Raw genomic sequence first — 72089 nt, forward strand, 5'->3', positions numbered from 1 at the left:
AAACAATATAAGGATCAGGTCCTTGGCATAATTCAGGTAAAAATAGTATTAAATATATTTTTTAAAAAATTGTCTTTAATATAGTACATATATTATTAATATGTTTAATTTTTAATTTAGTACTATTATCAAATAGCGGGCCGCGAGGATTTCTTAAAGTGTTTAGATGGTATCGATCGAGAGATGAAAGACCAATACCGTAATAGGAAAACACTAAGACACGAACACTTTGAGAAACACTACAATGGAGCAGAGGATTGGGATAAGGTTCTAAACAACCCAACCAATGATGTTAACAAGGAGGAGTGGAAGCAGATCTGTCAGTTATTTACAAGTCCACAATTTATTGCGCGCTCCATAAAGAATAAGGAAAATCGGAAGAAACAAAAGTATTCTACAACGCAGGGTACAAAATCGCTGGCAGCCGTCCGTTTTGAAAAAGTAAGTAAAAGATAAATATTATCAAAATTATGTTCTTTTAAATTATATGTTCTCTAACATTTGGGTTATATTTTTTAGACAAACCCGGACCTCATTGAGTCATTGAAGGATTATCATTGGAAGAAAGCAACAAATGATTTCATGAACGATGATGCTCGCCAAGATTATGTAAGTTTGAATTATATTTTTTTAATATTAATAGAGTTATATTTAATGTTAGTGTCTAACATTTTTTGAAAACAGGAAAAAATGAAGGCAGATTTTGAGTTACAAACTCAGCAAACATCCACTAATGCTTCTAATAATGATAGTCCGTCATCAGTTGATCAGGTGGAGGTGCTACAAAAAGTATTAGGCCAAAGGCGTGGACATGTGCGAGGAGTGGGCCGCAAATTGAAGGGGTCGGGGTCGGGGTCATCATCTACCCAACACTCTCACTTCAGCGAGTCTCAAGTTCCTCCTCATCATTCAAGAGAATATATAGAAAATTTGGAGAATAATCTACAGAAATTGACTGATCAAGTTAATTTCTTAACTCAATTTTTTGTACCTTCATTTCGTCCACCAAACGTTCAGATGCCGCCTGTGCCTGATAGTGACAATATTTCTAAGGCTTCGTCTTCTCAACCTCCAGCTCCAACTCATCCTTCTATGTACAGGGCAGCGCCGTCTCAACATATGGTACCTCCATATATGTACGGAGCAACACCTTATCCGTGGCCGATTCCACCGTCCTCCCTGCCGTCGTATCCCTACATGTATGGAGCTGGATCGTCCACATTACCTCCCCAATATCCTTGGCCGATGCCGCCACTGCAGCAATCACAACCACAGCCACCGCAACAACCACAACAAGAAGACAATAGGGAGGAGGACGAGGCAGCTGATTTAGGAGACTAGGTTTATTTTATTATTAATTATTGTTAAATTTTATGAACAATATGAATATTTGCTATGTTAATGTATTATGAATATGTACAATTGTTATTTTAATAAACTAATTTGAATATTTAATATAATATTTTTATTTTTAATATATTTGTTTTCAATTATTTAAATTTTAAATAATAATTTCGATAAATAATTAATTAAAATTGTATTTAATTAATTATTTTTTTTATAAATAAAATAGTATTAGGGGCGACACTGTCGCCCCTGATAATATGCCACGTGCAACCATTTGGGGCGACATCGTGTAGTATTAGGGGCGACTAATGGAGTATCAGGGGCGACATATCGACAAAAATAATTCACAATTTTCAAATTTTTGAGGCAACATTTCAAGTTTTAGGGGCGACTCTGTCGCCTTTGATATTTGAATATCAGGGGCGACCCTTCGAGTCGCCCCTCATGTACCCTTTAGGAACATTTTTCCACGAGCGACTAATCAGGGGCGACTTTTCGGGTTATTAGGGGTGACATGTGGTAAAGGGCGGCGAGTTATGGAACATCCTTTTGTGAAAAAAGACATTGCAAGAACAAGAACAACAAACAAAATAAACCAAGATCACACTCAGAAATGAGTGACCCGCTCTAATATCAATTGAAATTTCATTTTTAGTAATTACCAAATTAATTAAACCAAGTAAATTAATTAAGGTGCGGAATGGTAATTAAATGTTAAAACATATTTCAGATCTGTCGGGACAGAATATGAACTTCTCATGATATAAACTGAATACAATAAAAAGACAGTGCAAAAACAATAAAGAACACAACGAATTTTTACAAGGTTCAGAAACTCTTTTAAATAACCTACTCCTTGGGGCCACACCCAAAGAATAAAACCAATTAATAAAGAATCACAACTACAAATATTGACTTAAACAAAACAAGACTCCCTCTTGAGATTTATCATAACTTTATTGTACTTATCTTCACTAATCTGATTCTGATTGAAACACTCAACCACTTGAACTCATTTCAATGACCAGCGAGTGCTTGCATCCTCCCGACGCAAGACTTGTAAAAATCTTCTCCCGAAGACTATAAGAATTGTGTTCAAATTACAACATGTATTCACTCATGAATGTGGTTCAGACTCACCACAAAAATAAACGCTCATTTTACTACAAGATCACGTGAATACAATGATCTTTTATACAAACTATGAACCCTCACATATATTACAACTCACTCACAAAATTATGCAGAGTTCACTTTTTCTCAAGACCCTAAAAGCCTATTCATAGAGACCATTTCGTGCTAAGAAAGACTGAAAAAGAATCTCCAATAAAAGCAAGAATATTTGAAGATATTCTTGATTAATGAAGATTTGTCATTTTTAGTTGATTCTGATCTGACAGACACAGATTTTGCGGGGACAGCTAATACCTACGTCAAATCAAATTTCTCAAAATAGAAATAACAATTAATTCATTCAAAGATTGTATTTCCTGAAGTTAATTATCTTGAGTAGCACGAAAATCAATAGAAAAATATTTCAGAAATGAATTCGAATAAACACATAATATTTTCTTTACAAAACCAAGATACAAATTCATTTTATAAACATATTGTGAGAATATCAAACTAAATAAGGAATTATTTACAAACTTTATAAATTAATCCAAGATATTAATTCTGAAAATCATAATAAAAAGGAATTTAAAATCATCTTTTAAATAAAAATATATCTCTATAAAATTTGCCAATTTTATAATTTAAAGATTCTTCGTTGGAAATAAATTATTCATTTTACATTTTAAGGAAAGATTGTTGATTATAAGTATTTGGAAGTGTGAGTTTCTTTGTATCATTGTGTTAAACTTTCAAAGCTTTAATACTACCTAAGACGACTTCTAGGAGTGGTTGCTTGCAAATTTTCAAGAGTGAATTTTAATAATAATTTGTCTCATTTTAGTAGTGACATCCTTGTCACTTTGCTTTATGCTGGTCTCTTTTGGTTATTTATGGTTGTTTCCTCACACAAACTGATGGCAGTGTTCCAAACACTAGTTATAGCAAACTGTGAAGTTGTCAAACCTAGGGTTGCTGCTGCAGAACACATATCTCAGGTGATGTCATGATGAAAAAATAGTGTGCCTCTTTTTTTTATTATTATTTTCTTTTATTGCCATCTTGTATCAGTGTTGTTCTATCTTATTTACTAGATTGCTTTGATATGGTTTTGTTACAGTTCAACGAAGAAGCACGATCTCCCTTTGTGAAAAAGTATAAAACTATTATTCATCTAGGCGAGGTAAGGTTTCTTTTAATATATTTCCATCTTTGGTCTTTACTTCATAGCAAGTTATCATGGAGTGTTTAGGGATTTGGGATTTTTAACGAAGAACAGAAGAGAAGATCGAAAAGGAGAAGAACAGAGAGATGAGAGAAGGAGGAAAAGAACACAAGAGAAGAAAATGAGAAGATCGGAAAAGAAGGGGAAAGAGAAGAGAGAGGAGAGAGAAAATAAAAATAAAATAAAATATATGTTATTTTTTATTTTAAAATTTATTTTTCATTATTAATAAATTTATCAATTCAAAAATCTAAATGTATTTTAGTTATATTGAGAAACTGTTTGAACAAAATCGAGTTCAAGTTATCATTTGATTCAATTTTGTAAAATATAGAATCTATTTTTTCATTTAACAAAACAGTCAATCAAATATTCAGACATAACACATCAATATATTTTTCCTAAAATCTATAGCCAAATTTGGGAGAGGGATCGAGTATGTGTGGGAGGGGAGGGGTTCTAATCCCCTTTATATATAAAAAATAAATAAATACTTCTTTGACAAAAATAGCAAAAAAATGAAGATATTTTAGACCAGTTATAATTTAACTATAGTTGACACAAAAATGTTGTTAAAAATTAAAAACTAAACGAAGAAGTAAATGCTTTGGCAGAAGTTTATCAAACTCAACTTATTCAACGCTACAAAAATTTCTCCAATATATAACAACACAAATAATTTATTGGATCTATTTTACCCTTGTTCTTTCTCTCTAAAAAGACACATCTCAAAATAACATGAGTTATTTATTTTTCATCAAGTACAATTATAAAAAATCTTGAACCACCTTTATTATTGATTAGATTTCTAGGCAAATTTCTACAAAAGTTGTTGTTCAGTTCAACCTTAAAATTCTCTAGAGAAAGATCAGATTATTATATACAAGGAAGTAAGTTCAGTCGTGTGAAATATAAGTCCATTTCCTGAAACAACTAACAAGCAATAACAGCTTTTAAGAAAGAGCGTTTGAAATTGTAAAATGCAAATTTATTGTCATATCACTTCATATCTCATCAGTTGAAGACTAAAGTCGTCATTTGCACAGTATGAAGCCCTTCGTGTTTATTATAGGCTCCTTCACAATGATGACGGAGCACTGAGCATGGTGAGCACAATAGTCACTGACGCTGCCCAAATCCACCCTGCAGTAGTATTCAAAATCTCGTGGTCAATATGAGAAAACCATATCAATTTCCAGCCCAATTAAAAATGAAGCAGCGGCAAACGGTTGGATAGTAACAACAAAAATACTACTATCAAAATGCTTTCCAAAATTGAAAAAATATTTATTTTTGCCAATATGGTTCTCACTACTCAACATAATAACATAGAACATATTATTAGTTCGATCGAGAGCCACTCAATTGATCATTTATTCATTGGTAAATTACCTATTTATTGGTCCATAGCCATGAGCGCCCACAACCAAGATAGATGCATGATATTTCTCTACAGTTTCACAACATCCCAGGCATCTCATTCAATAACATTTCTGAAATCCTGAATTTACTGTTTTTCTTGTTTTCAAAAGTAACATTTGGTTAATAAGCTACTAATTAGTTATTTTTTTTATTAAAAACTTTATTTTTAGATCATATTATTTCAGTATCTTTTGGTTAACTTCAAAACTTATTTGCAGATATCTTAATATACTAATTGGTTATTCTTAGGTTATATTATGATATCTTATTATTTAAGATACATTTTGGTGACCTTCAAGCTTATTTTAGAAACTAATGAGTTATCATATAGTCTAATAAGTTACCATATATTTTATTAATAAAATTTAATTTAATATACTACACAGTAACTTTTAATAGATTTTTTTAGTCACTCATATAATTTACATGTCTTATTATTTAAGATACTTTTACGTTACATTTGAGTCTATTTTAGAAACTAATTAGTCATCATATAGTATAAAAAGTTACTTCTATAATTCTAAGTTACCATAAATAGCTTACTAGAAAATAATACAAATTTGTTATTTTTTTCATAACATAAACTTGGAGTTACTCCTAAAAAAGTTACTTTTCATACATAACATAAACCAATTAACCAAAATTTGAAAATAAGCTTCGAGTTAATTAACTAAAATAAAGTTTTTGTAAAAAGGTAACTAATCAGTATCTAATTGGTATGCATAAACAACCAAATGATTACTTTTGATTCCAGTGACGGCGGAAAACATATGTTTCCAACATATTAAAATTATCACATTGAATAATAAGTCGCGATAGTACTACTCTTAAACCCAAAATGATCAACGATGTGACTATAATTTTGTTTTGAAGTTATGGAAAAGAGAGAGATAAAGAGATTATTAAATGATTATTTTAGTGTTGTCAATTCTTATATAGTGTATGTATTATTTTTATATGTGGTATAAAAAATATTATTTTTGTAATTAAAAAATTGGACGTTAAATTTGTAAATAAAATCATTTATAGATTGTGAGATATAATTTTCTCTAAAATTTAGTATATATTAGTTTCCTAAAAGTTATCTCCCACTTTCCATTTTGAATCCAAAATCCCTCAAATTTTGTTTACTTCCTAAATATCAAGGTTACAATCAAGGAGTTAAAGAATTCTATAGGATTGTGCAAATAATTTTGAAATCTTATATGAATTAATAAGATTACAGAAAGTCAAAACTAATTTTAGGCAGCATGACTTAAAGTCGGTTTAACATCAATTATTTTAGCCATGATTATTTGTATCAAAGAAAGAAACTGATCTAATCATTATGATACAATATAAAGGAAAAATTATCTCACACAACCAAAAACTCATTTTATTTACAAAAAATACTGGTACAATTTTATTTACACATATACGATACTTTTCTATACCCATTTAAAAATAATTAAATTTATCTCTCCCTCTCTCTCTCTCTCTCTCTCCAGTGTCAACCACCCTCTCACTCTTGTGGTGTAATTTTAGCTCCATATTTTTTTTTCCATTCAAACCACAATACTAAAAAGTATATTTTTTATTATTTCATTATTGTAATAGAATATTCTTTTTTTTTTTTTTTTTTGATCAAGAAGAAAGTAACTTCATTAGTCAACTAGCAAGCCAAACAAAAATCAATACAATCAATACTTACAACCAAAACCACAAGGGAAAACCCTCCAACCCAAGCTAAACCAAACAGCCAAAAGAACTCAAACTAGATTACATGATTAATCTACTTAAAAATCTCTGCTCTTGTACTGAAAGTTTCCTACTATTTACAATGAAAAATCTGTACTTTATCCTAAACATTATATCAGTAGTAATGCTGTTAGCTGACCAAGAACAACTATCAAACACACAACGATTTCGATTCCTCCAAATTCCATACACTACAGCTGCTAGCACCGAATTAATAATGTCAGATATTAAACCAAGCCTCCTGCTAGAGAGCCAAACCAGCCAGCTAGGAAAGTCAGTAGGCCACGCTTGAAAATCCAACCAGCCAAAAATGATTATGAGGATTTGCCTAGATAGACAGCACTCAAAAAACAGATGGCCATGGGTCTCATTAACTACTCCACAGACTGGGCAAAGCAGGGATTCAAGCATCACATTAAACTTGATCAAATGTTTAGGTAATGAAAGCCGGCACCAAACAGCTCTGTGATAGTCTATTTGTTACTGACAAAGTGAGCTGTTATACAGCTTAGAAGGGTGAAACTTTCCAGCACTACCAGCAGCCTTTAGCTCTTCATAGCTGTAGATATCCCTGAGGTTACATAGTTTTCTCCAATACCAGCTTGTGTCAGGGGGAAGCCGATAAGACCAGAACTCAGACCCTTTTAAGTACACTGAATTTATCCACTTTACCCACAGCAGGTCCTGCTTCTCAGTAATAGCTCATATGTACTTAGCTAAAATTGCTTTGTTCCAAGCTAAGCCATTCTTGAATCCAAGACCACCATAAACTTTTGGGAGACAGACCTTGTTCTAAGAAGCTAAATGAATTTTACTTCTGTTACCATTAACTCCCCAAAGAAAGCCTCAACATAATTTCTCAATCTCCTTAATAATACTTTGAGGAAGTATAAAGATACCCATCCAGTAGTTTCTTAGACCAAATAGGACAGAATGAATGAGCTGGATTCTACCAGCAAATGAAAGGTGCCTACTAGCCCAGTTATGAATTTGCATTCTAAATTTTTGAATAATGATGTCACAATCTTCATGCTTCCATTTTGTTGGCCTCATAGGGATCCCAAGATATTTAAGGGGAAAACTACCTTCAGCCAGCTGCAACTCAGCAGCTAGCCTCTTCCTGTCATCAGCTGAAACCCCTCCAAAGTACACATGAGACTTGCTGGTATTTATTTCCAGCCCAGAAACAGAGCTAAAATCCTCAAGAGCATTCTTTAGCACTTGAACTGAAGCCATAAAACCTTTACAAAATAAGAGTAAATCATTCGCAAAACAAAGGCTTATCAAATTCAAACTTTTACACATCGGATGGTATCTAAAAGATGAGTCAAGAGCAGCCATTTGAAGCCTCCGAGTGAGATATTCCATGATTAAAACAAATAAAAGGGGAGACAAAGGATCCCCTTGCCTAAGCCCCTTTTCACCCTTAAATTTTCCTTGAACCCTGCCATTCATGAGCAGTAAGTAAGAGGTGTTTTTCAGGCAGGTCATTATCCATTTGATAAATCTATCAGGGAAACACAACGGTGTTAAAAGATCTTCAATAAACCACCAATCAACTGTGTCATAGGCTTTGCTAATATCAATTTTAATAGTACATCTTGGGGAGGTAGCTGATCTCCCATAGTTCTTATTAAGATCTTGAAAAATCATTATGTTGTGAGCTATTGATCTGCCTTTTACAAATGCACCCTGATTAGGTTAAACCAAGATGGGAAGTACCTTAGCTAAGCGATAACAGATCAACTTAGAGATACATTTATAAAGGGTAGAGCAACAAGCTATCGACCTATAATCCACAGCCCTAGAAGGGTTCTCACATTTGGGAACCAGTGATAAAGTGGTATCAAGAAGCTCCTCAGGTATTCTGCCTGTTTCAAAAAACTGACTAATAGCTCTACATACTTCAGTTCCAATCTCCTGCCACATGACTTTAAAAAAACCGGAGCCAAATCCATCGGGGCCCGGGGATTTTGTACTAGGAATACTGAATAAAGCTGCTCTAATTTCCTGAAGAGAAAACGACTTCAACAAGGATAGCTGCTGGTCTAAATTGAGTTTGGGACCCAACTCTACACAGTGGACATTAATCTTCTTCTTGGCCGAACTAGGCCTACCCATAATACTCTTGAAGTGGTTCAAAAAATGAGCAACCACTTCAGAGAAATTATCCACCAAATTGCCTTGCTTAGTAATAAATGAAGCTATTCTATTCTCTGCTTTTCGTTTCTTCAGGCATGCATGGAAATAGGCTGTATTCGAGTCTCCCTTCCTAAGCCAATCTATCTTACTTCTCTGAGTCAGAAAGCTGTGATACATTTGTTCCTGCCTACTATAAGATTCAGCAGCATTCTTGACATTAACTTGGAGAGTTAAATCTTTTGGGAATTGCTGAGCAAGGAGACGGGCATCTTGAAACTCAACTTTAGCCTTCTGAAATTGACTTCCAATATCTCCTATATGATCCGTATTAAACTTTTTCAGCTGATGTTTCAGCTGCAAGGTCTTAAGGTAAATGGCCTTTAAACCAAACCCCTGAGAAGGCTTACTCCAGCTATCAATAACCATATCTTTGAAATTGTTATGGTCTGCCCAGAAATTATAAAACCGAAATAATTTGACACTCAAGAACTCTATGGTCTGAATAAAGATAGTGCAGGAGCAGTGATCCGAGACTGTTTCCCATTTGAACATTGCTGTTGAATTAGGAAATATATCCATCCATTTCTCATTAGCAAACACATGATCAATCTTAGAATAAATTCGAGCATGGCCATCTTGATTATTCGTCCAGGTAAAAAAAGAACCTGTATGATTAAGTACATTAAGATGAGAACTAGCTAACCATTGAGAAGAGTCGAATAACTCAGCTTTAGACACAGGCTTTCCTCTGTCCCTATCTTTGGCTTTAAACACTGCATTAAAGTCTCCCAACATTACCCAAGCATCAACTGAACTCTTAGGTAAGTTTTGCCATAAGATCTTCCTTTCCTCTAGCGTGTTACGCCCATAGACAAAAGTAACACTAAAAGGAAAATTCATACCAGCCATTCTAACTTGACAATGAACAAACTGACTTGTTTCTTCAACCACAGTGACCTTAACAAAGACCCTTCTCCAAATTATTAAAATTCTTCCTTCAGTAATTGAACTAGAGTAGTAATCCCAATTCAAAAACTTATCAGACATCATCTCAGTAACTTTTGACCCCCTCATTTTTGTTTCCAAAAGAGCACCCACTCGAACTTTATTCTTACTACAAAGATTCAAAACTTCAACCTGCTTCTTCAGACCATTCAAACCCCTTAAGTTCCAGCTCAAAACATTACAGTTATCCATGAGATGAGCTACGATCACTTAAACCTCCTTTTCCTCTCTCTATCTGATCTTGAAGAACCACAAAATAATTGGACTAAGGCTGACCCGATTCAACTAAACCTGAATTATCCCTCTGCTTTCTACTCTCTGCTCTCCCCTGCTTATACACCACTTTCTTAGGAGATTGCCAATCTGTTTTAGACATAATCTGGCCAGTTTCAGCTGGCGGGTCCTCAGTAATAAGATCAGGCTTACTAGCAACCATTCTGTAACACCCCAAGTTGCTAATAAGGTTTAGGACCTTGATTAGCATGCCCGGAGGGCAATAAGTGAATTAACATGATAATATATGAATTTGAATGAATATGTGATTAGAATGCATGTTTAGGTGGAATAAATGTGCATGTGGACCCCGTTTGTATGTTAGGGGTAAATTGGTAGTTTTGGCCCACTGAGGGCATAAATATGATAATTGTATTATGTGATTTGTACCACGTGGGTGTGGTGATATTAATGTGATGCACGTGCCGAGACAGTCCTAGGGAGCTAGTTAACTTAAAAGTCACAACAGGATTTTATACCCGGCTCGGGAGGAGCCTAGGGGTACTTTGGGAATTTTGTAAGTTGAGTTGAGAATTAGTGGTTAATGGTTATTGGAGATTGAGTAACCTGAGTAACCATTAGTAACTGCTGAGAGTAACAAGTTTAGATGAAAGAAGTGGTAGAATTGTAAGAAAGTAGGAATGACAGAAAGGGCCTTGAGGTTTAGTTAGAAGGGGAAATAGATGGAAGGGCAAAGTGGTCTTTTGGCAGGGATTTAGATTACTTCAGCTAAGGGAAAGATCATTCACGTTATTTCACTTGGGAAATTCAGTTTGTGCTGAAAGAAAAAGAGAATTAAGGGAAAAAAGGAAGAAAGGAAGGGAGTTGGGAATTCTGAGATTTAGGAGAGGAATCAAGTTGATTTGAAGCAATTGAAGCCAAACAAGAATCAAGATTGGTTAGAGGTAAGTTTCATCTCTGGAATCTCTGTGTTTTTAGTAAGTTTCTATAGAATTTAGGTTGGAATTGAAAGATGGTTTATGGCTGGCTTGTTTGGGAATTCAGCTTGTGAAATCAGAGGGCATAGCTTGGAGCTGGAATCAAGGGAGCTTAAGGTTGAATTCTCTACTTGAGGTAAGGATTCTGTGCAATTATGAAGTTTGTTTCTGTTGTGGCTTAAGGAATTTGAAGTATGGTTTAGGTTTTTGTAGGCTTTGGTCTGAATTTCTAAACTTACTGGTTTAAACTATTGAAATTTGGAATCAAGTGTGATTTATGGAAGTGATTATGTATCTATACTTGTGGATGATGTTTAAAGGTTGTTAGATGGTTTATCTGGGGTTTTAAATTGGTTTTGGGGTTTAGATATGTGTTTGGGTTGAGTTGGAGGTGTTTTGGCTCGGGAAAAATGCAGGGAAAACCCAGATTTCTGGGTTCGTGAAGGGGCACCGCGGCCCTGTTCTTTGGCGCCGCGACGCGAGGCTGCTTCTGGGTTGGGGGATGCTCTCTGACTTGTTGGGCGCCGCGGCCCTCAAGGGCAGCGCTAGGCTATTTTCAGAACATGGAATTTTGCAATTTTGGGCTTTTGCTCCGGGGGTTCGGGGGATGTTTCCGATGTATTGTTTTAGGAATTTGGGGATTCCGAGAGTGTGGGATTTGTCCCGGGAAGTGATTTTTGATTGGTTAGTATTAAAGGATGTTTTATATGTGTTGTGACTAGGTCTTCGGAGAGGCTCGGGATAGAGGACCGTGCTCGAGGCTTTGGTGCACTGTGAAGCTCAGGATACAGGTAAGAAAACTGTAACACCCGTGGATCAGAGCACGGGCCCATAGTGTTGTTGCAGGGCACGACCCTAGATTACATTGTTGTTAGGATGTAGTTTTGTATGGATTATTATATGCTTGAATGCTGTTTAAGTATGCTATATGTATGGATATAGTATCATGAACGGCAAAGGAGCCAAGAACAGCGAGGGGCCGAGAACGACGAAGGCTGAGAACGGCAGTGGGGCTGGGAATATCCCTTAGCACGTGGAGTGCTTATGGTTAGGGTGAGACCCCAATGGGTACATGGGATATCCTTACGGTGTGGACCGAGAACCCAGGCTTCGGTAACGCTTCTGGGACGGCATGACCGTATATGTGTTTAAATCTTATGGGTTGTCTGATTAACTGTGAGTTATCTGCTATAGTGATTGTATGATATGCATATGTTGTGTGCTGTATGAGTTTTCTTGCGGGGCTTTGGCTCACGGGTGCTCTGTGTTGCAGGTAAGGGCAAAGAGAAAGTCAACCAGCCATGAGTACGGAGAGCGTGGGGGCGGCGCGTACATGTTTGGCCTGCCCGACTGCTTTGGTTGGGGGCATTTTGAGAAAGGGCTGTATTAAACTATGTTTTTAATAATTAGTCATCTGTAAACCTATTTTGAATTGTAAATATTTTGCAAACCTCATTTTGGGATCCCGAATGTTAAACTTTAAAACTTTTAACGAGTTAGAGTACTTTTAAAGATTACAACCTATATTCCTATCACACTTTTATTATTAAAACCTCGTCTAGCGATCTAATTGCACATTTTAAACTCACTTAGTAATGGCTCTAAGGTAGTAGGACATTACACATTCTCTCATTGAAAATACTCTGTTTTGAAGAGGGATTTCCACCAGAAAGAATAGCACCTTCCTCACCCTTGTCTTTCCCTATCACAGTGGACTTCTTTGAAGGAGTGTCCCTCTTAATCCCCTGATCTTTCTGCTTCTTACGACAGTCAGCCATAGAGTGGCCAAATCCCACACATGTTTTGCACTTCACGGGTAACCATTCATATTCTACCCCTTGTTCTATTAACTGACCATGCTCATTCAAATATTGTATTGTCCTAGGCGGATTATCAGTGATTTCCATCTCCACCATGATCCTAGCAAACTGAACTCTAGAACGTTCACGAGTAAACTTGTCCACCATGATTGGCTTGCCTAGAGTACTAACAAGAGCACTAAGGCATTTGCTTCCCCAATATTGAAAACCAAGATCTTGTAATCGGATCCAAAGTGGAATTGAATGAATCATTCGAATAGCACTCAAATCTGAAGACCATGGCCGAATTATCACTGGTTTCCTACCAAAGTGAAGGATTCCAGTTTCCAACACATGATCTCTTGTAGTATCATCATTGAACTTAACCATAGTCAGTCCCATGGTCATCCTAGCTATTTGTGCAATCCCTAAATGACCCCATACCCTTTTGATAAACCCTTCAAACACAGCCATGGGCGGGTTAGCTCCAAGAACCATGCAAATGACAGCAGAACTCCAATTGGCCGACTGGCACTTGACTTCCTCAACATCAACTTGAGCAATTTTCTTACCATCCTTAAACAACGGCTCAGTATATGCAAGATTTTGGTTAGAAAAAGAGAGATTACCTGAATTGAAATGTTGTCAATGGCTTTGGGCTGAAGCTTGAAAATCTCCTGCCTCCATTGAATCTGCCCAGCTTGACGAAGAAGCCTTTCTAGCAGTCGCAACCTCAACGTTCTTGTTTAGATCATCTTCCGTCAAACCCCTCTCTTCAGCAGAATGGGGCAAATCAGACTTCTGTTCGTGACCATCCATCAATATTTCCTCATCAACAGATCGTTCCAGCGTAGACTCTTCTTGGATTGAAGGCAAGCTCTGCGAAACCGAGCGAGTAACAGGCTTCCTTGCCAATTTCTTCCTCTTCGCCATGGGAGAGAGGGAAGCGAGCATATCGAGCCTAAGAATTATTTTATAGGATATTCTCTTCATTATTATATTATTTTACTAAATCAAAATAATTATTATATCCAATTAATTATTTTAATAAAAATATTATTATTTATCACTTTGCAATAATTAATACTTTAGATTATAAAACTCACCAGATTAAAATAACATATTAAATTTTCATTATCGAGCATCTCAATATCAGGGATCTCAGTATCGAGCATCTCAGTATCACGATCCTCAATATGAAGAAACTCAAAGAGCAGAAGGTGAAGATGAAATCCAAGGATCTCAAGATCCTTCAGAAGATTTTAGTTGATATTATAATTATCTTGGCGGAACTTTGAATTACTTTACACATTATTAAATTATTGTTTTAGTTTATATTACTTCCTTTAGATATATGTAATTGTTTTCATTTTTATATCTGGTGTGTTTGATTTTAACTTTGTAATATATGTTTATGTTTGGGGTTTTTTGTTTGTATTTTGTTAGATGTTTCTTTAATCAATTTGCACGTTAACTTTCATTTTCTTATAAATATATATTATAAATCTTTATTAAAATTAAAAAAAAATTATACAAATATTTAATTATGATATGTTTAAATTTTTATTAAAAACATATTAATTTCATATTTGGTTCACAATTAAATAACAGTATAAACTAAATCAAGACTACAAATAATATATATATAAATTTATCCTACAAATAATATATATAAATTTATAAAATATTAATATAAAAATTAGAAAAAAAAGCATTTGCTGTGGCTATAGCGATGGTGGGACACTATAGCATCCCACCAAAATGATGTAGCCTTTGCAGTCCCATTGGAATAAAAATGATGTGAAATTCACATCAAAATCTAGTAATGTCATGCAGATGGGCTTGCCCTTAGCCACCCCTTTTCTTTTCTTTTCTTTTCTTTTTCTTATAAAAAACCTCTTATTTTTCTCTCTTCTCCTTTACTTTAAAATTCTTTTCCGGCCATGCCGCTGGTCGGTTGGGCTCAAGAATGGTACCACTGCGATCTACTTTTCAAGGTGGTCATTTTGATATGTGGGAAACATATGTTTTTTCGCTATTGTCAGAGAAGCTGACCATAATTAAAAGCTACATTTTAGTTTCTTTTATAATTTGATAACAAACAAATAACCAAATTTAAACTTAAACAAAATTCAATATACCAACCAACTTCATAGGTTACTATAAAGTATTTTGTTATTTTATATTTAAAAGTTACCCGATAGTGTCTAATATAAACTTATTTTATAAAACAATTTGGATAGGTTTCTAAAAATACTTATAAGTAAACCAAATGGTATCTTAAACATCATAAAATCAATTACATTACTAACAAAATTAACTATACTAACTTTACTAATAAGTTATATGGTAGCCTCTTATATTTTATTGTAACTCATTAGTTTCTTAAATAAGTTTGAAGGTAACGTAAAAGTTGTTATACCAAAAAAAGTAACATAAATGTATCTTAAATAACAAGACAACACAATATAACCTAAAATTGAAATCATTATTTTAAAGGTGAGTAATCAAAATAGGTAAACAAAATGTATATGAGATAATGTTATCTTAAAGTGAAGTTTTTAAGCTCATTAAAATTTTTTTTTTTTTTATGAAAATGTAACCAGTTGGTATCTTATTAGCATCATAAGCTACTAAAAGGTAGCTTTTCTAAAGCCCAGAAAAATGAAAAATTTTGGGAAGCGAGATTTCGCTATTTTTTCCAATTCTGGCAGTGATTATTTTGGATTTCGGTATATAGTGGTGATGTGACATCGGTATATGTGTAAATAATTTGGTTGAATGAATTTTTGTAAATACTTTGAATTATAGGTATATAAATGTAAAACACCCTAATATAAATTCATCAAACAACAATTATAGATGCAATTATTTCAAAATCTATATTAGTAAAGATGTAAAGTGGATCACAGTCTGGTCTAATAACAATTATGAGCTATTATCAATCAACTTCTAATCACAACATTTACCTTTTTACAGGCGCAAACTTCTTTAGCTTTCGAACAATTTACTCAGCAATCCTCCTCAACTATAAATAAGGGTTATTAGAGTTGTAAAGCCTTGATCACATTTTTCAACTCTCTCTCTTACCTCTCTCTCTTTCTAGCTCTCAAAGAACATTCATTTTCTCTAAGAAATTCATCAAGCTGTTGCTTGACTTGCATGAGTTTCAAGGCTTGTTAAATCTCAAATCTCATTCAATATTGGAGAAGCTTCAATCAATTAAAGGAAGACTTGGAATAGTGATTTTGGATAGCGATATTAATTCGTCTATAAGCCTTTAGATGTTCCCCAAATTTGAAGATTCAAGTGCTCAAATCAAAGGTTGTTTCTCGCAAACACTTAACTTTGTAATTGTGTTATTCTATTGTGATTTACTTCTTTAATTGCGTTCATTGTTGTTAGTTTTGATGATTAAATGATTCTAAATTTATGTTATATTCATTTAATTAATTATCAACATTTGCATTCATACTTTGAATATGATTATTTAATTATCAAGATTTTCATTCATACTTTGAATAAGGTTCTTGATTAGCTTCTAGGGCTTATAATATATAATTATTCCTATTATTCATTGTTGATTTAGAAAGTGAAAAGCCTTAAATCCCCAACAATTAAAATATCTAATTCCAATTACTTTATTTTGTGTTTTGCATAATCAACAATGAGGGAAATCGGTTCATTTTCTACATCCTTCAAATCCTAGTTTCAAGTTTTGATTTGTGTTGAACACATAACCATGAGAGATCAAAAAAAATTCTATTTGGATATGTGCTACATGAATGTGGATATGGATATAAAGTCTTCATCAACAAAGGATTAGACAACTCAATTGGATTACATACTCAAAGAGAATGATATCATCAAATTTCTTATTTCAAAATGTGTAGATTTCAAGAGTTTGAATGAAGTGTGTTTGCTGCCATATTTTTGTGAGTTTGAGTTTATTGTTTAATTTAAGAGTACATCGATGAATGTTAATGAACAATTCAAGGGTTATTCTTGTATTTGTTTTGTTTGTAAAGTTATTGATCATTATGCGAGATATGGTAATTGTAAAATTAACCGTAATAAGAATAGGGTTAAGACAATTGATTTTGACATCATTGCACTTCTAAATGAATTTAATTGGGTCACTTTAATTGATGATGAGATCTTTATGACCTTAATTAAATTTAATGCATTCAATGAGGAATGCATTGTAACCCTAATTGAGAATAATGCATTCAATGAGGAATGTATGATAACTCTAAAAGAAATTGACATAGTTTATGCATGTAGTGGTGAGACTAATGTAACCTTAAGAGAAGACAAACATGTCAATGCAATTGATGTTGAGATCATTGCAACATTGAGTGAATTTAATGCAACCCAAGGGAACATGCAAGGATAGTGGTATGATACTTGTGCCACCATCTATGCAACCTATGATAAAACTCTTTTCAAAATCTTTGAAAGTGCAAAGGAGGGACTTGAAGTCCAAATGGGAAATGAAAAGAGATCCAAGGTACTTGGAATGGGATGCATTGATGTGTTCTTCACTAATAAAGTGACCCACCTAATATTTTCTATGTTGCTGATATAAATATAAATATTACAATTTAGTCAAGATGAGACATTTAATGCATTTAAAATCTATAAAGCTGAAGTATAAAATCAATTATAAATTAAAATTAAGACTCTTAGAAGTGATATAAATAGTGAATACTTTTCAAATGATTTTAATGTGTTTTGTTAACAACATGATATTATACATGAATGCATTGCATCATACACTCACACAAAAAAATGGAATAACTGAAAGAAGGAATATGAGTTGTCTTGAGATGATTAACTCTATGCTTTTACATGCTAAATTGTGTTATAGTTTTTGGGGTGAAACCTTGCTTACTGCGTATCATATATTGAATCGAATTCCTATGAAAAAGAACAATGCGTCTCCATATGAGTTATGAATATGAAAGAATCCTGCCTTACTATCTTAAAATGTGGGGAGGGGGCGGGGGGTGTCTTGCTTATTGCAGGAACGCGGAGTCTAAAAGGACCAAGTTGGGTTCAAGAGTCGTTAAGTGTGCATTTGTAGGCTATGCCTCAAATAACAAGGCCTATAGGATATTAGACTTGGAGTCTAATGTGATAATTGAATCAATATAAGTGGATTTCTTTGAGCACATGTTATATTGTGATAGAAACTCTCAAGAACCCACAAGTGTTGGAGAATCTCGTGAAGAGAAAGATCCAAAGGTTGATGAGCAACCTATATTGCCTTGGAGAAGCCAAAGGCTTAAAGAGTTGGGATCAAATGAGAAATGTTCTCAAGTGGAGATACTCTATCTAGTAGAGGGTAACCTTGAAGAAGTCACATGAAATTTTCCTATGATTCTTCAAGTTGAGGATGATCCCAAAACCTACCAAGAAGCAATGTCTTCGAGAGGCTCCACTTTTTGGAAGGAGGCAATAAATGATGACATTGATTCAATTATGTCAAACCGCACATGGGAATTGGTATACCTTCCACAAGGTTCAAAACCAATTGGATGCAAATAGGTATTTCAGAGGAAATATCACACCGATGACACCTTACAAACCTTCAATGTTAGGTTAGTAGCCAAGGGGTTCACACAAAATGAAGAAATATATTTTTTTTGACACGTATGCACCGATTGCTAGGACAACCACAATAAGAGTTTTATTTGTGATAGGATAGATTTTTATTACTTTTTAGTCTTAGTTTTTTTAGTTTTTTTTATTATTATTTTATATTTTTAGTTCTTTTTATGTGTGGTTCTTGTATTTTTCAGGTTGTCATTTGTTATATGGATATTTGAGAAATATTTCAAAATTTATTTGAAATATTATCTTCAATCAAGAGAAAAATAATAGAAGATATTTATTTGAATTGATTGGAGAAGATAAATGAGAATTCACACTTAAATTGTTTGAGAAATCTAAAATAGTTTCGGTATTTTGACTATATCTTCTTACTCACATATCCTATTTATGTATTCTTAGTGGCGTTGGAAAGCTTATTCAAAGACCTAAGAAAGCTTGTTTCACAAAAAAGTCCAATTCGGACGTTTACTTAGTGGTATTTGAGCCACAATATTACACAAGCTAGAGTTACGAGATTTGAAATTCAAATAAAGATATTTTGGAGCATTATCAAGTAACAAGTGGAAACATCTAGAAAATTATTTTACATGAACTAATTTTCTTTTTAGACACAATAAGAGATTTATTTGTGACATGATAGATTTTTAATACTTTTTAGTCTTAGTTTTTTTTTTGTAGTTTTATTATTATTATTTTATATTTTTAGTTTTTTTATGTGTGGTGCTTGTATTTTTCTGGTTGATATTTGTTACATGGATATTTGATAAATATTTTAAAATTTATTGGAAATATTATCTTCAATCAAGAGAAAAACAATAGAAGATATTCATTTGATTGATTGGAGAAGATAAGAGAGAATTCAAACTTAAATTGTTGGAAAAATCTCAGACGATTTCGGTCTTTTGACCATATCTCCTTGTTAAGAAAATATATGTTATTTCAATGGAAATGGAAAGAAATATTACAACTCTAGACAAAATATTACAAATAAACAATATTGATTAAATAATGTTACAACTCTATGACTGAAAATACAAATAAATAAGAAAAAAATTAGAAGAAGAGAATGGTGAAATGCAACTCTAAGCAAAAGATACAAATAGAGTAAAATGTTTGTAACAAAAGAAATGAGAGATTACAACTCTCAAACAAGAAATACAAGTAAATTAGACAAGAGGAATATGAAGATGAAAAACAATAGAATAAAAGAACAAGAACAAGAACAAGAACAAGAAATAAGAAACAAACAACTCTCACTCACTACAACAAAACCCCATTTCCATAACACAAAAATTTAACACTTTTAAAAAAGTGTTATAGTAGATAAATAAGTGTATAGGTGTATGTGGGCCTTATAATTTTGGCGCCTATTTTTCCCCGCCCCCCAAAATTTCATCCCAAAATTTCACACGGTACCAATATAATCAAAATTTATTTATAAAATAATTAAATAAAAAAATATAATCTCTTTCTTCTCCAAACAGATCCCCAAATCTCTTTCTCTCTCCCTCCATATCCGATCCCCCTCTTTCGTTTGCTCTCTGCCAACCCACCGATTGTCGCCGCCGTTCAAGCACCGTTCCCATTTCTCTGTAGCTTGGCACCAACCTTCTACCTTGCCCTTTCCCTGTTGCTTGGTGCCAAGAAAAGTGTCGCTCGCCTGCTTCAAGGCCCCATTTTTTGGAGTGCTTCGCGTATAGCTTCAGGGGTCGCAACTCTCAACTGGTAAATAGCTTATTTGTGGGTTTCTACTTGCGGTGAGAGAATGGGTCTCTATTTATGGAGCTGCCCGACTTGTGATTTTTATTTGGTTAGCTGCTTATTTTCTGGATTTCCCTTAATGATGCAAAGAATATTTTGCATCATCTCCACAACCAAACTTGATTTTTAGATTCTGATATTGTATTTTGTTTTCTTATATGAGAAAGATTATATACTACATTTGCATCATCTGTAGCTTAGGTCTTTGTGAGATTTTTAGTTCTTATATGTGCTTCGGGTATTTTGAATGACTTTTCAGGGTTATGCTTGTTCGATGAATTTCAGGGTGTGTTTATTTTCTTAGCCTCCGTCGTCGTTCTTCCCTGCGAGCAGAAGCCTCCAAGTTTGCCCAGATGTAGTGGTAAGCCATCACTTTCTTTTTCACACTCTACTGATATTTATATGCAAGAAAATAAACATGGTTCCAAAAGAGATATCTATTACATGCACCCAGCTGTATTTTCTTTCCTTTTGGATTTTGGATTATGGATTTTGTGTTTATTTTTATATTTTTCTTTCCTTTTTTGGCACCTAGCCATTATGAAGGAAAGTATATAGAATAATTTATTGAAAATCTAAGGCTCATATATAAATTTATATATAATATGTATATTTATAAAGTTCTCTTGTTCTAGTTTTTTATCCAAATATTTTAATGAAAATTTCAAATTTAACTATCAGCACCACCTGAAGTTCTACTGCAATGGGAGTCAAATGTCTCATCTCTGAATTTATGAATATTGGTACCCCCATTCTCCCATTAGGTTAAATATATTCATAATATCATATTTGATTACTTCCTTGCCTCAATGTAAAGTAAATTATAGCTATTTCACTTTTGATGTATACTTGTTATGTTTGATGAAATGCCTCAGTAATGTGTACAAACTAGGAAAATATTGTATCCATTAAATTTGGAAAATGCCTCAGTAGTGTATACAAACTTGGAAAATATTGTATCCATTAAATTTGGAAAAAATGAGGCAAGGCAAGGGAAAAATAAAAGCTAGGCTTATATAATATTTACTTGAAATAGTTTTTTTTAAATGTATTTATATTAATTTTAATTTATATATATTAGAGATAGTTATTTAATAAACTTGCATCATATTCTAAGTATTTCAGTTTTTAGTTCATTTGGTTATCCCTTGCTATTATTATGAAACACAACCATTCACATATTTGTATGCTATTTCTTAATCATTTTTTCTCACTTTTAAACTCCTTACATTTATTTGTATTAATAAATTCTTAAGTTGAGGAAAATGGAGTGCAACTTTTTTTTCTCTGTAACTATTCCTTCTAAGTTTGGGAATTTGGTGAACTTGGAATACTTGTGCATATCCCTAATATTTTCAAAGTAACCATTTGATTATAATGTTAATTTTATACAAAGTTAGATGCAGATGAATGTTAATTTTATACAAAATATAACTTTTTTGTGTGTATTTTTAGGTGAGAGCAAGAATGACATAATCCTAGGCTTAGGTATGATTTTTGGTACAAGACCATGATAAGTTCAACCCAAACTCAAGGTTTATTTTTCAAAAAAAAAAAAAAAATCCATGCTTGAGTTCTACCACTCATGGTTTCTCTTTTTTATAACACAAAGGCTCCTCCCTTTAAGCTTATGATGATTCTCTATATGTAGGCTTTTGAAAACCTTGACAAAGTGTTATAGTGCTAACGGAAAGAGTCTTTTATGTCCTTCATTATTGGTCTTATTTGACGTACTATTTTTTTTAACAATGTAGTTTGCAGTAAATATCTTTCATTTACTCAGATGACACTAACTATATATATGAATTTAAAAGAAAAGATTTTACTAGTGGAATGTATGGAAATGATTAATATAGTACAAAAAAGTTACAAAAATGTATTAGTTTCTTTATTACAATATGTTATAGATATATACTTCCACAAACAAATATATACCTCTGCTTTTTATCATCTTTGTTTTTTGCTCAGTCACATGATGATATTGATAGTTATTTATGTTTATCTTTTACTTTTATCCCTAAATCAGGTACAAGATATAATCCACAATAAGAATGGGAAAACAGTAGCAACGCTTCATTGGAGACTGTTCTAGAAAGGGAAAAGGATTCAAGTCATTGTTCTAAGCTCATTTTCTCTAGAAGAGGAGCAAGTTGCCAATTGTCTGACAAGATATGTCCTTGATGCGTTTGTGAAACCATGTAGATGTTATACTATGTCATTACATTGATAACACATTATTTTTAGGATCTAAGTTTGGTATTTAATTTGACATGCAGGAAAATCTATCTCCAAAAGATTCAAGGCACAAACTTGATGAAAGGTATCTAGAAAATGGTAAATATGAAATGGAAAATTTAGAAGTTACAACAAGTAGAGTAGAAACAGGGGTAAGTAAAGTATGTATACTTTCTGCGACATGATGATAGTGATAGTGTTACCAAGAATATGAGGTTGAAAAATACATATATTTTTTCATTGATTTGCCACTGATAAGAAAGCTTTAATGACTGTTTCTTAATTGTAACGTTAATTTGATTACTATAATATTTAGAGCTAAATGGCTGTTTGTTTTTAATTGAGTGTTGAATGTCCAATATATTTTGGCTTTTATTTTGCTTCTTGCATCTCACACTAGCCAATTTTGTTCCTTGATTATGTGTGTAAATATGTATATATATATAGATATTGACTATTGTAATAGTGAGTTGTGGCCTTCGATTTGAGTTGTTTGCTACTATAAATGAATTCAAGTAATTTTATTGCATTCATAGATCTTGTACTTAGGTGTTTTTTTGCTGTTATGGATTCCCCTCTATTTCATCAGATTTAGAAAAACTGTAAATCTAATATTTGTGTATATATTTTGTCTTCATAGTATTTGTTGTTTTTCCTCTTCCACTTTTATCTTATTTTTCACATTACCTTTGAGCTCTGGGATATTGGGTTTATATTATGTCTTGACTTAATTTTGATGTGTTTGGTTTTTGTAAGTTCAAATTTCCACGAGCCCTGGATCATGGTATTCTTGTGAGAATTCTCATATTCCATTATTACAACAAAATACCCTTTCTACAACACATAATTATAACTCTATTAAAAAAGTATTACAATTACACCAATTTACACCATTATTTACATTGGGTTGTTATTACATCATTAAACTAATTATTTACATTGGGATTTCAATGGAATTTTGAGTATCACGGCCGAATAAAACATATACTCATATTGGGCTCATTTTACATCATTTCTTTCTCTCTCTTCAATCACTCTTTCCCGTCGTGAGATCATTTGTTCCTCAACTGATGATGTCTCATTGTTTATGCTTATTGTTGGGCTTTCTTTCTTTTTTTTCCTGTGACCGTTGCATTCTTTGCTTGGTGATAACTTGAGATTTCCAAACTACATGATACTTGAAAGCCCAGAATGAGAAGCAAATAGCCCATTATTTTCCAATTTCTTACTAAACCTAGTGCTAATGAAATAAACTATTGTTTTTCCATACTTCCTAGAAATAAAATTGTTATATGCATTTCATGAAGCTTATTATTGTTTCATTAGCCAGATCATATTATTAGGAAAATATTTTGAAAAGAATTTGATTCTCATTACTCAATGGAATAGCTTACAATAAACTGTATACATTAGTTATACTCGAATGCCTAGCAAAACGCACCCTTGCTAATCGGTATCAGGTTATGGTGGGGTCTTAAATTTCAGTACATGGTTATTTATATTTCATAATGTAGTAATGGGTATTTATCTTTCCTTTATTTATCTTTCAAAGGAAAGATAAATTAGTAACTGATAAACTATTGGTGTTCCAGATGCTGTTCAAAGAGGTGTACAACCAGATCAGATTATTTTCACAGATGTTGCCATGAAGGGTGAACATATCAAGTGCAGTGCTTTAACAGATTTATTCTTGGACACGTAAGCATGCTTAATACTTTTTTTTTCTATTTTTTTATTATTCAAGTGTATTTATCTTAGTACAATACAATATATAACTTTATTTTGACATTTGATGTTGCTATTGCTGATTGATTTTGCTATTGCTGTTTTGTTTCTTTATTTTATTTTTGGTGGTGTGTGCTCTGTAGCATTGCATTTAGTTAGCTTAATATTTAGCTCATATTTTCTTGAGTCGTTGCACCAGAATTCCCTTAATCAAGAGCCATATTATGTCCCAAGGACAATACTCATCTTTTAGTTAATTCCACTTGTATCTTGATCAGGTTATGAAGTAATTTTTTTATTATCTATATCATGTTGAGACTTACTCATTACTCAAAGCCTATTGTGAAAATCGAAATTGTGAAGCTCCAAGAATATGAAGAGACTTTGATTGCATCTTTAAATCTTTATCATTATTTTCATACGACATTTATCATCTATTTTCCTTCAATCAATGGCTTATTATTAAGAGAAGTCTATTACTCTGAATTAGATTATCTTCTTCTCCAACTCTTTGGACCTAGGGAAAAAAACTGTAGTCATTGTCCTCCTCTCCTTCTCTCCTTCTCTCCTCTGATTTCTCATTTTCCCTTTTTTGTAGAATTAATGATGCTTTTTTGGGCATATTTTATCTGCATTTTTGTAGAATTAATGATGATTTTTTGGGCATATTGTCTAGTGCAACTTAAGCAGTTTATTCATTTTAGGCTTGTTGTTCAGAAACTTTAACCCAAGGATCCTGCACTAGCAATTAAAATCATTGAAGAGAAACCATTCGTTTGAGCAGCTTTTATTTACACTTTAATTGTAAACATGTTTAATTTATTAAGTATGTTTGACAGTGGTTATTGTAATCCTAGTGATGACTAAGTGATTATAATGCATTTATATAGTAAATACAAGAGGTGCACAAGAAAGCAAGGTAATCCTAGTGATGACTAAGCTTCGACTCTGCTGCATGAACTTACTTGTGTCAATATGATCTTCTGCTTTAGTGGCAGCTATGATTATGGTAGTGAAAACATTTGATAACTACTGAATTTAAATTGGATTTTTTTTTGTCGATAATAGATACTTGTGACAGACTTTGAATTCTTTAGCTTGGACTATTAGGAACTGGTGTAGTGCTATGAATGTATGGCCTGCCCTTATTGTTGAGACAAGCAATGCTTTCAGGGCTTTATACAGGGCATTCTAACATCATCTGAATAGGTGGGATTTTTATTTCCCTTGTGCACACTATAAATGATTAATGGAAAGATTGTAGTACTTTTATTACTACAAATTTTATCTATTAAGTGGTAGCTGCTAGATCTGTTATGGTTTTCTATGAATCTGTTAGTCTTACTCTAATTTTTAGCTCATTATAAGTGATGTATTCTCTTTTTCTATTTAACACTTCAATAAAGTTCAGTTCATTCATTCTCTATCCTCTCTGATTTTCTCATTCACTTTCATTTCTGAATTTAACTGTTTGTTTTGTGGGAAATTCATATGCTTAGATTTTTCTTTCTTAATAGGCTGATATGACCATGTTAGAAGACGAACTACCAACAAAAAGATGACTTTCATCAGCCCTTGTCAAGGTATAAAGAAGAAAGTCTTCTGTTGTGCTTTAGAATTATGCTGCTGAATGTTTCTTTCATTTTCATTAAGTTTTAGGTATTGATAGAGTACTCTATTTGGCAGTGGAATTTTCTCTTCGTTCATCTCTTCGCTTATTGTTTTAAGTTGCATGTTTTGTTGCTTCAGTCGTTTTGCATGGTAGTACATCTTGCTATACCCTGCTGTTTCGTCAAGTTTTGGAGTTATTACAAATTTAATTTAAACTTTATATGCTTACAGGTGGAAACTAGCTTAAGTCTTATGTTCTTAATAATAAAATGACTTTTTTTTTACAATGTGCAGGTATATTGAGATGATTTCTTTGGAGAAATTCTTGAAAACATTTGTAGTTGAGGCCTTTAGAATGGAAGAATGCATTTCACTAATTTTTGTATACATTTCTTGTTTTGTATTTAGTGATAACGGAATCTGAAGTGGGCATAAATTATGTTGTAATATGATTTCTTAAGCCTAGACTAGTAGACTAAATATTGTAATTACATTTGAGTAATTAATAAAAACCTATTTATGTTACCTTATTTGGCTTCAATTTTCATATTTGTTTTCCTAGTTTTTTATAAGTAAAAAGATTATGTTTCTCTAAGCTAATATAACACGTGTTATACTAAAGTGTAGTATAACACAAATAATGTGTTATACTAAAGTGTAGTATAACACAAAAAAAGTGTTATACTAAAGTGTAGTATAACACAAAAAAATTGTTATATAATCGACTATAAATAACATAATTCAACACTTATCTATATATTAAAATAACACAGAAATTGTGTTATCGTTGACAGTACAATAACACATATGTATAACACTGATAAAGTGTTATGTAAAGTACCCTGACCTACGATAACATAGTCGGTCTTAACACATCAGAAAGTGTTATCGTATGTTTAGATAACACATTTTCGGTGTTATTAAAAGCATTTTTTCTTGTAGTGACTCACACTACCAAAGTGAAGAGTGTTGGGGATCACCAACTTGAACAAGGTTTGAAACCTTTGTCCAAAAGCTTATTTTCCCCTAACTCAAGCACTAAGGGATCTCTGACAGATTTTGGAAATGCTTTTTGGAATAATCAAGCCTCTTGGTGTTTTACTAGCCAAGTGCTCTAATGGATAGAAAATTTGTGTCAAACAAGTGAGCATTAGACTCCTATTTATAGAGTTTAGAGACACCATTTGAATTTCAAATTCCACCAACCCCCATGGCTGTTACCAATAATTAATTGGATGTTTATGGAATTAAAAATGAGATTTGGGAGTTATTTGTGTTTTTGGAGCCATTAAAAAAAGATTGAAAAAACTGAAAAAATTTGGTAAGTCAAGCCTTTGTGGTTGCGACCAAGAGTATCAGTGCCGCGGCCACTGGTCTTTGTTCCCCAAGTCGCGGTCACCATCATTCCTGGCTGTGGCCACAGACCAAATTCAACACACAAAAATGTGCTATTTTTCCAAACGGTTCCAATCCATTCCCAAATGATTTTGTAACCCCCAAAACACATTATTGGGGTTAAAATCATATCTCTAACAATCATTTCACACATGGCTTTAAGAAATTCATCTCAATATTGTGTAACAACAAATCTACACAATAATGGGCAATATTTGAAAGTTACAAATTTGTGACTGAATTTGTAACACCAAATATGTTACATATTTGGATATTCACATATATCTAAATATTGTAACTCGCTATTATATGTTACAATATGTGACATTCTTTGTCACATTTATTTAATATAGAATATTATATTATAAAATAATATAATATTACTGTTTACCAAGTTTTTCGGAAACTAGAATTATCAAAGATGAGAGAGCTTAGAAAGTAATAAATGAAGATTATCACACAAGGAGTTTTACGTGGTTGGGGCGTTAAAGAGCCTTAGTCCACGAGTAAATTGAATTATAGCTTTTTAGAGCTTAAGTAATGAACTTCTTTGAATTTGAGCAGAGTGTATGCTTCTTCCAAGAGAATTCCACCCCTTCCCCAGTGCACCACTGTTCATATTTATAGGCAAGTGAGTGCACTGGGCTTGGGTCGGACTAATCCGGTCCAATAAGGGTGTAAATATTATTTTCTCTTTGATGGAGGCTCAATACAAAGGATTAAAATATAGAACGTACATTAACCAAGGCCCATTGGGCCAGCCCAAACATAGCCACACTATAAGACTCACGACAAACTGTTGCTCCAGTCTGGGTGTTGTGGGTTTCAAGGGAGATTCGGGGGAAAGGATCTATCAATGTAGTGGCAGTACAATTCTAAACCGACAACGTACCTTCCCGATGTAACCTTCCCTGCAGGTTAATTATGGGGACATAGCTCCACACTTCTTAGGATGATGTCAGTATCGGGGATACTTTATCATGCTGAACATGGCCATTAGATCCAGGTCTATTTACCAACATCCCTCTCCATTTACCAGGGTCTCGGTTCATTTACCAGGACTCAGGTTCATCCACAGCGATCTCGGTCTAATCTCGGACTTGGGAGCCACGACCTTGTTTACTACATCTCGGGAAACATCCTAGAACGCGGTCCTGGGTTTATGCAACACGCCAAGGCGATGGTCCTGGTTTATATTCCGGGATGCCATTTGGGCTTTACCGAGACTTGGGCTGCCAATATTCATTCTGTCTTCGTCTACTGGGACTAGAAGGCGGCCCATAAACTTAGAGGGTGGATCCGTACACTAGGGGAGAAACAGGGATAACAATTACATTATATTATAAAATAATATAACACTCCTTACTCACATATCCCATTTATGTGTTGTTGGTGGTGTTTGAAAGCTTATTCAAAGACCTACGAAAGCTTGTTTCACAAAAAAAGTCAAATTCAGACTTTTGCTTGGTGATATTTGAGCTACAAGATTACGCAAGCTAGAGTTACGAGAATTGAAATTCAAATAAAGATATTTTGGAGCATTATCAAGTAACAAGTGGAATAGAAAATTATTTTCACAACCTTATCACTATAAAAAGAATGTTTTAGATTATTTTAGAGCTCTCTCTCTTCTCTCATCTCTCTCACTCTTCTCCCTCCTCTCTCTTTCTTCTCTTTTTATTCTTTTCCATGAACTAATTTTCTTTTTAGGGTGTTAATGGATTCTTCTTGAAATCTTATGATTATCTAATACAATTTTTATGAATTTCCTATCAATATTTTGAATTGTTTGACATGTGTTTAATGCTTGATCACCATTTGTATGATCTATATGATTTTAACTTGAGATTTGAGAAGTGAAGGATAAATATGTTATAGTCAAATAATCATAAATTTATATTGGACGAGAGTACCCGTATGATTTGTGTAACTTAGGGATTACATGTTTTATGCATGCAATATGTTAATTTACCTCAAAGATGTAGAATATTTGCTTATTGTAGAGAGTTATAAGTCCTAGCAAGAATATACTTTACAGTTGTAATCTGTTATCATGATAAAGATATGAATTCTTAAATTCAAATTAGAGAAGCATATGTGGATAGTTGATGAAATTAATAACCCTATATTTTTATCCATTGAATTAGAATATCTATTATTTAGTCTTTTATTGTTATTGTTATTTCTTTTAGTTTTAGTAAATTCTATATTCATTAATTGTCAAATAAATTAGAAATAAAAATTAATTCATTGGTAATTAATATTCAATCGTCGTAGGAACGATACTCTATTTATCATTTTATTACTTGTTTACGATTGCGTATACTTGCGTACATAAATTTCACAACAATTTGCCTTATCATCAATAGATAACATTTATGTTAATCAAATGGATGTCAAAACGACATTCCTAAATGGAGATCTTAATGAGGACATTTATATGGAACAATCGAATGATTCACTACCAGAAAAGGCTCTACAGCGACGACTTTTGTCGTCGCTGTAGATCAATAAGTCGTCGCAACAACATCATCGTTGTATGTACGTATGTGTAGCAATCTACGGCGACGACAAAACGCAGTTGTTGCAGTAGGGTTTTACTACAGCGACGAAATGCTGTCGCTGTTGGTGGTGCAAGATTTGAAAATTTGAATTTCAAAAAACTTCTACAACGACGACATGTGATTGATGTAGGTCTGTCGATCGCTCCATCTACAGCGACGACATGTCGTTGCCGTAGATATACAATTTAAAAAAAATTATATTTAATTAATTATATTGATTAAAATTTATTCAATAAATTATTAAATATTAATTAAATAAATAAATAAAACCAATTTATTAATTAAATAACAAAACCAATTTAACAATATTCATAGTCTCCAAAATGTAAAAATAACAAAACATAAGTAGTATTGTCTCCAAAATAAAAAAAACAACACAAAATATTAATAATTTAAAAATAGTAACTTAATAAAACTAAATGTCATCAAAACCAATTCCAAATTCATTATCCTCGGGCTGTTGTGGTGGTAGCTGTGGTGGTTGTGGCTGCTTTGGTTGTTGTAGTTGAAAGCTTGCCATCATGGACTGTATCATGTTCATGTCCAAGTAGACAGGCTGAAATTGTGGAGGTTGGATGCTCGGATTTGTTGTTTGCAAATATTGTTGCATTTGCTGGAAGTTGTTATTCTGGGTCATGAAGGCTTGACTGAATTGTTGAATCATGAACTGAAAATCCTCAGGTGGTATCGTCGGAGGGCCAACTGTGGTGGACGGAAATGGTGATGCCTCTGATTGTGATGAGGATCTGGTGGCACTTGAGACAAATGTACTAGTGCCCTTCAACTTCTGTCCAATAACTCAGTTGTGGCCACGACGTTGACCAAGTACCTTTGAGACGACTTGTGTCTCATTGACATTGGCACTTCCTACTTCAGATTCCAGATTGAGACTGAGATTGAGATTGTGTCTGGACTTCTAGCTATAAGGTATCCTGCAGTTTAGAAACAAGACAATTAATACATAATATAATTGAATAATATACATAGATACAAAACTTAGAAAGTTACTTACATATGCATCCTTAGCATTCGTGTTCACCCATCCTCGTGTCGGATGATTGTGCATGTCATGGAAGGTATCGATAATGCTAGGCAGTTCCTTGGTCTGAAGATTCATCTTTAGAAAACAAAATTTAACAAAACCTCAGTTAAATATTGAAATTATTATTAAGATAACTTAAAATATTTCAAATTATCTATATATTTTTATTTACCTTCTTAAATCGAGTAGAAGCATAAGAAGTCGATCTATGGAGACTTGGATACTTCTATTTTGCTCTGTTGACAGCATTTGCCTTTGAGCGTGCCATGAACTGTGGAGTGGTGAAAACGTCAACCAACTTCTGCCAACTCTCGTTGTCAATTTCCTCCGGTGGATTCTTTCTGTCTGTCTCGATATCATCATACCCTCCATGTTCATCGAAGTGTATTTTCTTGCAACCTTTTCTATCCTTCTAGCGATCTTGAAACTCTCGCTCAATCCCAGTCTCTATCAGTCACCACTCAGGGAGAGCCTTGGGAAGAATGAAAAATTCCTTAAAAAAAAATGGTGATATTTTTTAAATTATAAAAAAAAAACATTACACGTGAATAAGTAGATAAATTTGCCTCAAGTTTTTGCATCAATCCAATCTTGTGCTCATCCCGAACACTGTGCCATGAGTCATAATATAACAGGACATGGTGACCAATAAGGTTGCCAATAAGTCTCGTGAACAACGTCCCAATATCACCAACTGCTTTGTAGGTTCCCTCCTTCAGATCAAATTGTAGAGCCAACAAACCTTTATTGTCGTTGACGAGCTGTTGCAAATTTTTGGATCGAGACCGACCTTTTCTTTTTGCGGCAACCGCTGCATATGTTAATTAAACAATACAATTAAATTGAATAAAATAATAATAATTTGTCATTTATTGATAAGAGATAGATTAATCATAGTATATTACCTGTCTCACAAGAAGTAGGAACTCACGTGGGATCTGGAGGAGGAGGAGGATGATCCACTCCATCACCGCCATGAGAACGAGCAACAGTAGCAGACATATCTTTACAGTTTAAATAATTATTAACTTAAACTCAATTATAGTTTGAGGTTAATTACATAACTTAAATAATTTCGGTAATGCAGTTGAAACTATTGAAAAACAAACATTGTTGAGAAAAGTCATATATTGATTGAAAAGTCTTCAAATTAAAACATACACATTAAACATACAAATATGAATATTATATGTACTTTCTAAATATTATTCCTCATCAATGTCGATTCATACACCATCATCTGTACTTTCTAAATCATCTTCACTAATTTTGTCATCATCATCGTCATTGATGAAATCATCATCCACATTCGGAATAGATCGAGACGTTTCCCCAATTATGCTGGTGTGATAAGGTCAATCCAAATGCATAATCTCCCACTCTCATTATCTACAATTATGCTGGTGTGAGTACAAAATTTGATGAAGTGCTATCGTGTACGGCATCAACCTCGTTATCATCATCGATACTTGGATGATCCCAGATCTTTCGATGATTGACTTCTTGTACTACCTTCCAATTTTTATTTCTTGAAGGATCTTCCAAGGATCATTCCACAACTCCTTCAATTCGTCTACCACAGGCCTAAAAAAACATCCATGTCCTTCCCAGGTGATTTCAGATCGGGAATCAATAAGGTCAGCATGAATGATGACTCTTTCATGCACAGCCAAGGAGGCATATTGTATGTGTAGAATATTATCGGCCACATGCTGTAAGATAAACTCATGTTACCAAATGGATTAGAACCATCAGCAACCAAACCCAATTGAACGTTTCTGGGCTCTTTGGAAAAATGAGGATATCTGGAATCAAATTATTTCCAAGCATCCCCATCAACAGGATGGTGCATCACATCATCTTTTTTCGACTGTCCCGTACTATGCCAGGTCATATCATTTGCTGTATGCCTTAAACCATAAAGATGCTTCAGCCTAGGAGTCAAAGGGAAGTATCGCAACACTTTGTGGGCAACTTTTTTTCCCTTTGTGTCTTTGTTAACCCATCAACTCTCACCACATACAAGACAAATCTATTTTTGGGAATTCTCCTTCCAAAACAAACAATAGTCATACTTGCAAGCATGAATTGATTGATAACCTAACCCTAACTTCCTCATTTTTTTCTTAGACTCATAGAATGAAGCCGGAATCTTATTCTCCTTCGGGAATGCAAATTTCATAAACTTCAAAAGTTCATCAAATGAACTATTTGTCCATTTATTCATAACCTTCATGTATATCATCTTCGCCAAGAAGTTCAAGGAAGACAACCATGTACAACCAGAGTATAACTCAGCTTCAACCTCTTGAAACATATCATCAAATTGATTCTCCACACTATTGCCACCACCATATAAAATTCCTTCATTTACGCTTTCTTCGTTAGTGTCTTGTTCACCAATAACATCATTGATGATGTCAATCATCTCATTAGTCACTCGAGCCTCGTCGTCCACTATTGGAGGCATATCAACTTCACCATGGTAGGTCCACTTCACGTATCGCTTCAGAAACCCATATATGTTTATGTGAGCCTCCACCACATCCAGTTTCTGATTCAGCATATTGACACATTGAACGCATGGGCATCTGACTTCTTCCAAAACATTCACATAATTCTTGACCATTTGTATAAATATGTCATCTATTAGTTATCCAACTCTTGTCAATCGTCATAACTGATTCAAGTGGAAAATAAATCATCACAATGTGATAATCATAAAAAACTACCTTTATTTGGTAATAATTTTTTTATCACCAAAACACTAATTGTTTTAATTAAATTATGATATCTTATTGAATTTTATGAATACATTAGTAAATTTTATGAATATATTATCAATTTTTTATTTCTTATTTTAATTATATATTTATTAATTTACTATTCAATATTATAATTTTAATTTACGCTTTATAATTTTTTAATTAATTGATTTAAAATTTACAATCATAAAAATTCTAATAATACTAATTTTAAAATTACATTGTTAAAATTTGTACTTTTTATTTTTAATTATATATTTATAATTTTCTATTTAATATTATTATTTTGATTTACACTTTATAATTTTTTAATTAATTGATCTAAAATTTACAATCATAAAAATTCTAATAACACTAATTTTAAAATTACATTGTTAAAATTTGTACTTTGTACTTTTTATTTTTAATTATATATTTATAATTTTCTATTTAATATTATTATTTTGATTTACACTTTATAATTTTTTAATTAATTGATTTAAAATTTACAATCATAAAAATTCTAATAACACTAATTTTAAAATTACATTGTTAAAATTTGTACTTTTTATTTCTAATTATATATTTATAATTTTCTATTTAATATTATTATTTTGATTTACACTTTATAATTTTTAATTAATTGATTTAAAATTTACAATCATAAAATTTCTAATAACACTAATTTTAAAATTACATTGTTAAAATTTGTACTTTTTATTTATAATTAATTGTTTTAAAATTAATTAAAAATTAAATTGTAATGTTTAATATTTCTAAAACTACTAAAAGTTCGGCAGGATAGCGACTATAATCTAACCTATCCCAAAATTTAAAACCTGCATAAAAACTACAAAATCAGTCCAAGAACATACATATAATTGATTTCAAAGATTTATATCTCATATCAACAACATAAATCTCATTATAAACATTTAATTATATTTATCTAACATAATAATCTAATTATTATTTAAATTCTAATATTCACATCCACATTAAATCATAAAAACATATTCACATTTTTTATACATACATTCGTATACACATAAAAAAATAAACATATATATCTATTAATAAATAAAATTATATCATCTACTATCTAAACCTATCATATGCATTTTTTTTATAACATCTAATATTTTATATCATCTAATGTTTAATTGAAAACAAAAAATTATATTAAACATCTAATCATATTAATCTAACAAACCACACAATTTAAAAATAAATTTCACATTCACATTTCTATACATATAAACATATTCACATTTATATACATATACTTATACATATATTTAACCTATCATACATTTTTTTATTACATAACATTTAATTAAATTAAATTAACATAAAATAAAATTAAAAATCACAAATATAATAAAATTAACCAAACATACAAATTTATTTTAAAAACTACTAGAATTTAATTTAATTTAAAAATTATCTACACACTATTAATCACAAAACAAAAAAAATATTAAAAATTAAAAAGAATACCCAAAAGCTTGAGATGCTCTAGACGCTCCAATACAATCTGAAATTTTTTTCTTTTTTAACTAACTCATAAAAAATACACAAAAAAATCATAAAAACACTAAATTTAAAAGAAAAAATTAAATCATTAAGGTTTAATAGTACTAACCTTAACAAAAGAGGGCCAAAAATGGCTCTAGGCGGCGCTGGGAGGGGCTGGTCGGTGTTGGGAGGTGGAGGAAAACAGAGAAATTGTCTCTGTTTTGATAAATATGACTAGAAATGAGGAAGAAAGGCTCTGTCTGGGGGGTTATATCGCTGGGACCTATAGGGACGAGGGAATACAATGTCGTCGCCACTATTGAACGCACTGTTTCACTCAAACGGCGAGACCCTACAGCGAGTCGTCGCTGTATGATAGTGAATAGTACACGAATTCCCTCGTGTGCTACACGTCTACTCTACAGCGACGACATATCATCGCTATAGGCAGTGAAATTTGACTTAAATTTTTTGGCGGTTCACGTTCCTACGTTTTATTTTTGACCTTATAGCGATGACATGTCGTCGCTGTAGAGTACAAAAATAACTGATCATTGGATATATTGGATTCTACAGCGATGACATGTCGTCGCTATAGGGTGTGCAAATAGGCAACCAACTATGGGCGGTTGAGTTCCCTGAGCATCGTACAGCGACGACATGTCGTCGCTGTATAGTCAGTTCTCGCCTCGTGTTCCCTTCAAATTCCTGGAACCCTACAACGATGACTAGTCGTCGCTGTAGGGTATCAGGAATTTTTGAGGGCCAGATCGTGTGTTGTTGACGACCCTACAGCGACGACATGTTGTCGCTGTAACTTATTTTTTAATAAATTAAGAGAAAATAATTTTTCGTGGATTTTGCCTACATACAGCGACGACTTTAGAGTCGTCACAATAGATGTCGTCATTGTAGAGTCTTTTTCTTGTAGTGATTTTTTTCTAAGGGGAAATGAACATAAAGTGTGTAGGCTTGTTAAATAATTGTATGGTTTAAAACAAGCACAGAAAAAATGGCATGAGAAGTATGATAAAGCCATAATTTCAGATGGGTTTAGACCAATAATGCGGACAAGTGCTTATACTCTAAGATTTGTGATGACTATGTCATCTTAGTGTGTCTATATGTTGATGATGTATTGATTTTGAGTAATGAGATGGGAGGCATAATGGAAACAAAGATGTTTCTATTTTCCAATTTTAAAATGAAGACCTTGGAGATGTCGATACCATTTTTGGTATAAAAGTGAGAAGAAATAGTGAGGGTTATGCCTCATGTCAAGCTCACTAAGTTGAGAAAGTGTTTGACAAGTTTAGTCATCTAAAAATCAAATAGACAAATATATCATTTGATTCAAGTATAAAGCTTGCGGTGACTCAACTTGAGTATGCAAGTGCATTAGAGAGTCTAATGTATGCTGCAAATTATACAAGAGCGGATATTGCATATGCAGTTGTTAAACTAAGTAGGTTTACAAACAATCTAAGTATGGAACATTGGGAGACAATTGAGAGTTCTAGGATACCTTAAGACGACCAAGAAGCTAGACCTCCAATATTCAAAGTTCCTAAAGATAGTTGAAGGATATTATGATATATATTTTATATTCATATACATATGAAGCAACGTTTATATTGAATTTGAGGCAATTAAAGTAGTGTACGAAATTAGTGGTGTATCACATGAATATATATATATATATATATAAATATATTTAAACTAAGAATTTGAGGCAATCTTGTAAGTTTTATAAGTGGTTTATTCATTTTCAATATGCATGGCAGATAAAAGAGCAGAGCCTCTCTTGAAGCGATTTGGTGGAGCCCTGAGCCAATCTCTCCCTCCAATCATGTCCTTTGTCAAATATGAGGCAGCTTCATCACTTGTTAGGCTGCGTGACCACCCCACCCTCTTCGACCTATTCGCACCAGGGCCATAGCACTTGTACTCACCATAGTGCACAGTACTTCATGACCAAAGTACAAAAAAAAAAGAATTTACAATTAGTTAAAGTTATTTCTCTTTCATATTTTCAAAGCCCATAAGAATAAGATAAACTAGCTAGATTTTTAAACATATACCTGTGTGTGGCCTGGTCTCCCCAGTCATTCCATCCTTGTGGAATTATAAGAGTGGACATGAAAGTGTACGCAAACACCACTCGGGAGAAAGAACCCCAAGGCCTACCCAAAAAAGCAGCTCCATCACCACTGATTTTGCACCCCAAAAAAGTGAACCCTGTGTTCTCTTCTGAAGACTCCCTACGATGAGCAGTAATAGCTCCGTCTCTTTCAGATAATGAGTGCAGATGGCATTTCTTTATATGGCACAAATATATGTATTACTATTAATTAACTTGAAATTTAATGATAGAAGAGAAAGTAAGGTATTATTATCTGCATATATAAAAGGGTTTTACTTCAAATAGAGAAGCAGCACTTCCAAAAATGAAATCAACAGCTCCTTCTATATAGCAATTGTTGAAGTAATGCCTTCCAGAATCATCCAAGAGGGTATCTTGATAAGAGAGGATTCTACAATTGTAAAATGCAGCTTTGTCTCCTGACACCCTTACTGAAACTGCTTTCCCACCTGTTCCAAATGTATTCTGTACAACATTGAATAATGATTAATGCTTAGTAAATTAATCTGCCAGTTGAAAACTGCTTAGTAAATTAAGTACCTGAATTGTGAGAAATCGTCCAACAAAATCAGATGCCAGAATAGAGAGTGTTGGAGAATCAAATATGTTCCCATTATCGTTCCATGTTATAATTGTATTAGATGATTTTGTTCCACTTAAAGTAACCAAGGGTTTGTCAGAAGGCACAACAATTTTTTCTCTGCATATACAATCATAATATAAGTGAATTTCAATTACATTCAATAAATAAATGGCAATACATATATTGTCATTAATTATATATAAGTACCTGTAAGTTCCAGGCTTAACCCAAATGAAAAACAGCTCGGAGTTATTAGAGGGAACTGAATCAATGGCCTCTTGAATTTTTCTAAAGTCACCTTTCCCTGATTGATCGACCCGAATTAGATTGGCGGTTGACATATCTGTTTTTGGACTACCTTTATCAGCTGCAGTAGAAGCACCTCTAGAAATGTCAATTAAGGTAGAAACAACTACTAATTCAACCATCATGAACGTTATATATTCACAACAAAACTTAGCATTCCCGCCAAAAGCCATGTGCAAACATGTGATAATATTACTTCACGCAAATCGATAGGGTTGCACGGTAATGAAGCAAAGCTCTAAGTGCATAAAGTTATGTATATTTATATATATGCTGTATCTATCAAATGGTTGTTCCAGGTCAACAATAGGTAGCCTACTGTAGTCAATTTCTTGCTGTAGAAGATCAAAGCTGGCAAACTATATATTATATATAGTTATAAATGTATATAAACATATAAATATTTATATATATTCTGATCCCAAAAAGAATGTCCACCATGATTATACATAAATTAACGCAGAGAAATTACAGTCTCTTCTGCAATTGAATTATGTGTTGTACCTTAATGTGTACGCTATCTCATTTCTAAATGTGCTATATATATAAGACTGATATGTATAATCGATCCTAATTCAATGTTATTGTTGTGATTAGCTATTTGTCAGTCACCTAATATATATTTGTTTATTTATACAAAATGAAATGCTTAATTGCTTTGCAAGGATAACTTCAAATCACATGCCAAAATTTTTTTGCGCCGTTAAAGTGGTTGATTTGCAGCTAGTAAAGGCTAAAAATCCGTTCTTGATGCAAAAATGTGCTGACAAAAAAAGGGTCGGCGTTACAACATTTTATCGGTGCATTCGTGACGTGCCAGTGTTGCCACCTTTCACCGGCGACTTATTCCGTTGGACAATTGACAGTGTACGCCATTTGCTAATGCATTTTTTCTTTTTCTGGTGAAATAGCCGATTGTGCTGACAAAAGTCGTGTTGTGTTGACTACAGAATGTTCGCAAAAGCGAATGGGTTATTTTTGCCAGCTTTGTATACTCTACAACAAAATATAATTAAACAATAAAAATATTTTATAAAATATTAATTATATATAACTAAATAAATATCACAAATATTAAAATATTCATTTTTAATTATAGTAAATAAAAATCTGAAATAATTATAAAAAAAAATGTGAAAGAGCATAAATATATAATAATTGTCAGCATAAATACTAAACATTATAAATAAATAAACCAATTATAATTAATTTTTTGTTCTACAAATATAATACTAAACTAAAACCTGAGTGGCAGATGGGGGACATCATTTGTCTTAGGATCTTGATTAGGTACATATACTTGCTCTTTCTTTTGAATCACACTTCAGCACAGTACTCGTCTTCTTGTTGTTTGACTGCTTATATTGCTATAGGTTATGTTTGGTTATTTTATAATGCATTGGAAAAGACATTTTAATTGAATGATTATCACTATTTTGATGGAAGTACTATTCTTAAAAGTGGGAGAAAAGATCATTCTAATACACAAATAATTTTTTTTATTAATATTTTGTCCTTGTATTAAATTTAGTTACATTCCATTCGTATTCTCTTTCTTATTCATCTGTTTTTATTACTTTCAACCAAATGTACAATAAGAGTTGAAATTCTGTTTTTTATGATTACCAACTTAATTATTTAAATTAAATAATTAATTGTTGAACTGTTGCAGAAATGTTTAAACAGATATAAAGACTATTTGAACAAAAACCAGATATGTTTAAACAGTTTGTGACCAGAAGATAAAAACGAACATAAAGTAAAGAACACACGAATTTTTACGTGGTATCAGCAATCTTTGCAGATTACTACTAGTCCACGAGGCCACGCCCAGAGAATGAAATTTATTAGAAGAATATCTAAATGATTACAAAACCAAATTGACTTATACAAATAAAGACTCCTTCTTGAATTTGTCGCAACTGTTGTAATCTAAATTCCTAATCAAATTTCTGAAGTGCTAAGATCTTGAACTCCCTTCAAATCATAACACTTGCACTTTTCCTCCCGAAAAGTGACTCACGAACAAGACTTCTCCCGAAGCTTGATGACCAAGGTCCAAGTGTGTTCAACCTGCACAATTAACACAAAGAAAACAATACAGAAGTACACTGTAATAAACCACTAAGAACTTGCTGGACTCAAGTTCTTCACATAATAAAAGGTCTCTCTAAAACTTGAAATTTTTTTGGAAAATAATACACCAAGAGAGATGATCAAAAACCAACGACATAAGGATGATTATATACTTTTTAGAATCCCTTTAGGTCGTGGAAAACAAATCAGAAACCAATCAGCCAATAAATGGAAAATCTTCCAAAACAGGAAAGTCAAAATCTGTTCAAACAGACTGGCAATCCGTTCAAACAGATTCATTGAACCTGGACAGTTTTTAAACTCAGTTTCCTTAAATAAATAAGGAAACAATATCTACATTATCACTGCAAGCTGTACACGATTTCTGGACAAATAAATCAGATCAAAGGATAAAAATAAATACCAATAATTTCCATTTCAAGAAAAGATATTCTTTTATAGGAAATTATATATTTATTTTATTAACATATATATAATTATTTGATTATAAAAAGACACATTTCAACAAAACAGGAAACTACCCATTTTCGAAATTTACCACTCAATATTACAAAACAGGAAACTACCCATTTCGAAAATACTCCTTTAATTAATTTTGTCAATATTGTCAAATATGCCAATAAGGGATTTTACAAGAGTGTAAAATATATTCAATCTTGTCAATCTCAAGATGGGGAGGAGAATCTTATAACGTGATTAAAAGAAACTCTACAGAGATCAAAAGACTTTGGGTCCTCCCCACCTCAACATTGACAAAATCAGATATCTTATTCCATTCACTTATTTACATTAAATATTGGATAGTAAAATTATTTTCAAATTAGGCCACTAAGAAGAGTACATTTTAACCAAGTATATAATTGGAATATAACCAAAATAAATAAACTATAATTGGGTTATTCCCAAATTTTGGCATTGCCACGTAGCGACCCTCAAAGATGATGATGTATCAAAACAAGTAGTGAAGTGACAAGACACTACAACCACTGTCATTCACCAAGGAGAGTGACCGTCGGCATTCCTTCAACACTTAGGCGAAAATGAATCTCACCAACAATAACCTACCTCTCCCATTGTGCGAGGTCAAGTGATCTCCAACTGACCAGGCTGTCTCCATTCGTGAGAGAAAGAAGGTCCTCGCCAGCCACCAATTGTTGGTGGCCCTTAGCAGTCGTCGGTGGTCCTCGCTGGTCAATGATGGCCCTCGTCGCCCGAGCCTTCTTCCGCACCAGAGTGCGCCCTCAACCTCTTAATGAACATGACACATCAGATTACAATTTTTTGTGAGACAAAATCTTGCCTTCATCCGAGTTTCCCATAAATTAGCTTGATCGGGAAACAACTTGCCATCGTCAACTATTCCCATCTCCGCGGCTATAAATACTACAAATCAAAATGTAACAAGGGTCAAGAAAAAAGTCAATAACTGTTCATTTTGGAGGGAGCTTCTACTCTCCATTGTTGAACTGCCCCAAGAATAGGATCAAACTTGTAACGCCATACTACATTAGAGTCATTACCATGTGATTTATAAATGTGTCATTAACTCGCTAATCGAGGTTTTAGGTTGAAACGTGATTAACTTGAAAAAAAACTCATTTAATAACATTAATTATAAAAGATTTGGACATTCATTAAAATCATAAAAGTTATACATTTGGGATCCCAAAATACTATCTGAAAATGTATTACAACTAAAAAATGTGAATACAGTCGACCTAAGTGACAAAACCAACTTGTAACACCCTACTAATCAAGGACCGTTACATTGTGTACTTAAAATTGTGTCAGACCTGCTAATCAAGTCATTTGGCTTAAATTGTGTAACTAATGTTAGTGACAAGGGGTTAGGGTTAAAAAATTTGGTCAAAGAACAGTTGACTTTTATTCCAAAAGTATTATATAACATGGGATCCCAAAATATTACAACTCAACTATTAAAAAGGACAGGTACATATCAAAAGTTACATCAGCCGGCATAAGCGGCAAAACAAGGCTATAACACTAGTTCCTCTGAGATAACCCTGGTCATGATGGTCGAGCAGCTGCATATGTACACGCCGCCACCGAAGCTCTCCAACTCATGGCTGGTCAAGCTTTCCCTTTCCCTTACCTGCACCACAAAGCACCCGTGAGCCGAGGCTCAGCAAGAAAACAGAACGTGCAACAACAAAGAATATAACTTTAAAATAACCTTTCAATAATAATCATTAACATTAATTCACAGTCAATATCATTAAAGTTCAATCACATAATCATTGAATCAACCTGGGGTCGTTGCCCTATTTAGTTGGCTTTTAGGTCAACTCTCGGGCCTATGCCCTAGCTACGTGACCATAGAGTCACCTGGGGCCTTGCCCTTAAATATGTCTCACTAGCCATAGAGCTAGCCCAACCCCCGTGGTTCACCTTCGACATTAGAGTCGATCAATGTAATAATATGTTGCTGGTTTAGGCCAATGCCTTTTGACCAGCGCACAATGCACTATTACCGCCCTTAACTTATAAGTCAAGCCCTGATCCAGAATTTCATACCTTACTTATAAGAAACAGATGTGGATAGGCACATCCCGACAATTAAGCACATATTCATGCTAATCATTTAATCCCATTGGATAATTATTTCCATAATACTAAGCATATTCACATAGTGGGACCATATGCCCTAACCATAGAATTCATGTAACGGATATAAGCACTTAAACAATTATCAACAAGCATTTAAAACAATAGCCCAGCATAACCAATCCAGGGGCCCAAGCCCTGACCATATTCAAATACAATAGACGGGCTAAGCCCTAATCATAATAACACATAATGAATGGGCTGAGCCCTAATCACAAACAACATGTTTTGGGTGCAGTTTTCTTACCTTAGGTCCAATTGAGCGTAAACGAGAACGACCCTAGAGCACGATCCCAGTTTCGAGCCCTTAGCGAAACCCTAAACCAGAACCATAAAATAGGATTCTATTAATATCGAGCGATCAAAGGATTCCGGACCAAGTCCTAGCCTTCGGGGCCTCGGGTTCCACCAAACCGGGTAGTGGAAACAATCTTGAGCTCTAAGGAAAAGTTCTATTTTGAAAAAAAAAATCCCAAGGCAAAACTGCCTAGGTGGGCCGCGACTTGCCCGCCTATGGGTCGCGACGCGCTCCTCTGACCAGCCTCTATCTCCTCTCTGTCCAGAGGCACGGGCCCCCTAGGCAGAGGCCTCCCCTGGTGCATGGCTTAGGCTGAGTCACGACTTATCAAGAACAAAGTCACGACTTGGCCCCACGAACCCAGAAAATCCTCCATTTCCAGCAGCCAAATTCAATCCTAACCATACCAAATTTCACCCCAAAACATAAATCAATTATCCCAATCACCCAAATATGTTCCCAGCAATAAAACACAACAGAAAACTAGCTCAAAACCTCATCAAAACTCCAATTCAATTCATAACCTTAAAGTGTTTAAGAGCACTAAAAACCAGCCAAGGAAACACAAAATTTAATGACCCAAAATTTTAATTCAAGGCTTACCTCAGTTCCTGATTGAGTGAACAAGCTATCACTAAGCTAAATTATATATAACTTTTGGTAATTTTCTAAATATATCATTTAAACCCTATTTTTGGGATCCCATGTAGTAAACATTTTTTTTAATGAAAATTATTTGTTTATGATCAAAATCTTTTAAACCTAACCTGTTTATGACTTTAGGATCACATTTTCATTTAAATGACTTGATTAGCAAGTCCTGCACTATTTTAAACACACAATGTAACGGTCTTGGTTATCCAGGGCGTTACAACTTGGTATTAGAGCGGTCTAAGTTTAAAGGTTCCTGAAGACTGGCTAGACATGTACACTCGCCGCTAAAGACAAGCTCGACTCAGGGTTTTTTAATTGAATACATGAGATTATATGCTTAAGTGCTTGAATGAAATATGAATGTATTAATTTGTATGATTAATAGGGAGCATGAGACACTGATAGGGCCTGGCCCTTGACTGTTGTGTGATGATATTGAAGCGTCTTATTAGCATTGCTATTGCATGTGGATGAATATTTGGATAATCGTTTGTATATTGATTGCATGTGGTGAATTGTTTAAATTGAACTTATATGCTTTATCTGCTTGTTGGTTTATGGAAGCATGGTAAATATGAACGTATTTGGTAGCAATGAAATTTGATAGCTAATGTATAGTATTGTAGATTGGTGTTTGTTATATTTTATGTGTGCAAGATTATTGTGGTTGTTTGGACCTGCATGTGGGAAGGTTCTGGATATGGACATCAGGGCCAAGGGTTTAGTCGGAGATGGCAGATTAAGTTTGATTGTGTGTGCTCAAATGGTTAAGTGGACCTAGTATTGTTATGGTGAGGGTTGCAGATGATAGCTAGGGTTGGAATCCTCCACTTGCCCCTGAGATTCGCAACAAACGTTCGCGGGTTTGTGAGTAAAGCGGTGAGGTCTGATAGAGGAGATTAGATGGGCGAAACAACGAGTTTTGCTGGGGAAAGAGCTGCTTTGTATATCTTGACAGTAGGGTTACCAGTGTTGGTTTAACTTGAAGGTACAAACAGATAAGAATTACTATATGGAAGGCTTTAGAGGCATTATCCTCTTGTTTTGAGGAAGGTTTGGATTTGCCTAAGAATTGATTAGTGGATGGGCATAGCTAATCCCATCCTTGATTACATGAAGATGATAGGTCGTGACAAAGTGTTTGTCCTAAGTAGTGTTGGCAGAAGGATGCCCGGAAGTGGTACCCCAGACCCGAAATGTTGGCAAGATGGGTTTGGAGGAACTCAGACATCGATATTATAAAAGAGATTACTATGAAGTAGTTGGAGCTACGGAGACTAATGAGTTTATGAACTTGGTTTAGAATGGTAAGACAACGACAGAGGGTTGGTCAATCCACTTTGAAAGTTGATACAAGTGGATGTAGCCGGAAATGATGACTGATTTAAGGATTAAACTCTGGGATGGCCCAGAGTATCAGGGTTGCTCTAGTGCATGAGATTTTCATCTGTGCTTGGGCAGCAGGGAGGGCCATGTTATTTAAGATATAAGGAATGAGGTATGGAGCGTGAATTCCGTAGGGCAAGAAATGCAGATGACAGTATTCTCATTTGTGGAATTTAGTAAGGGCAGATGCTCAGTAATCAAAATAGAAGGACCCCTGAAAATTTGGCTCCTGGTTTTGATAGGAAGGGGTATAGTTTACAGGATAGCCGTCAGGACAGTGATGCTAATCCCATCCTTGATTACATGAAGATGATAGGTCGTGACAGAGTGTTTGTCCTAAGTAGTGTTGGCAGAAGGATGCCCGGAAGTGGTACCCCAGACCCGAAATGCTGGCAAGATGGGTTTGGAGGAACTCAGACATCGATTTGATAAAAGAGATTACTATGAAGTAGTTGGAGCTACGGAGACTAATGAGTTTATGAACTTGGTTTAGAATGGTAAGACAACGACAGAGGGTTGGTCAATCCACTTTGAAAGTTGATACAAGTGGATGTAGCCGGAAATGATGACTGATTTAAGGATTAAACTCTGGGATGGCCCAGAGTATCAGGGTTGCTCCAGTGCATGAGATTTTCATCTGTGCTTGGGCAGCAGGGAGGGCCATGTTATTTAAGATATAAGGAATGAGGTATGGAGCGTGAATGTCGTAGGGCAAGAAATGCAGATGACAGTATTCTCATTTGTGGAATTTAGTAAGGGCAGATGCTCAGTAATCAAAATAGAAGGACCCCTGAAAATTTGGCTCCTGGTTTTGATAGGAAGGGGTATAGTTTACAGGATAGCCGTCAGGACAGTGATGAGGCCTAGTGAAGTTATTTATTATGCACCAAAAGCAAGAGACGCCATTTGGAAAGATGCCAGGTAAGGGCACGTTATCTACATAGAATGGTTCAGTACGTTAGGTCAGATAAAGGATTGCTCGGGATTAGAGAATGGAAGACTGGAATGCCTTGTTACATTCGAAGTGAAACGTCCTGGTTACCCCAGAATAGTTACGGTGAGCTGGAAATTTGACCCGCTACCCGAGTCCTTTCACTAGCTTAAACATGATAGGTGCATGATGACTAGTCACCAACATAACCTTCCTCATGACTCTAGAGTCATAACTATGAAACTCTGTTCCCTAGCCATGTGACAAGCATCCACCTAGGCCTTAGGCCCTGGCTCTGAGTAACTAGTCTTAGACTAGCCAAGCACTTATAAGTTTCATCGACCTTAGGGTCGGCCAGCATTAATGCCTTAGAGCCATTCAATGTTGATATCGAATACATCTAATCTTCATTCAGCCCTGCGTTCAGGACGCTTATGCCGTTTCTGACTCTTAGGTAAGTGTCCTTGACTAGTCATTGCCATATACAAGTAAACAATATTCACTAGCATTTAATATGCAATCAATGTCCACATTTATCAACCAACACGCCTCAATAACAATCATGCATGTCACATACACAGGGTGCAGTTTTCTTACCTAAGCTTCGAGCGAAAATATAATAAGAACGACTCCTGAAAACGATCAACCTTTTGGTTCCTTAGCGGTTACCTAATCACAACCAATTATAACCTCCATTAATGAAAATCAACATTGAAAGGGTCTTAACCTAAGCACCACTCTCGGGACCTCGAAACATGCCCACACGGTGAGTAGATTTGATCCCAGGCCTTAAGGATTGAAACCCCAAGCCTAAAACCCTTAAAAACACTCAAAATGGGACTTTGAAGGAACAGAGTAGCGCTACAGCTGTAATGACCCAAATTTTCTATTGAGGCTTAGGGCCTTGATTAGCGTGCCTGGAGGGCAATAAATGATTTAATATGTTAATATGTGAATTTATGTGAATGTGTGATAGAGATGCATGTTTAGTTAAATTAAATATGCATGTGGGCCCCGCTTGGATATCAGGGATATGTATGTGATTTTTAGCCCGTTGAGGGTATAAATGTGATAAATGCGATATGTATGTGATTTATCTGTGCAGCACGATCCGAGACAGTCCTTGGGAGCAGTTAGCCAGAAAGTCACAACGGGGTCGAGAATCCGACTCAGGGCGAGTCGAGGGGTATTTTGGGTATTAGATGTATTATGGGGTTATCGGGTTATGAAAATAAATATTTGGAGATATATTTGAGGTTAGAATGTCTATGAGGGAATATTGGGGAAATTTACCATTTTTCCCTTGGGGAGGTTTTGGTACCCCGAGCCTTGAGGTAACCCTATAGACTTAAGTTGAATAAAACAAAACTTGGAATTGTTTAGAACACTCAGAAACCGACCCATATCTCCCTCATCACTTGGTTTACCTTTCTCTTCATCTTTTCTCTAAGTTAAGCAAGGAAAGCTTTGGGTGGCCATCAGTCAAGACTAAGGATTTTAACTGGGGATTTAGGAGAGCTTGAAGCTTAGAGCTTAGGGAGCTGGTTCTGAGGTTCAATCCAGCAAAGGTAAGTTTTAAATTACAAGGATTAAGTTTGGAATTTCTGCTGATTTTCATAGAGTATGCATGGATTGGATTCTAGGGTAGGTTTTGATTGTTTGATGGGTGTGGGAATTGATTCCTGAGGTGGTTTGTATGTTTAGGTTGCATAGGAATAAATTTTGGGTTTAATTATGAGGTTGGGGGTGAATTTGGAGGTGGTTGCTCGAAGGATATGCAGGGAAAAATGGTGTTTTCTGGGTTTGGAGGTGAGGGCTGCGGCCCTAGGAGGAGCATGCTGCGGCCCGTGTGCACTAGGGCCTTGGGAGGCCAAGACATTCATTGCGCACCGCGGCCTGTGTGGGTTCCAGGGAGGTGTTAGCCTCAGTTTTGAGGCTAACCGCGACGCTTATGGGATGGGTCGCGACCCTAGCTCAAGGTGCAGGGATTTTAATGGAATTTGACTTGGGAGCCTAATTGTTAGGGCTCGGGATGAATTTTATCACCTGAATTGATGAAATTCAATGTCCCGGAGACTAGAACTATGGCTTGAAGTTATTTAACGAATTAGAACTTAATGGATGGTAATTGTTAATGTGTTGTGATTAAGGCTTCGGTGAGGCTCGGTTTAGGGGACTGTGCTCGGGACATCGGCGCTTGGAAAGCTCGGGACGCAGGTAAGAAAACTACAGTTCCCATAGAGCATGTGTTGTAGGGCTCGGCTCTATATGAATGAGTTGTAGGGCTCAGCCCTATATGACTGTGTCGCGGGGTATGACCCTTTGATTGAATTTATATATGTCTAGATTGTTGGTTAGCTTTATTATGTGTGAATATATTGAATGAACGGCATGAGCCGTGAACGGTGAAGGCCGATAATGGCGAAGTCCAAGAACGGCAGAGGCCGGGAACGACGATAGGCACGTGGAGTGCAAGGCATAGTGCGGTAAGGGGCCGGGAGCAGCGGTTAGTACGCGGAGTGCGAGTTGCTAGGTTTGACCCTAAAGGATACCTGGGATATCCTCACGGTATGGACCGCGAAACCAGGGCCTGCGCCTGGGACGGCATGGCCGTATGTGTTTAGCCTATGGATGGCCCATTTAACTCTTAAGTGTTTGATATGCATATGTTATCTGTTTATGAGTTTTCTTGCTGGGCTTCGACTCACGGGTGCTCTGTGGTGCAGGTAAGGGAAAGGAGAAAGCCAACCAATCATGAGTATGGCGAGCATGAAGCGGTGTGTACATGTTTGGCCTGCCTGACTGTCACGGTCAGAAGTATTTTTGGGAGATGAATGTATAAAATTGGATTTTGTCATTTAGTCGACTGTATTGCTATTTTTGAGTTGTAAATATTTCTAAAATTGTATTTTTGGATGCCAACTGTTAAACTTTTATAATTTTCAATGAAATAGAGTTATTTCTAAAGTTTCTACTCCGATTATGATTAGTTACACTTTTGCTTTAAAAACCTTGATTAGCTAGTGATTGCATGTTTTAAACTCACTTAGTAACGGCTCTAAGGTAGTAGGGCGTTACAACTTGGTATCAGAGCGAGCCAAGGTTTTATGGTTCTGGAGATTGACCGAACATGTACGCCCGCTGTCAGTGACAAGCTCGACTCATGGTTGGTTGGTATGATTGACTAATATGCATGAATATGTGATTGAATGCCTTGTTTGCCTGCTTATTTCATATAGAGCATGATGAATGAGTTAACATATGCATGATGCCTGGGCATGGCCCGTTGTGTGTTATATGCTATCTGTATGTTATGTGAATTACTGTTTGCAGATGGATAATGTGTTTGGGAGGTGGTTTTGGATGTTGTTATCATGCCTGATGAGCGGCGTCATTGGTTGCAGGCATATTTGTAGAGATGCCTCAACAATCATCTAGACTTTGCGGCAGTAGGGCCGAGGATGACAACCAGGGTCAGGACCCTCCACCTGCCCCAAAAAATTGGCAAGAGATGTTTGTCGAGATGGAAGCAAGGCTACAACGAACAGAGGAAGAGCTTCGACAGTTGAGACAACAGGCCTCACCTCAGGTTACTGGGCTACCGGTTCAGCAGGTTGTGGCGCCAGTGTCGGTTCAATTTGCTATGGAGAATAAGTGGGAACCTTTGTATGAGAGGTTCTGGAAATCGCATCCTCCCACCTTCGAGGGTGGACCAGACCCACTGCATGTAGAGCAGTGGATGAATATGGTTTCCTCTATCCTGGATTTCATGAGGGTTGAGGGGAACGAGAGAGTTTCCTGTGCCAGTTACATGTTTAGAGAGGATGCCTGCATCTGGTGGGACGTGGTAGTTCAGAGAAGGAACGTAAGAGTTATGACTTGGGAAGAGTTCAAAAATTTATTCAATGAAAAATATTACAGTGTGGCAGTTCGAGCTACGAAGGTTGACGGGTTAATCAACCTAACTCAGAACCGATTGACAGTGACAGAGTATGCTGTTAGATTTTATCGTTTGGCAAAGTTTGCGCCAGATCTAGTGCCGACAGATGTGGCAAGGAAGGATAGGTTTGTGCGGGGGTTGAACGTTATGATCGCCCGCGATGTGAATATTACATTGGATCCAGAGACTACTACTTATGCACAGGTAGTAGACAACGCCCTTACAGGTGAGAGGGCCGAAGATCAGATATGGAGAGAGAGCGCTGTTAGGAGTGATGCCAGGAGGACAGTACTTCCTTTTATTGGATCCAGTCGTGGTGGTGGCCCTAGTGAGCAGAAGAGGAAGGCCCCAGATTCTTTTGTTCCTCCCAGTTTAGATAGGAGGCCACGGGGTGCTTCTACTGGTCGTCAGGGTGGAAGTGACAACTGGAGGAGTTTCCCAGTGTGTCCGTGGTGCAGACGTCAACATCAAGGTGAGTGCAGGATCAGGGCCTGCTTTGTCTATGGAAGTGCTAGTCATCTGAAGATGGACTGCCTTCAAGTCAAGAAAGAGGAGCTGAAGTAGAGTGACAGTCTTGCTCCTGCCAGGGTATTTACTTTGACACGGACTGAGGCGGAGGCTAGCCCCTCAGTTGTGACAGGACAGATCTCTAGTGCTGGTTCTTTGTATAATGCATTGTTTGATTCAGGGGCTACCCATTCATTTGTATCTGCTAGAGTGATAGACCAGCTTTGTAGACCTAGTGGTGTGTATGCTAGGGGATTTCAGACTTTGTTGCCAACAGGAGAACTGGTAGTCTCTAGGAAATGGATTAGAACATTGCCAGTAGAGATAGATGGAAGGAAATTTTCTGTTGATTTGATTGAGTTAGAGATGGATGACTTTGATATGATTCTAGGAATGGATTGGTTATCAAAGTATGGGGTGACGATTGACTGCAAGCGCATAATGGTGACTTTTGAACCGGAAGGGGAGGCACCCTTTGTGTTTGTGGGGATAGTTAGTGGACCACGAGTACCAATGATTTCAGCATTGAAGGCTAGAAACCTGATGCAGGAAGATTGCATGAGATTCCTAGCGAGCATTGTGGATACCTCTAGGGTGGTGTCGATTGGACCGGGTGAGACTAGATTGGTGTGTGAGTTTCCGGATTTGTTACCGGCAGATTTGCCAGGGTTTTCGCCACAGCGAGAGATTGACTTCATTATAGAGTTGGTACTAGGAGCGGAGCCAGTATATAGGACACCTTACATAATGGCTCCAGTGGAGTTAAAGGAGTTGAAGATTCAGTTGCAAGAGTTACTTGATTTGGGGTTCATCAGACCGAGTTTCTCGCCATGGGGTGCTCCAATGTTGTTTGTCAAGAAGAAGGATGGATCTCTTAGGATGTGTATTGATTACAGGGAGCTGAATAAGTTAACCATTAAGAACAAGTATCCACTGCCTAGGATCGATGATTTATTTGATCAGTTACAGGGAAGAGCAGTGTTTTCTAAGATAGACCTCCAATCAGGTTACCATCAGTTAAGGATTAAAGAGGAGGACATACCAAAGACCGCTTTCCGAATGAGGTATGGACACTATGAATTCCTGGTTATGTCCTTTGGATTAACCAACGCCCCAACAACTTTTATGGATATGATGAATAGGGTTTCTAAGGACTATTTGGATAAGTTTGTGATTGGGTTCGTCGAAGACATCTTGGCGTATTCTCAGTCAGAGACAGGGCACGAGCAACATCTGCGGTTGGTTCTACAGCGGTTGAGGGAGAATAAGTTATATGCTAAGTTCAGTAAGTGTGAGTTCTGGTTACCACAAGTTACATTTCTGGGCCATATCGTCAATAAGGAGGGGATTCTGGTTGACCCAAGTAAGATTGAGGTGGTCAGAGACTGGCCTAGACTGAGTAATGTTCCTGAAGTGAGAAGCTTTTTGGGTTTAGCGGGGTATTATCGGTGGTTCGTTGAGGGGTTCTCCAGAATATCTACGCCTTTGACAGAACTGACAAAGAAGAAGACAAGGTATGTCTGGCGGACAGATGTGAGAACAGTTTCAAGGAGTTGAAGCGGAGATTGATCACCGCGCCAGTGTTAAGTTTGCTGACAAATAATGAAAAGTTTGTAGTTTATTGTGATGCATCCAGACAGGGTTTGGGGTGCGTGTGGATGCAAGCTGGTAAGGCGATAGCCTATGCATCGAGACCGTTAAATGAGTATGAGCAGAGATATCCCACGCATGATTTGGAGTTGGCTCCGGTGGTGTTCGCACTTAAGATTTGGAGACATTATCTTTATGGTGAGAAGTGCGAGGTATACACCGATCATAAGAGCCTGAAGTATTTCTTTACTCAGAAGGACCTGAATATGTGCCAGAGGCGGTGGCTGGAATTGGTTAAGTATTACGATTGTGATATCCTATACCATCCTGGGAAGGCTAATGTGGTGGCTGATGCATTGAGTCAGAAAGGCCCAGGACAGTTGTTTAGTTCGAGACAGATATCTGATAAGCTAGCCGAGGAGATGACCAGAGCAGATATAGAGTTGGTGGTTGGTCAGTTGGCCAACATTACTCTTCAGTCTACACTCCTTGAGAGGATCAAGGAGGCGCAGGGGAGAGATTCTCAGTTGAGAGGTCACAGAGAGAATGTCTTAGTCGGCGTGACTAAGGATTTTTCTATTTCAGAGATGGGATTACTAAAGTACAAGGTTCGGATCTGCGTTCCGATGGATTCTGATATCCGGCGGGAGATCTTAGATGAATCGCATACCACACCCTATTCTTTGCACCCGGGTACAATGAAGATGTACCAGGATTTGAGAGTTTTGTATTGGTGGTCGGGCATGAAGAGGGATGTGGTGGATTATGTGGCCAAGTGTTAACTTGTTAGCAGGTCAAGGCTGAGCATCACAGGCCAGCAGGGTTGCTGCAACCTCTGGGGATTCCAGAATGGAAGTGGGCAGATATCACCATGGACTTCGTGGTTGGTTTGCCAAGGACCGTGGGACAGCATGACTCGGTGTGGGTGATTGTGGATAGGTATACCAAGTCCGCCCACTTTTTGCCTGTTAGGACGACTTATACTGTGGAGCAGTATGCTGAGTTATATGTGAAGGAGATTGTTCGACTTCATGGGGCTCCGAGGTCGATAGTATCCGACAGAGACCCCACCTTCACTTCCAAGTTTTGGGAGAGTTTGCAGAAAGCTATGGGCACGCAGTTACGGTTTAGTACCTCTTATCATCCTTAGACGGATGGACAGTCTGAGAGGACGATTAAGATATTAGAGGACATGTTGCGAGCCTGTGTGCTAGATTTTGGGGGATCATGGAGTAAGTATCTCCCTTTGATCGAGTTCTCGTACAACAACAGTTATCAGGCGACCATCGGAGTGGCTCCGTATGAGATGCTCTATGGAAGGAAGTGTAGGTCACCTATCCATTGGGATGAGACAGGTGAGAGGAGATATCTGGGACCAGAAATGGTTCAGAGGACCAATGAGGCAATTGAGAATATTAGAGAATGAATGCTCGCCTCCCAGAGTCATCAGAAGAGTTATTCAGACCTGAAATGTAGGGGCATGGAATTTCAGGTTGGTGATCATGTGTTTCTTAGGGTTTCACTCTTGAGGGGAGTGAAACGGTTTGGTGTCGGGGCAAGCTGAGCCCTAGGTTTGTTGGCCCCTTCGAGATTCTGGAATGAGTTGGAGAGGTAGCTTACAGGCTAGCGATGCCTCCAACTTTATCAGGGGTTCATGATGTTTTTCATGTGTCCATGCTCCGAAAGTATGTGTCAGATTCGACGCACGTCCTGAGTTATGAGAATCTGGAGATAGATCAGGATTTGTCCTATGAGGAGAAGCCAGTTCAGGTTCTTGACCTGAAGGATAAAGTCTTGCGGAGCAAGACCATCGCCTTGGTGAAAGTGTTGTGGAGGAACAACAAGGTTGAGGAGGCGACATGGGAACTTGAATCAGAAATGAGGGAGCGGTATCCCGAATTGTTCAGGTAATTTCGAGGACGAAATCTTTATAAGGAGGGGATAGTTGTAACGACCCAAATTTGCTATTAAGGCTTAGGGCCTTGATTAGTGTGCTTGGAGGGCAATAAATGATTTAATATGTTAATATGTGAATTTATGTGAATGTGTGATAGAGATGCATGTTTAGTTGAATTAAATATGCATGTGGGTCCCGTTTGGATATCAGGGGTATGCCTGTGATTTTTAGCCCGATGAGGGAATAAATGTGATAAATGCGATATGTATGTGATTTATCTGTGCAGCACGATCCGAGACAGTCTTGGGGAGCGGTTAGACAGAAAGTCACAACGGGGTCGAGAATCCGACTCAGGGCGAGTCGAGGGGTATTTTGGGTATTATATGTATTATGGGGTTATCGGGTTATGAAAATAAATATTTGGAGATATATTTGAGGTTAGAATGTCTATGAGGGAATATTGGGGAAATTTACCATTTTGCCCTCGGGGACGTTTTGGTACCCCGAGCCTTGAGGTAACCCTATAGACTTAAGTTGAATAAAACAAAACTTGGAATTGTTTAGAACACTCAGAAACCGACCCATATCTCCCTCATCACTTGGTTTACCTTTCTCTTCATCTTTTCTCTAAGTTAAGCAAGGAAAGCTTTGGGTGGCCATCAATCAAGACTAAGGATTTCAACTGGGGATTTAGGAGAGCTTGAAGCTTGGATCTTAGGGAGCTGGTTCTGAGGTTCAATCCAGCAAAGAAAAGTTTTAAATTACAAGGATTAAGTTTGGAATTTCTACTGGTTTTCATAGAGTATGCATCGTTTGGATTCTATGACAGGTTTTGATTGTTTGATGGGTGTGGGAATTGATTCCTTAGGTGGTTGGTATGTTTAGGTTGCATAGGAATGAATTCTTGGTTTAATTATGAGGTTGGGGGTGATTTTGGATGTGTTGGCTCGAAGGATATGCAGGGGAAAATGGTGTTTTTCTGGGTTTGGAGGTGAGGGTCGCGGCCCTAGGAGGGGCATGCCGTGGCCCGTGTGCACACAGGGCCTTGGGAGGCCAAGACATTCATGGTGCGCTGCGGTGCTTGGCCAAGCGCGCCGCGGCCCGTGTAGATTCCAGGGAGGTGTTAGCCTCTGTTTTGAGGCTAGCCGCAGCGCTTGTGGGACGGGCCGCGACCCTAGTTCAAGGTGTAGGGATTTTAGTGGAAATTGACTTGAGCGCCTAATTGTTAGGGCTCGAGATGAATTTTATCACCTGAATTGATGAAATTCAATGTCCCGGAGACTAGAACTATGGCTTGAAGTTATTTAACGAATTATAACTTAATGGATGGTAATTGTTAATGTGTTGTGATTAGGGCTTCGGTGAGGCTCAGTTTAGGGGACTATGCTCGGGATATCGGTGCTTGGAAAGATCGGGACGCAGGTATGAAAACTACTGTTCCCATAGAGCATGTGTTGTAGGGCTCGACCCTATATGATTGAGTTGTAGGGCTTGGCCCTATATGACTGTGTTGCGGGGTATGACCCTTTGATTGAATTTATATATGTCTAGATTGTTGGTTAGCTTTATTATGTGTGAATATATTGAATGAACGACATGAGCTGTGAATGGTGAAGGCCGATAATGGCGAAGTCCAAGAACGGCAGAGGCCGAGAACGGCAATGGGCCGGGAACGACGATAGGCACGTGGAGTGCAAGACCGAGTGCAGCTAGAGGCCGGGAGCAGCGGTTAGCACGCAGAGTGTGAGTTGCTAGGGTTGACCCTAAAGGATACATGGGATATCCTCACGGTATGGACCGCGAAACCAGGGCCTGGTAAAGCGCCTGGGACAGCATGGCCGTCTGTGTTTAGCCTATGGATGGCCCATTTAACTGTTAAGTGTTTGATATGCATATGTTATCTGTTTGTAAGTTTTCTTGCTGGGCTTCGGCTCACGGGTACTCTGTGGTGCAGGTAAGGGCAAGAAGAAATCCAACCAATCATGAGTATGGCGAGCATGAAGTGGCGTGTACATGTTTGGCCTGCCTGACTGTCACGGTCAAAAGTATTTTTGGGAGATGAATGTAGAAAATTGGATCTTGTCGTTTAGTCGACTGCATTCCTATTTTTGAGTTGTAAATATTTCTAAAATTGTATTTCAGAATCCCAACTGTTAAACTTTTATAGTTTTCAATGAAATAGAGTTATTTCTAAAGTTTATACTTTGATTATGATTAGTTACACTTTTGCTTTAAAAACCTCGATTAGCGAGTGATTGCACGTTTTAAACTCACTTAGTAAATGCTCTAAGGTAGTAGGGCGTTACAGCAGTGCTGCTCCCTAGTGCCCCAGCGCTATTCTCAGAACCCCCAACACGCCCAAATGCCTCATGTGTAGCGCTGTAGCGCCCTAGGGTGGGCTATAGCGCTACCTCCAGACCAGGTACCCCCTGAAACCTCCTTCTTCAACTCCTTCGATTCTAACTCGATTCCAATGCTTCCAAATCCCATTTTTTGTGCCAAATGAACCCAAAAACCATCCTAACATACCCCAAACATCACAACCATAAGAACCCTAGCCAAAACTCCCAACAAAACCAAGTATTCAACCTAGAAATCACAACTGAAAACTAGAACTAAAACAGGGCAAACCAGGGAATTCAATGGCTAGAAACTTACCCAAAGCTCAGCTTGTGATGCTCTTCAATGGAGGAACACACTCCCAAACTCCCAAGGCTTACTTCCCAAGCTAGAATCCTCAAGAATGGTTCAAAAATCACAAAGAAAACTGAAGGAAAGATAGGTACGGGAGAAGCATCAAGCATACTATGTTTTTCTACCTCCTTCACAGCCCAAAAATGGTTTATATCTATCCTAGGTGTGAAAAGACCAAAATACCCCTAGGTTAATTAAAGGTTTCCAAAGGCTCCCAAGGGAAAAATTGGTATTCCCCACCTATCTCATTAATCATAATTAACGCTCTCCAATTCCCGCTATTCTCGATAATCTCAAACACCAATAATTCATATCATGTAACCCTTTAATTTCTGGTAACGCTCTAATCATTAAAATCACCCCGAGACTCAACCCGAGCCCCGAACTTAAACCTACTATGACTAGACCGCTAATTAATATTCCATGATCGTCTCATGCCGAATAGTTCGAACAAACCCACATTATAATGTGGTCTTAACAATACATCACCGACATGCATACAAATATACAATTATGCCCTCGATGGGCCAAATTACTAAAATATCATAATAATTAAATGTGGACCCACATGCACGCATATAACATTATATTATAATATAATTCACATATACATGCATATTATCATTTAATGGAATAATTAAATAGGTATGGCCCTCCCGGCCTACTAATTCCGCCATTAAACCACATCGGAGAATTCGGGGCATTACACTAAGCCTGAGGCTAGTTCCTCGGAGGTGACCAATTGACTTGATAGTTCACGTTTTTGGTTATATAACGAGCTGAAAAAGTTCGGTGTTGCGTATCTCCCAGGAGGGGTTCATATATGAAGTTTATGTCTTAAGGCTATTGTACGAGGGGCTTGAGATATTAGTTCTTGTTGGGGATGAATTAGAATCTCCTTAAAGAAGAATTGGAATACAAGTAGTAAAGGGGTTTGTAGTGAAAGTGATTGATCTCGTCATATGAGAGCCTTCATATGAGCCTGAGTGGAAGCTAATTTGTTAGATAAGGGACAACCATGGATTGTAGGGGACATCACTTGAAGTATATTAGTTGGACTGAATGGAAATTGAGTTGGCCAGTAGGGATTCAGATGGGTTTGTAAGGAGTTTTTGGGTACGTTTTAGGATTTGGCTAAGGACAGATTCGGCAGGGACATTATGAAGAAGGGTATTAGTTTGGCAGAAAGAATTACTGGTTAAGTTGAAGAAGTATTTGACTTAGGGATGGATTGGATGAAGCATTGTATCATTGGATTCGTTGTCATCGCATGTTAAGGATGAAGAGTTGAAATGCCCGGTTACAAGACAGGACAATGTCTTCAGGAATTGATCTTTGATCTGGTTATTACCAGCTGAGTATCAAGGAAATATACATTTCGAGAATTATTACTTGTACCAAGCGGGGTGTGATGGATTATCAGTAAAGGTTCTTAATTGACTTATGTTTCAACAAACACAGGTAAGTTCGATAAGCAGAGAGTACAAGAGCAATATGGATGAGGCACATCCAGGTTCGTTAGGGATGTGTTGATCTACTCCACAGTTAAAAGCAGACTGCAGACGACTACTACATTGATGACACTAAGACTGAAGAAGCAGGGTCACAGGTAAGGCTCCAGAAGGTATTAACTTTGTTTTCTCCAAGGTTATTTAAGGTCACGCTACAGGAAGAGAAGGGATCAAGTATGGAGAAATTCAATCAGAAGCCACAAAGAAATTATTGAAGAATGCCTGAGGGATAAGAAGCACAATGAGACCAGTGGACATGTCATCAACTACCTAAAGTATCTTCAAAGGCAGCTACACCAGAGATTGGAATGACAAAAGAACTTAAAGCTAGACTGAATGGACAACTTTGTATCATATTTTCAGAAGACAGAATAAGGATTGGTTAGCACCCTGTGGTATAGGAATCTGTGTGTAATGGATGGATATGGAAGGGTAACGTGAATGACCTTTTCTTTGTTTAAGACATGAGACTAGAAGCGGTGCATCGAAGGTTGAGACGCACCCAGAGATAGACTAAAGGAACGATGGTTTGTGCCTCGCAGTAGGTGGAAGAATGAGAACATGGCCGATATATGGAACATTAAGTTAATGGTGAATGCCTAGCGTAAGGGATTTGAGTGCTTGGTCATTTGAAAAGAAATAACCCTGAGACCAAGATCTAGTGAGAATTAATGGATGATTCATGTTAGAAACCCTTGACTGCACAAGGGGGAACATTTATTTGGAAGCTGACCTCCTAACTTGGGAAGATCTGTGCCAGTTGGATAGGACGCCATAGATTTTAGTAAGGTCAGGCAAGGTAATGATTGAGAGTGTTATAGTACCTGCGATAGGTGGTGGACGGATATATCCCTATAGACCATGAAATCTAGAAAGAGGATCTTATGGAAGTGGTGAAGAACCCTACCACCATAATATGAATTAAGATATGAAGATCGGATGAGTGATCTGACGAAACCTGTATTGAGATGGAGATCCTAGATGAATATTGTACTACCTCCTTAAGCATATTGTAGCGAGAAAGTTTAAATTGATGATAAGATCTAATATTCGGATATTGGGAGGTAAAATGCTATAGGGGTGGATCGTAAGAGTGGACCGCATTAGACTACAAGTAAGATGATTGGACATGGAAGGTTTTAACTTAACAGGTTGAGTTAACACATTTTGGTTCGTGTGAACGAGTGATGTGGTATGGTAATTGATAGTGCCGGGTTGAGACCTTTAAATTTTTTTCCAAGTTTTAGAAAGGAAATAGAGAACGAAGGGAATAAGGTTGGAACCTAGAAGTATTGGTCGTCTACAGATAGAATGGTGATCTAAAGAATTAATGGTTATTTTAAAGAATTATGCATTGAATATGCAAGTGTTTGGAATATTAAGAAAAATATAGTCCCTTGATGAAATAGTCACAGTGATGAATGTCGGATTACGGCTAGGGGGACCTGGCATAAGATATGGTAAGATAAAAAGCAAGAGGTACTGGATCTAAGTAAAGAAATGAAAGACAGTGAGTATCATGGTTCAGTATTGGTTCAAGGGGAAACCAATGAAGTTATTAGAATTATTAGAGCAAGACTATCTTCCTATCTGAAAGGACATAAGAGTTCGTAAGATTCAAGTATCGGAACACGAAGTTCCAAGACAGGAGATTTGTATTATTTTTCAAACATTGCAGTCGAGAAAGAGTATGATACCTTAGGAAAGAAAAAGGGGTTTTGACTTCTGATTCAAGCAGGATTCCAAAATCGTACCAAGAATTAGGCCGAGGGCCTGCAAGTTAGCCTTATCTTGATTTGGGTGGTGGCTTATGAGTATTACTGGTGCTTATGACAAGATGGAAAAATGACCGCTGATGAGATAAGCAGACCCTGGGGTTCCAGCAGAGTTATTGTATAAGGAAAGGCTAATGAAATTATAGTTATAAGATAAATCTTATGGAACAAAATTATCACTCTAGTAAAAGTGTTATTGAATGATAAAAGGTAAAGAATTGGACTCTGGAGTTATGGTCAGAGGTATGAGATTTATTACCTGATGTGTTTGAATTAATTTCAAGGATGAAATTGTTATATAGAGGGGATAGTTGTAACGACCCAAAATTACTAATAAGGCTTAAGGGCCTTGATTAATGTGTCGGGAGGGCATAATTGGTATATGTGTGATTTTAAATGATATGCATGAGTATGTGACATGCATGATTATATGAATATGATTAAATGCATGTTTATGAGTATTAAATAAGCATGTGGGCCTTGTTTAGTTTTTAAGGGCATATTTGTAATTTTGGCCTGTTGATGGCATAAATGTAATTATATGTGATAAATTGTTGAGACCACATTATTGTGTGGATATATTTGCAACTTATGGCTCGAGATGGTACTAGTGAGCGGATTGGCAAAATAGTCACGGTGGGGAATAATACCTGACTCGGGTGGAGCCTAGGGGTATTTTTGGGAATTTAGAAAATATATTGGGGATTATTAGACATTGGGGAAAAATGGTAATTAATTGGATGACGGGATTTAATTGGTAAATATTATGAACAGTTGAGGAATTAGCGGGAGTTGGGGGAAAATGACTCTTTTACCCTTAGGGGCCACTTGAGGAATTAGTAAGCATAGGAGGGGCAAGGTGGTCTTTTCTTGGAGAGGATATATTTAGACTTTTGTTTAGAATATAATTGAAGGTTGTAGAAATATTGAAGAAAGAAACAGAAGGCACTCTTTCTCTCTCACGATTTCTCCTCACTTTCTCTCACTTGGTGACTGAATTTTTTAAGCTAATTGAAGGGAGTTAAGACTTGAGAGCTAAGGAAGAAGGAAATGGGTATTAGCTTGGACTTTGGCTGGAGTTTTTGAAGAAAAGCTAAGGGATTTCTAGCTGGGAGTTGAAGCTGGTAAAACAGGGAGAAACTCAGTCACAATTGAGGTAAGAATTTTGGTCTTCAACTTTGAATTTTCCTGGGTTTGTTAGGTAGAGTTTTAAGTATTCAAGTGATGAGTTGTAGCTGAATTATGGTATGGATTCTAGTTGTATTAAGCCAGTAATTGAGGGATATTTCTATAATTATTATGTCTGAATTGAAGTGTGTTTTCTGTATTAATTATTAGGAATTATTTGATGAGAATAAGTGAATATGGGTCTGAATTCATGGTGGATTGATGTTGTATTGGGGATGATTTTGAGAGAAAATTCTGGGTTAACTTGAGTGTTCTTGGCTGGGAGAAGGATGAGAAAACCCAAGTTTTCTTTGGGTTCATAGGGCGCGCCGTGACCCAGCCTGAGGGGCGCCGCGACGCGTGTGGCCATTCAGGCTTAGGATGCTCTCTAACTTGGGGCAAGTCGCGACTTGCTAAGCCAAGTCGCAACCCGCCTAGGGATTTTTGCCTTAGAATTATTTCTAGAATTGGTAAGGCTAAGGGATTCGAACCTAGGTGCCCGGGACAATTTCTACTACCCGGTTTAGTAGAAATGGAGGTCCTGGAAGCTAGTTTCCGTTTCCTAGGTATTTTATTTCGATTGGAAGTTGATGAATACCCATTGGCCTTCATTACTAGGTTTATCGCCAAGGCTCGGGACTGAGGATCATGCTCAAGACCACTCCTTTATCGCAGCTCAAAGTTTAAGATAAGAAAACTACACCCGTTTGTGTGGCTATGTTGGGACCAAGCTTCCCTATATTTGAATGATATATAATTATGATATGCCATGTGAGCATGAAATAAACGACCTAAGAGTGATGGGATTGATACTTGTGCATGAGACGTGGCTCGACCATTGGTGTCTGAGGTTAGTTAAATAATCACTAAGCTCGACCTAAGCGAGCCAAAGTTAGTGGGTTAAACACTGGGCTCAGCCTAAGTGAGTCGGAGACAGTGGATTAAATAGTGGGTGCGGCCTAAGGGCGTCAACCCTGAGTATTTTATGATATGTTTAATGTTGTTAATCTGATGATTATGGCATGTTGAATACCTGGATGATAGATTGTTGATTTGTCGATTGTTATCACTGATTATGTGAATGTTATGGCCTGCTGAATATCTGGTTAATGTCTTGTGAATTATTTGATTATCGTTATTGATTATGCTATGATATTATGGTTTTCTTGCTGGGCCTCGGCTCACGAGTGCTACGTGGTGCAGGTAAAGGCAAGGGTAAGATGGTTCAAGCATGAGTTGGAGAGCTCTGGGGGCGAGATGTACATTGTCAGCTGCTCGTCCACCATGGTCGAGGGATTGTACAGGGACGGAAACCTAAAATTTGTATTTTTCCATTAGAGTGGCCTTGATTATATATAACTTTTGGAAATTTTCTAAATATATCATTTAAACCCTGTTTTTGGGATCCCATGTACTAAACATTTGTTTTAATGAAAATGATTTGTTTATGATTAAAATCTTTTAAACCTAACCTGTTTATGACTTTAGGATCACATTTTCATTTAAATGACTTGATTATCAAGTCTTGCACTATTTTAAACATTTAAATGACTTGGTTATCCAGGGCGTTACAATCCTCCAAACAAGAGCACACGTCTTTTATGACGAATATGGGTGTGTAAAAATGGGTAAATATGATACCCTTTTACGTCATACAACAAGTTATGTCGAGGCACAATCCATGTAACAAGTGTGGATTTAGGGATTCTCCCTTAACATGTAAACTTCTAGTTGTAAGATAAGTTCATTGTCGTCTGCCCCAAACCACCATTTTTTACCGTAATCGAGCATTTGAAAGTACTTTTAATGCTTTTCAATGTTAAAATAATATTCCCCATTAGTTTTAATATGTTTTAATTCTTTTATTTTGATGTATTCTATAGTTTTTGTGTGAGATTGAATCAGAGAAGTTTGGAAATCTATATATTGGATTTTTAAGGGGTTTTTGATGTAAAATCTTGTAACGTCCCAAAATTCCTAATAAGACTTAGTGCATTGATTAGTGTGTCGGAATGACATAATTAGATTTATCTATGATATTTGTGATTTTATGGAATGTTTATATGTTCATATGTGAATTACATGAGTTATATTATGATATAATTGTTTATGCATGTGTATGAGTATTAAATGTGCTTATAGGTCTGTTTCCGTTAAAAAGAGCATTTTTGTAATTTTGAACCGTTGAGGGTATATCTGTAGTTTTATGTTCTATATGTTTGAGACAACATTATTATGTGGATATATTTGAAATATTCAACACGAGTCAGTCCTTTTTAGCAAGTTAGCGGAAAATTCACAACCGGAATAAATACCGGACTCGGGGTGAGCCTAGGGGTATTTTGGTAATTTGGTGAATTACCGAGAATTATCGGAATAAGGGATATATTTGAGAAAGATAGTAGTATCTGGAGGATTAGTTGATTAATTGGGAATTTTGAGTATAATAGGAGGTTTAGTGGGAATTGGTGTCGAATGGCCATAGAGCCCTTGGGGGTTAAATAAGAGATTCCTTTGATGAAGGGGTATTATGGTCATTTTGACCATTGGGCTAAGAGAGACTAGGCTAGTTCTGGACACTTGATCATTTCACGTACACACCCTTTGTCTCTCTCTCTCTCTCTCTCTCTCATTGCTCTCTTTGGTATTTTGAGGAACTCTTCCTAGAACACCAAGCCTAGAAGTGATCTAAGTGGGAATTGAAGCTTGTGGTTGAGGATTGGAGGCTGCTAGGGGGAACCAACAACTAGGGGATTCAAATTTTTAGAGGAATTAAAAGTTAGTTGTTGCTTCTTTTGTGCTAGCTGGTTTTGGCAAGTTCTTGGGAGAAAATGGGGATTTTAATGAGTTTTGGGCATGTCTCGTTTTTATTGTGGAATTTGTGGGTTGTAACTTTGTACTATGGTAAGGATTATGTTCAAAATTGGTTTTAACCCTGTTTTAGAGTGATTTGGTTCATTTTGCAATTTTGAAATTGCGATTTATGAGTTTCTCACAGTAGCACCGTGACCTGCTTGAATGACTTCGAGGGTAGGTTTCCCCTGGACCACCATGGCACCGTGATGGACCCAAAACGGGTATGTTTTAAATATTTATACTCGCAAGCGCACGAATCATATTTATAGAATAGTGTTCGTGTAAGCACGAGGTCGAACCCAAAGGAGTTGACTTAAATAAAAAATAAAACTATTTTAAACCAAAATTAATAAATTCTAACCTAGTTCCAAAGATTGATGTGATTTTTGTATAATAAAAATAAAATAAGAGATAATAATAAAGAAATTAAAGACAATATATAAAAATAAATAAAAAATAGAAATCAAGATGGTAAAAAAAAGATTATTAAGATAATAGAATTCACAAAATATAAGTTCAATAATATTTAAAAGTACATTAACTCCCAAGTTCTAGTAATAGTAGAAACTAATCAAACCATCACTTATTCAAATTAGATATTCTATTTAAGCACAAGTTTTTATAAAAATATAAGATTTATCTTCACTTTTCAAAAATTATAATTTCAAAGCATTTAGTGTAAATCAATCTAATGAAATAACAAATAAATCAATGAATATTATTTATAAGGCAAAACATAATATTTTTGTTCTAAGCATTGGATGTGTACAATTTAATGACACGTCTTACACAAAGAATATTATGTTTTTGCACTAATGAAGAACAAAGTGTAAATATGAGCTAACAAAAAAAAATATATATGATATTTAAGATGAAATAAAATATTTAAAGAAAAAAATTCATAAACTTTATCGTACAAAATGGGAAATCAACATACAAAATAAACACTATCTAGTTACATATTGTTTCATCATCACCTTAATAATCTTAAAAAGATTAAAAACTCATAACTAAAATAGCAAATAAAAACTAAAAATTACAAACATAAATAGGAAAATTTGGAGGAGAAACCTCCAAATTTTTCCTCTAAAAATACATAGAAAAATAACCAAAAAGAAGAAGAACATGAAGAGAATAGAGAAGTTTTGAAATGTAGAAACTGTGTGTGGTGGTAACCTCTCCTAAAATATGCACTCAAATCCCTTATTTATAGCCAAAAAATGAGTATTAAAATAATCAATTTAAATTAATTAAATTGATTAACTTAATTTAATTAATTATAATATGGCAAATATGGATAAATTATAGGGTGTAATGATGATATTTTGGGTTAAAAAAATGGTATTTTTGACAAAAGGGGACAAAGGTACAAAAGTGAGCTTTTGTTGGGCTCAAAATGGACACAAAAGGGGCTTGGTGGGTGTACGGCTGGGAGCATGCGTGAGCTGTTGAAAGTGTTTGGGTGCCTTGGTGGTGGAGTTGGGAAGGCATTTGGGCCTAGGGGTGTAGGTGGTGTTGAAGGCTGCTTGGCGTGAGCTGGGGTGGCAGGCTGGTATTTGGAGGCTGCTTGGCGTTGGCTGATTGATGTAGCTGGGAGACAGGTGGTGGCAGGAAAGGAGCTTTCGGTTGGCAAGCTGGTGGAGGTTTTGGAATGGACCTGGCAAGTGGGCTGGTGGCTGCTATGCCATTTTTTCCCTTTCTTTCCTTGAAAATGCCATTTCTTTTCCTTTATTATTCTTTCTTTTCAAGAGCAAAAGTGCCATAAATTTCGCTACAAAATAAATCATAATAAAATATTTTCAACTATAAAATAAATCAATTTAACTCTTTGAAAATATTAATTATAACTTAATTTATATTTAACATTTAATTTCAATAATACAACATTTTTTTACCTCAAACTAACAACAATAATTCAAATAATTAACTATAACATTTTACAACAAAATAACTATAAAAACACACAAAAATATATAAAATCAAAATAAACTTAATAAATTCAAAATTACTTAAAAACTTAATAAATCAATTAAAAACTCAATAATTAAGCAACAATTCGCACATAAAAAGTGGTAAAATAACTCTATTTTATAGAGTTATCACACTGTGACTCAAAATGGGGAAAATTTCTAGGGAAAACTCTCGGCCAGTAGGGCGTAGCGGCTCAAAATGCACATTTTTTTGGGAGGCTTCTCGGCCTATTGTGGGACTGCGGCGCAGCGGCGCTAAATGTGATTTTAGAATATCCTGAGTTTGGGTTTTTCGGGAACCAAATCAGAGGGCTCAGGAACAATTTTGCTACTTGGTTTAGTGGAATTTGACGTCCCGATGGCTAGGGCTTGGTCTTGAAGCTCTTTTTTTCTTCTAGCTCTTGATAGAATTTTTCAATGTTTTGTGACTCGGGATTACCGCTAGGCTCGAGAGGAAAATACCATACTCGGGATCACCTTATTAAATCTCTGAGGACTCGATGTAAGAAAACTGACACTTGCACCGTAGTGCATGAACCCTGATTATTGGACACGGGTATGACCGTGCCATGAATTTTTTTAAAGTTAAAACGTCCTCCTAATCCAGGACCGCTACACTGTGTATTTAAAATTTGTGCCAGACTTGCTAACCAAGTCAATTGGAATAAAATGTGTAACTAAGGTTAATGTCAAAGGTTAGGGTTAAAAATTTTGGTCAAAGAATCGTTGACTTTCATTTAAACAGGTTTCGTATAAACATGGGATCCCAAAATATTACAACTAAACCTTTAAAAAGGTAAATAAATACACATCAAAAGTTACAATTAGCCAGCCTAAGCAGCAAAACAGGGCTACAACCCTAGTTCCTCTAAGATATCCCCGACCGTGGTAGTCGAGCAGCCACATATGTACACACCGCCACCGAAGTTCTCTAACACATGGTTGGTCAAGCTTTCCTTTCCCCTTATCTGCACCACAACGCACCCGTGAGCCGAGGCTCAGCAAGAAAACTCAACATGTTCATAAGCAGAAAATATAAATCTCCAAATACCCATCTAACATAATCAGTAATATCAATTCATAGATACTATCATTCAAACTCGAGCAATTGATCATTGGATCAACTTGGGGCCGCTGCCCTAATCAGTTGGCCTTAGAGCCAAATCCCGGGCCTACGCCCTAGCTATGTATCCATAGAGTCACCTAGGGCCCTCGCCCTTAGCTCTGTCTCACTAGCCATAGAGCTAGAATAACCCCTTGGTTCACCATCGACCTTAGAGTCAAAGAACGTAATAGTATGTTGCTGATTTAGACCTAAGCCTCTCGACTAGCGCACAACGCACTATTGTCGTCCTTGACTAATAAGCCAATCCCTGATCCAGAATTACAGACCTCAATGCAGAAACAGATATGGATAGGCATATCCCAACAAACTATGCACATAAGCATGTTAATCACATAACACCATTAAATAACCATTCTCACAACGTTGATCATATCTATTTAACGGGGCCACATGCCCTAACCATAGAGTTCATACAACGATTATAAAGCACTTAGGAAAACATCAACTAACATGTGCAAAATAGCCTAAGCATAAATTTCCTTGGGGCACAAGCCCTAATCACAATAATTTATAACATTCGGGCCAAGCTCTAAACACATATAACACATATTGGATGTAGATTTCTTACCTCAGGTCCAAGTAAGCGTAAATAAGAATGACCCTCGAGCACGATCCTGGTTCCAAGCCCCTAGCGATCCCCTTTATTGAAGATTGAACCCACAAGCTACAACTAAATTAATTCCCAAGTTTAAAGCTCCAATTCTTATGATTCCTAGTCAAAATCCCCTTGGTTCTTCAATGTTTTAGCTTGGAAAGAGTCTTGAGAGAAAGAGAGTGAGTTAAGATGGAGAGAGTTGGTTTGGAGAAAGCTTCTAGGTGTCTAGTGTTTTGTTTTATTAAACTTAACTGACTTAAGCTAATCTCGAGTCTCGGAGTACCAAAAACGTCCCTGAGGGCAAAATGGTCAAATTCCCCAATATTCCCTCATAAACTCACTAACTTCAAATATATCTCCAACTATTTATTTCCATAACCCAATTAAATGTCTAATACCCAAAATACCCCTTGACTTGCCTCGAGTCGAGTATTGGGTCTCGTTGCGACTTTCCGACTAGCTTGCTCCCTAGGATCACCTCGTGCCGAGTAACCCAAATAAACCCACATAATAATGTGGTCTCTCACATATAACACATATATGGACATAATTACACAATTATGCCCACAATAAGCCAAATTATCATAATTTCCTTTCTAATAAGAAATGGGCCCACATGCATATTTAATACCCCTAAATATGTACAACTAGTCATATCATCACATACTTCACATAATTACAATCAATATAACAATTAAGCACATAATTCCATATATTGTCATCCTGCCCCCCTAATCAAGGTCCTCAAAATTTTACCTGAATAGCTCGGCATACGTAGTTTGCATATATGCCTCTAGCTCCAGGTCGCTTCCTCCGCCTTGTTGTTCCGCCATAATACCTTAACTAAAGGTATAGTCTTGTGCCTCAGGACTTTGTTCTTCCTGTCAAGATTCTGAACTGGTTATTCTTCATAAGACAAGTCTGCCTCCAATTCCAGATCCTCATAACTTAGTAAATTAGTTCCATCTGACACATACTTCCTCAACATGGAAATATGGAATACATTTTGCAAACTAGATAGTGCAGGGGGTAAGGCTAACCTGTGGGCCACCTGTCTTCCCTTCTTCCCGAACCTCTTTACCCCTCTCAGAGGTGAAGCCTTAAGGAAGGCATAGTCTCCCACCTGAAACTATACATTCCTTCGCCTCGGGTCAGAATAACTCTTCTGCTTACTTTGAGACGCGAGCATCCGAGCTATAATCTTCTCGATAGAATCAATGGTCCTCTGAAATGCATCAACACCTAAATATTTTCTCTCACCCATATCATCCCAGTGTATGGGCGACCTACACTTCCTACCATACAACATCTCATAAGGTGCCACCCCAATGGTAGACTGGTAACTGTTGTTATAAGAAAATTCTATCGGAGGCAAATGTTTACTCCAGGACCCTTTAAAGTCCAACACACATGCTCTCAGCATGTCCTCCAATATCTGGATAGTCCTCTCAGATTGACCATCGGTCTGAGGATGATAAGTTGTGCTGAACTTTAGCTGTGTACCCATCGCCCTCTGCAAACTTCCCCAAAACTTGGAAGTAAAGATAGGATCTCTATCAAACACGATAGACCTCAGAGTTCCTTGAAGGCGAACTATCTCTCTCACATAGAGATCTGCATACTGGTCAATTGCGTAATTTGTCCTTACTGGTAGAAAGTGAGCTGATTTCGTATATCGATCCATAATGACCAAAATAGAATCATGCTAGCCCACTGTCCTGAGAAAGCTTACCACGAAATCTATCGTGATATCTTCCCACATCCACTCTAGGATATCCAGAGGCTGCAAAAACCCTGCTGTCCTTTGGTCCTCAACCTTGACATGCTGACAGGTCAAGCACCTTGCCACATAATCAATCACATCCCTCTTCATCCCAGGCCACCAATATAAAGCTTTCAAATCTTATTACATCTTCGTGGTGTCTGGATGTAGAGAATATGGGGTAGTGTGAGATTCATCCAGAATCTCTCGTCTTATCTCGGTGTCCATCGGAACACAAATTCGATCCTTATACCTCAGTAAACCCATACGCGACATCGTATAGTCCTTAGCTACTCCAGCTAGGACATCCTCTCTAACCCGCCTCAACTGTGGGTCATCTAACTGCCTCTGCTTGATTCTGTCCAAGAGAGTAGACTGTAGAGTGATGCTGGTTAACCGACCCACCACTAACTCAATCCCCGCTCTAGTCATGTCATCAGCCAACTTCCTTGATATCTGTCTGGCGTTATATAACTGTACCGGACCCTCTCGGCTTAAGGTATCCACTACCACGTTGGCCTTCCTAGGGTGATAGAGGATCTCACAATCATAATCCTTTACCATCTCTAACCAACGTCTCTGCCTCATGTTCAAATCCTTCTGGGTGAATAAGTACTTTAAACTCTTGTGATCAGTGTATATCTCACACTTCTCACTATACAGGTAGTGTCGCCATACCTTCAGTGCAAAAACTACCGCTGCAAGCTCTAAGTCATGTGTGGGGTATCTCTGCTCATAATCCTTCAACTGACGTGATGCATAGGCAATCACCTTCCCTGTCTGCATAAGTACACAACCCAGACCCTGCCTCAAAGCGTCACTATAAACTACAAACTTATCTTGATCTGTAGGAAGGCTCAAAATTAGTGCAGTGATCAAACTCTTCTTGAGCTTCTAGAAACAGTCTTCACACTTGTCTGACCAAACAAACCTCTGATTCTTGCGTGTCAACTTAGTCAATGATGACGCAACCTTGGAGAACTCTTCCACAAAGTGCCTGTAAAATCCTGCCAAACCCAAGAAACTCCTTATCTCTGAAGCATTCTTCGGTCTTGGCCAATCTCTGACCACATCAATCTTCACTGGATCTAACTTGATTCCATCTTTAGTGACTATGTGACCCAAAAAAGTCACCTGTGGCAACCAAAACTCGCATTTCTTGAAATTCGCATATAGCCTGTGTTCTCTCAACCTCTGTAATACAAATCTGAGGTGATGTTCGTGCTCTATCTCCTTCCGAGAGTATATCAATATATCGTCAATTACTACGATCACAAACTGGTCCAGGTAATCCTTGAACACTCTATTCATCAAATCCATAAATGTTATCGGGGCATTAGTTAATGCAAATGACATCACCAAAAACTAATAATGCCCGTACCTGGTGCAAAAAGTTGTCTTTGGTATATCCTCCTCTTTGATCCTTAGCTGGTGATAACCATATCGAAGATCTATCTTAGAGAACACTGTTCTACCCTGCAACTGGACAAACAGATCATCGATCCTTGGTAGAAGATATCTGTTCTTAATAGTCAACTTGTTCTGTTCTCTGTAATCAATGCACATCCTCAAAGAACCATCTTTTTTCTTCACAAAAAGAACCGTTGCGCCTCATGGAGAGAAGCTGGGCCTGATAAAACCCAAGTCCAGTAACTCCTGTAGTTGAGCCTTTAGTTCCTTCAGCTTTGCTGGAGCCATCCTATAATGTGCCCTAGACACTGGCTCTGTCCCTGGCGCCAATTCAATTACAAACTCAATCTCCCTATGTGGAGGTAACCCTGGTAGATCCTCTGGAAACACATCCATAAACTCACAGACTAATCGGGTTTGTTCTGGTCCCACTGGCACGACCTGAGTTGTATCCACCACACTAGCTAAGAACCCTATGCATCCCCCTACAATAGGTCTCTAGCTCTAAGTACTGATATCATAGGTATACAGGGTCCATGCACAGTGCTAAAAAAAAACAAAGGGGTCCTCACCCTCTGGCTCAAAGGTTACCATCTTCTTCTTATAATCTATTGATGACCCCATACTTCTCTAGCAAATCCATACCCAAAATTATGTCAAAATCGGTCATCTCCAACTCCACCAAGTCAACTGATAACTCCCTGCCATCCACTGCAGCTGGTAGTGATCTAACCCATCTCTTGGATACCACTAACTCCCTAGTAGGCAACATCGTACCAAACCCCACAGAATAGAAATCACAAGGTCTACACAACCCATCTATAACCCTACTAGCAACAAAGGAATGCGTAGCACCCGAATCAATAAGAATAGTATAAAAGGTTCCACCATTAGAAAGCTAACCTGTAACCACCGAGGGACTAGCCTCGACCTCTGTCTGGGTCAAAGTGAACACCCGAGCTGGCATCAGGCTGTCCACTTTCTTTAACTCCTCCTTTCTGGCTCTCGGGCAATCTTTCTTCAAATGCCTCGTACTACCACAAACAAAACAGGC

The 72089-nt window shown here is 36.3% G+C and overlaps 2 protein-coding genes and 1 long non-coding RNA gene across 3 annotated transcripts; 1 reads left to right on the forward strand and 2 right to left on the reverse strand.

Moving 5' to 3' along the window:
* Positions 1-12803: 12803 nt before the first annotated feature.
* Positions 12804-13934, reverse strand: LOC133817291 (uncharacterized). Its single transcript, XM_062249769.1, has 2 exons — positions 13683-13934; positions 12804-13577 (listed from the first exon to the last, which is right to left on the reverse strand). The coding sequence occupies exons 1-2, from the start codon at positions 13932-13934 to the stop codon at positions 12804-12806; spliced, it is 1026 nt and encodes a 341-aa protein (XP_062105753.1).
* Positions 13935-25016: 11082 nt separating this feature from the next.
* LOC133812803 (uncharacterized) lies at positions 25017-26479 on the forward strand. Its single transcript, XR_009884028.1, has 2 exons — positions 25017-25921; positions 26244-26479. It is a non-coding gene; the product is annotated as an uncharacterized LOC133812803 (long non-coding RNA).
* A 10128-nt stretch (positions 26480-36607) lies between these two features.
* LOC133812811 (putative pectinesterase 11) lies at positions 36608-38410 on the reverse strand. The gene is made up of 5 exons (XM_062246631.1): positions 38146-38410; positions 37896-38055; positions 37632-37820; positions 37294-37529; positions 36608-37178 (listed from the first exon to the last, which is right to left on the reverse strand). The coding sequence occupies exons 1-5, from the start codon at positions 38367-38369 to the stop codon at positions 36971-36973; spliced, it is 1017 nt and encodes a 338-aa protein (XP_062102615.1). The 5' UTR covers positions 38370-38410; the 3' UTR covers positions 36608-36970.
* Positions 38411-72089: the final 33679 nt, after the last annotated feature.

This window comes from Humulus lupulus, chromosome 1 (genome assembly GCF_963169125.1).
Source record: "Humulus lupulus chromosome 1, drHumLupu1.1, whole genome shotgun sequence".
Classification (NCBI taxonomy): Eukaryota; Viridiplantae; Streptophyta; class Magnoliopsida; order Rosales; family Cannabaceae; genus Humulus; species Humulus lupulus.

Excerpts from the sequence above, each read along its gene's own strand:
- LOC133817291 (XM_062249769.1), bottom strand. The coding sequence starts at position 13,934 with ATGGCGAAGAGGAAGAAATTGGCAAGGAAGCCTGTTACTCGCTCGGTT. Across the intron at positions 13,578-13,682 it reads GCTGGGCAGATTCAATGGAG|GATGGTAAGAAAATTGCTCA; the intron begins GCAGGAGATTTT and ends CCGTTGTTTAAG.
- LOC133812811 (XM_062246631.1), bottom strand. The coding sequence starts at position 38,369 with ATGATGGTTGAATTAGTAGTTGTTTCTACCTTAATTGACATTTCTAGA. Across the intron at positions 38,056-38,145 it reads GTTAAGCCTGGAACTTACAG|AGAAAAAATTGTTGTGCCTT; the intron begins GTACTTATATAT and ends TTGTATATGCAG. Across the intron at positions 37,179-37,293 it reads GGAGACCAGGCCACACACAG|TACTGTGCACTATGGTGAGT; the intron begins GTATATGTTTAA and ends TTGGTCATGAAG.